This window comes from Mesoplodon densirostris, chromosome 7, assembly GCF_025265405.1.
Source record: "Mesoplodon densirostris isolate mMesDen1 chromosome 7, mMesDen1 primary haplotype, whole genome shotgun sequence".
In the NCBI taxonomy this organism is placed as follows: Eukaryota; Metazoa; Chordata; class Mammalia; order Artiodactyla; family Ziphiidae; genus Mesoplodon; species Mesoplodon densirostris.
In genome coordinates this window covers 107987748-108059836 of record NC_082667.1, presented here as the reverse complement: position 1 = coordinate 108059836, position 72089 = coordinate 107987748, and the positions used below count along the sequence as shown (strand labels likewise).

General features: G+C 39.0%; 2 protein-coding genes and 1 long non-coding RNA gene across 4 annotated transcripts; 2 read left to right on the top strand and 1 right to left on the bottom strand.

Annotated features, from left to right (window-relative positions):
- Positions 1-31789: 31789 nt before the first annotated feature.
- On the bottom strand, positions 31790-65916 carry LOC132493641 (uncharacterized). The gene is made up of 3 exons (XR_009533009.1): positions 65844-65916; positions 61255-61337; positions 31790-32038 (listed from the first exon to the last, which is right to left on the bottom strand). It is a non-coding gene; the product is annotated as an uncharacterized LOC132493641 (long non-coding RNA).
- Positions 54743-67866, top strand: LOC132493639 (NXPE family member 4-like). The gene is made up of 5 exons (XM_060104373.1): positions 54743-54838; positions 60865-61595; positions 62100-62161; positions 64415-64621; positions 67331-67866. The coding sequence occupies exons 1-5, from the start codon at positions 54743-54745 to the stop codon at positions 67864-67866; spliced, it is 1632 nt and encodes a 543-aa protein (XP_059960356.1).
- Positions 63585-63956, top strand: LOC132493640 (large ribosomal subunit protein P1-like). Of its 2 annotated transcripts, XM_060104374.1 has the most exons (2): positions 63612-63682; positions 63758-63956. In XM_060104374.1, exons 1-2 carry the CDS (start codon positions 63612-63614, stop codon positions 63954-63956), a joined length of 270 nt encoding a protein of 89 aa, XP_059960357.1. The 2 variants fall into 2 exon arrangements, with proteins under 2 accessions (XP_059960358.1, XP_059960357.1); XM_060104375.1 differs by having other exon boundaries at positions 63585-63956.
- Positions 67867-72089: the final 4223 nt, after the last annotated feature.

Sequence of the window (72089 nt, the reverse complement as noted above, 5' to 3'; positions counted from 1 at the left end):
TCCCATTCTATGGGATCCCTGCTTTTGGTCCTTCAGCCAGACAAATGGGGCAAGAAGAAGGTTTCTCAGCCTGAGTGGGAAACCTAATGTGTTTCCCTAGAATTCCTGTAGCACCTGAGATCAGGCAGGAACATTTGGACAAGGTCTGATAAAGGCAAGCTGTCCACCACATGAGGTTCTAAACTCTTAATGGAAATATGGTTTGTGTAAGATTCAGTGTGTAATGAGATTTTTAACTTGAGCAGTAGTATAGCAATGAGGGAAAACTTAAACTTTTTATTTTTAGACAATTGTAAATTCACATGCAGTTGTCAGAAATAATAGAGAGACCTCATATACCCTTTACCCAGTTTCCACAATGATAACTCTTGTAAAACTGTAGTAAAATATCACAACCAGCATATTGACACTGAATATAGTCAAGATACGAACATTTCCATCACCACCAGCCTCCTTCATGTAGCACTTTTTAGTCACACTTACTGCCCTTCCAGGCCCACCCCTCCTTAATCCCTTAACCCCTGAAAACCATTTATCTGTTTGCCATTCCTCCATTATTTCAAGAATATTATGCAATGGAATCACACAATATATGAACCATAAATATGAGTGAAGAAAAACAAATAATTTTGTGCCTGACCCTTAAAATGAGTCATATAAAGGGGAAAGTCTCTTTAAAATAGTAGTAGCAAGATTCAATAATAATTCAATAATAGTAGATCAGGATTCAATGCTCAATATCTCTTAGCCCAATTACCTCATTCTTTTAACAACCTGTTTCAAATATATTTTTCTCAAATATAAATATTAGGGGTATATATATTTCAAATATATATTAGAGATAAATATATAATAAATACATATAAATATAAATATATAATTCAAATACGTATATATTTCATATATATAGACACTGATACATACAGTATTTTTCAGAAGACTCTAAGATCTTTTGTTCTCCATGATACATCTGACCAAATATCACTAATTACTACATAATCTTATCCATCATTTTCTAGTCATTGGTACCTTCTACTCATTTCCTGAAAATTTTGAAGAAACTGACTTATAGTCTTCATCATTAAAAATCCTGATATCCTCCAAGTAGACCTCAATGTCCAGGAAGCAACTCCTCCAATACCTAAATTTTTTTGTTCCTTAACCTCAGCTTTAGAAATCTAAAAAAGTAGTCATATGGCAATTCAACTTTCTGTCACCCTGCCCTACTTAATTGTACCATACCATTTTTTTCTGCTTCCAGTTTTCTTCTGTTAACTTCTTTCCATAAGAATTTCAATGCATTCACATATCTCTCATATTAAAAAAAGAACTGCTATACTAACTTTTGCTTATTCCCTATCCCTACCCAGTTAAACTTCTCAAGAGTTCTCATCAATCACTTTCTTTCCTACCACTCACTTCTCAGACCGGTGCTTTTTTTGTTCTTCAGGGCAATAGCACTAGCAACTTTTTTTTCTTTTTAAAAATTTTTATTGGGGTATAGTTGATTTACAATGTTGTGTTAGTTTCAGGTGTACAGCAAAGTGAATCTGTTATACATATACATATATCCACTCTTTCTTAGATGCTTTTCCCATATAGGTTATTGCAGAGTATTGAGTAGAGTTCCCTGTGCTATACAGTAGGTCCTTTTCTTTTCACTCTGTAGCTCACTCAAGGAATTGTCACAGAGGCCAATGAGTTAAGCTGCCATTTATATTCTGATGATTCCTAAATCCATTTTCCTAAACCACGTCTTTCTTAGCTTCAAATTTCTATATTCAAGTCTACTGAAGAAACATTTCCATTTAGATGACATAAAAGCACCTCAAACATAAACTGTTCATATCTAAACTTACCTTTTTTTCCCAAAACTACTTCCCCTACTCTGTTCTATACTTCAGTGAATGGCATCACCAGCCATGTACTTGTACATATCTAGAATAATTCCTGCTTAATTCCACCTCCTCACCCCCTCACCACAGTCAATCTATTTCTGTCAATTCTATCTCAAATTCATTTACTTTTCTCCAACCTCATTGTTAGTACCTTATTTCAGGTCACCATTACCTCTCACCTGGATTACTGAACAGTCCTTATTTTGTAATTTAACAGTTATTTATTAAGCACCTACTATGTGCCAGCCATTGTTCTAGGCACTTGAGATATACCAACAAATAAATATAGATAAAAATCCTTCCCTTATGGAGATCACCTTATAGCAGGTCAAGATAGACAATAATCAATGAACATAATAAATAAGTAAATTATATAGTATTTTAGAAAGTTAAAAGTCAAACAGAGGGCCTCCCTGGTGGCGCAGTGGTTAAGAGTCCGCCTGCCGATGCAGGGGATGCGGGTTCGTGCCCCGGTCTGGGAGGATCCCATATGCCGCGGAGCGGCTGGGCCCGTGAGCCATGGCCGCTGGGCCTGCGCATCTGGAGCCTGTGCTCCGCAACGGGAGAGGCCACAACAGTGAGAGGCCCGCATACCGCAAAAAGAAAAAAAAAAAAAAGTCAAACAGAGTAAGGGAAACACTAAGAGGTAGGGTGGGGGCTGCTTCTAGTGCTAAATAAAGAGGATGACATTTGAGCAAAAACCTGAAGGAAGAGTGTTAGCCATGTGAAAACCTGGAGGAAGAACGGGCAGAGGAAACAGCCAGTGCAAGAATGCCTTGGGCCAGGCTTTCTGTACCCTTGAATAAAAAAACCTGACCGAGACACTGTGCCAGGAAGTCTGGGCCCTGCCATGTTCCCACTGAAGTTGAGAGCATGGAATTTTATTTTAGAAATATAATCTCAGACTCCTGAACATAAAGATGTTGTCCTATATTTCTGTATCCCTAATACCTAGTTCCGCCCTGACACACAATCTATACTCAACAAACGTTTGCTGAATGAATGATTAGAGAAGGCCTAGACTGGGAGCCAGGGAAATTAATTAGAGGACTATTTCCACACCATAGATGAGAAATGACAAAGGACTGGACTAAAGCAAGACTATGGGGATGGAGATAAACGGATAGATTTGAGAGAGATTTAGGAGGTAGAATTTGTGAGATTAATGGCTAATTGCTTGTGGAGAGAGTTTTGGCTTGGTTGACGAATGGGCTGTGGCAACAGAGGAGAGAGAGGAGAAAGAGCAGAGAATTTGTTTCTGTGTGATCCTGTTTTGCCAAGGAGGGTGGTGAAGAGGAGCATAAACTCAGTGTGCTTTTCTTTGTGTTGGTAACACCAGTGGAACTGAGGTGGAGATAACCGATGAATGTATTGAATAGTGGGGCACAGAAGAGATCTCAGCTCTGGAAGTACATAGGCAGCGATTCTCAAACTTCAGTGGACATGTGAATCAGCTGGGGGACTTGTTAAAACTTTATCATTTTATTTTTTTATTGAAGTATAGTTGATTTACAATGTTGTGTTTCTGGTGTACAACAAAGTGATTCAGTTATATATATATATTCTTTTTCAGGTTCTCTTCCATTATAGATTATTACAAGATATTAATATAGTTCCCTGTGCTGTACCGTAGGTCCTGCTGTTTATCTATTTTGTTTTTTGGCTGCGCCACACGGCATGCTGGATCTTTAGTTCCCCGACCAGGGATCAAACCTGTGCCCGCTGCAGTGAAAGTGCAGAGTCTTAACCACTGGACCCTCTATTGTATATATAGTAGTGTGTATTTGTTGATCCCAAACTCCTAATTTATCCCACCCCCAACCCCACTTTCCTCTTTGGTAACCATAAGATTGTTTTCTATGCCTGTGAGCCTATTTATGTTTTGTAAATAACTTCATTTGTATCATTTTTTTAGATTCCACAAATAAATGATATCATATAATATTTGTCTTTCTCTGTCTGACTTGCTGAAGTGAACTTAGTATGATAAACTCTAGGTCCGTCCAGGTTGCTGCAAATGGCATTATTTCATTCTTTTTTATGTCTGAGTAATATTCCATTATATAAATGTACCACATCTTCTTTATCCATTCATCTGTGGATGGACACTTAGGTTGCTTCCCTGTCTTGGCTATTGTAAATAGTGTTGCTATGAACATCGGGGTGCATGTATCTTTTCTGATTAGAGTTTTCAAAACTTCATTATTTTAGTCTCATGTCCAAAGATTTCTTTTTAGTAGCTCTGGAGCAGGGCTCAGGAATCTGCATTTTACACACACATGCACAAACACAGGTGTTCCAGTGCAGAGAGTGTCCAGACCTCACTTTAAGAAACACTAATATTGGTGGTGGGTGGGACCTGAGCCTATGAATTAAAGGGTACAAGCATGAATGAGAAGAGGATTGATGGAAGAAATCTAGAAAACACATATTTACAGAGAGGACTCACAGAGAGAAAGCTTCTGAGCTGTGGTTTGAGAGCTCTACTACTTATCAGTTCACATCGTTGTCTGAACATCCTAGATTTATGGTCCTTCTTGTTTGGAGCTGAGGGTTTGTATTAGACAAAGGTGAAATAGATACTTTGAAAAGAAGTTGGGTTCAAATTTAGAGGAAGGCTGAGTGGATAACTAAGGAGTTGATCTCCTCAGCTGCTACCATCTGTGAAAGCCATTGGTGAAAGTTTTTGATCAGGTCAAGAAGATGATGAAAGCAGAATTTTCGAAAGATCGGATTTGTACTAAATGGTTGAGAAGAGGAGAAAGTAAAGCAAAATCAGTTTTTAAAAAAGACTGCAGAAAGGGAAAATCAAAAAATGTGAACTGAACTATGTAAAGAAGTTTTGAAAACCCTGTGAAAAAAGCAGGGCCTGACACAGAGATTTAATTGGATTGGAGGCTCAGAGGCCAAGGTCGGAGAGAATGTTTAGAAGGGATGGTTAGCAGGGCCGGACACTACAGAGAGAGCAGTAAATCCACCTGCCACTAAAAACAAATAATAATAATAGAATACATGGTGTCAAAGGAATAACTGCTGAACAAAGGGCCCTCTCATCCACATCTGTTGCTAAGATAGCATGCTTTTAACTTTTAATTCTTGCATTGATCACACTGAGCATTCAAAGTCACCCTTTCTAAAATTCTGAAAAAGGAAACAATTCCTACCTTTTCAAGGTCTTTGGAAGAGAAGTAAATGACCCAGAAAACTAAGATAAACATCAACATCAGCAGTAATTATGAGCTATGGCATTTGGAAACAAAGCAAGAATCCTGTAAGAGAGGACAGGAGAAATAATCACACGTTAAATCAAATAAATATAACATTGCTGTGTATACCTAGGTTCCTCCTCAGTACTTTTCCAGAATAGGGTTATGTTCCGTACAACTGCTTTCTTCTGGGTTTCCAGGAAATTCCATCATATGTTCTATTAGAAATCAGAAACAATTGTCCTCTCCAAAGCAGAGAGCTGAACTGGGTGAGGCAGGAAAGAACTCCTGGTTCCTGATTCTCAGATGAACTCTTTCGTTTGGAGTCATATCAGGGCTCTGAGCCTTTTCTGTCATGGAGGGCTCAGCAGGTGTAGTAAGGTTTTAGTGACTGTTTACCCTAAGAAACACTTTTTTTCTGGTGCCCTCTGATGAATTCTGGTCTCTAAATCTCTCTCAGATACACACACACAGGCACACACACATGCACGCATGTATGCACATATGCATTATCTGGTATCCACTCTCCCTGGTCTTACATGCTTCTGGGGCTTCCTTCTGAATCTCCCCTTTGTTTTCTTAGGCAGCGTGTTTCCACCTCAGGTTTTTAATCACCTCATTCTAAAGTAGTTGAGAAACATTGCCATGAAGGGCAAAAGTGTATTCTTTAGAGAAGGTCATTGTTGAGTGGCCGGAATTTTAGTTTTTGTTTTGCAAACCCAGAATAACAAAAGTATGTGCCAAAGAGTTAAATTACAGCAGTGTTTCCCAAACTTCTTTTGCCTGGGACCCACAGTAAGAACATCATATCAAAGCTCATTTCAGGGCACACACACACACACACACACACCAAAGTTTCATTAAACAATCCTTATCCTTACTGCATGCAATGTACTGTGATATTTTCTAGTTATTCTATTTTACTCTATACTACTCTATTCCATTTTTAAAGTATTTTTCATGCCCAAATAAGATAATTTTACTATCCCCTAAAGGGATGCAATGCACCATTTGAAAAGCACTGGCTGGTCTATGGTTCTCCCTCCTGTCTCTGTCAGTACAGGACCTATGGATGAATATCTCCTCCATCATATTCTCATATTTTCTCACAGGAATTACAGCCGTCCGGAGTTTCTTTGGATAAAGCAGTCTTTGCATTTACTTCTGGACTGGAGTCTCCCTATAAGCTTCACTGATCAAAAGCTGAAATGCCATTTGTGGCCCGAGTGTGCCAGGTAGAATCACAGCCCTCCCCAGCGATGAACTGCCCCTGCTCACTCCACAGAGCCAGAGAAAGAAGCCAGGAGGGAGTTTGTTTTAGAGAACGGACATATCTAATCCCAGCACAGGGTCACCTTTGGTTGAGGTCTTACATAGTTATTTATTTACTTATTTATGTAGTGGATTTCCTTTGCTTATGCCCTCGTTTCGCTGTCATGTGGAATTAGTCACTTCCACAGTAGCAGAAACATCGGAAAAACTGGAAAGAAGGAAAACAGAGGCCCTCGTCCACGGTTCTTGAATGACTGAGATTTGATTTGGCTGGTTCTTCTCAACATTTGGAGTGTGTTCTTTTTTTTTGTTGTTGTTGTTGTTGTTGTTGTTTTGCGGTACGCGGGCCTCTCACTGTTGTGGCCTCTCCCGTTGTGGAGCACAGGCTCCGGACGCGCAGGCTCAGCGGCCATGGCTCACGGGCCCAGCCGCTCCGCAGCATGTGGGATCTTCCCGGACCGGGGCACGAACCCACGTCCCCTGCATCGGCGGGCGGACTCTCAACCACTGCACCACCAGGGAAGCTCTGGAGTGTGTTCTTTGTAAACACTTTCCCTTGGTCTAAACAACTGCATCCATTAAGCCTTCCAACAATGATGATTTAAATTAAATCTCAGGGGACTTCCCTGACAGTCCAGTGGTTATGACTATTTTGCGCTTCCACTGCAGGGGGCGCGTGTTTGATCCCTGGTCAGGAGACTAAGATCCCTCATACGGCGGGGCGGAGTGCAGCCGTGGCATGAATGAATGAATGAATGAATGAATAAAATCAATCTCAGGCCATAAGAGGAGGAGCCATAGGTCTAAATCTCACTGCACCCTGCATCTGTAACAGGATAGGAGAGAATCCAAAAGAGCAAATTCTATGGACGTGGGGAATCATTGTCACTAACAGTGGTAAAGTAGTCACAATGCAGCCACCTACCAGGTGGCCTGTTACCACCATATTATACCAGCCATGCTCAATTTGCATTGCTCTGCATGGAGATAGCTATAGAGACAGAGATACCTAGGTAGAGATATGTATATAGATATACATATGTATATTTTACATATATGATATATGTATATACATATAACATTTGTTTGTTTGCATCTGTACCAATCTGTCCTGGCACGTATCCATATAACTGTATGGCTATCAGGGCTGTGATCACAGCATGCAGAAGATTGGCACAGAGATACAGTAGATAATTTCTAAAGGAATGTATTGAAAGAAAAGAGATATAGATCCCGGCAGTCCTTCCCCACACCTTATAAGGCATGTTTCTCTCTACTGCCTTGTACTACTGTATTGTGACAATGGTAACAGTGGGTCCAGTATCCTTAAACTAAACCCTAAAAGCCTTCTGTCTTGTGTAGAACTAAGTGAAAACACTTGGCTCCCTAAATCTTTGATGATAAATGTATGCTCTGAGCCACAGCATAACTACCACAGCCCCATAGATAATGGCATAGTAAACAGACACATGCTTTGTACCCCTAAAATATATAATTAACTCATTGTGTTTTCATAAGACTTGCTGAGCTAGTCAGGACAAATACTACCACCCCAGTGTAACAAAGAGCCTGGGACACGGAGAAGGGCTACAGAAGTGGCCTGAGGTCACCGTGTCAGCAATTGAGCTGAGGTTAGAGCTTCCTTGACTTGTGCGGGCATGCAGCCCACAGGAGTGGGCATGGTGGTTTTCGGGGTATGTCTCCACATCCTGGAGACTCATTTGAGAAGAAATAAATGTAGTGAAGGAAAGCTGGGTTTTGGTTGATATAACAGTCTTGGCTTTTACTTCTCAAATTAAAAATTATTGCCCAAAGGCGTGGGTAGTATGAGGCCACATTTGCAGGAAAGAGGGTACTTAGGTACTCCAAGAGTACGTTTTCCCATAGTGTTAATTTTACTCAATGATTTGGTGTGTGGCGGGGGGGTGATTAAAGCCATTTAATTGGTAAATGACTTAGACAACTTTGTCAACTTAAACTGCAGCATACCCCTTGGGAAATGCAACATTGGCATAAAGTATTTTTAAGACAAAAGAAAAGATGGCCAAGGAATCTTAATCCCTTAGCAGGGTCTTTTTTTATCCACATGCATAGGCCCTGGGAGGTTAAAATCTATTCCAGTCCACTTTTGGAATACATTCACAGAGAAGTTTGAGCTAAACTCAGAGAACTTCCCCTGGCACACACGCAGGAAACTGTGAGAAAGTGTGAGTGTGCTGCCAACACCCTTGTGGGAGAGGTTGCCTTGACCTCATGAACATAAACCTCCAGTCTGGGAACAGTGGGGGAAGGCAACAAACATTTGCTACAGGCAGAGCATTAAGAACCCACTCCTGATATTTCCATCCATTTGGACGGACCTTAATGATTTTTTATAAGAAGGTAGCCAGTCTCCTCTTCCTGTTCGAGAAAGCCTGACTTGGTCTAGTGCCGCCTGGACGGTGTAGGTAAGCTTCTCTGATTCTGGGGTTCAGTATTAGAAAGGCCGCTTGCCTACAGATATAAGACACCGTCTCCAATTACAGCTTTCTTATAAGTAACAGTGAATTTTAGAGTGAGGCATTGTTCTCCATTTGCTTTTTTCGAATTCCTCAACTCATTCAGAACTCAGCCTACAGAAAAGATTTTATCAGTACCCCTTTTAAAAAACATGGATTTCCTGAGTACTGCGTGCTATTGATGCTGGTGGTACATTGTCTCATTTAATTCTCATAAACTTGGAGAGTTAGAAAGCATCATCCCCAATACACAGATGGAGAAAGGGAGACTCAGAAAAGTAAAATAATTTGCTTATTCTTTTTTTTTTTTTTTTTTTTGCTTATTCTTGTGTAAGCCCATGTCTAGGCCTGAGTCTAAGCTCAGAGGAGAGGAATATAAACCATGGCCATGGACCAAATCTGATCTGTGGCCTGTTTTTGTAAATACAGTGTTTCTTGGAAGACAGCCATTCCCATTTGCTTACATATTGCCTAGGGCTGCTTTTTCCCTGAAACAACAGATTTGAGTAATTGTGACAGAGATCATATGACCCAAAAGGCTGAAATTTTACTATCTGACCCTTGACAGAAAAATTTGCCTATGACCCCCAGTCTAAGCAATCTAATAACTTATTAGATTAGTAAAAGTGAAAAAGTGCAGAGGCTACAGGAAGAAAAGGAGGATATACCCACTAACGGGAGTAGTGAAGTGGCAGAGAAATTATGGCTAATGACGAGCTGTTATTACAGTGGTGTGAAGAGGAAGATCACTGGATTGAAAAGACAAGGAACTATGAGGATTTAGAGGTCAGAGGTGTCATCCATGTGACTATTAAAAACACACAGAATGAGAGCAGAATTTGGGGTGGGAAAGAGGGTCATGAACTCAATACTAAAATCTTTTACAATGTAAGGGAAAGATTGATAGATGGCAAATAAAAAAGAGTGGTGGGCTTCCCTGGTGGCACAGTGGTTGAGAGTCTGCCTGCCGATGCAGGGGACATGGGTTCATGCCCCGGTCCGGGAAGATCCCACATGCCGCGGAGCGGCTGGGCCCGTGAGCCATGGCTGCTGAGCCTGAGCGTCCGGAGCCTGTGCTCCGCAACGGGAGAGGCCACAACAGTGAGAGGCCCATGTACCACAAAGAAAAAAAAAAAAGAATGAAATAATGCCATTTGCAGCAATATGGATGGACTTAGAGATTATCATACTAAGTGAAGTAAGTCAGAGAGAGAAAGATAAATATCATATGATATTACTCATATGTGGAATATAATTTTTAAAATGAAACAAATGAACTTATTTACAAAACAGAAACAGACTTACAGATATCAAAAACAAACTTCTGGTTACCAAAGGGGAAACGTGGTGGGGAGGGATAAATCAGGAGCAAGGGATGAACATGCACACACTGCTGTGTACAAGATAGATAACTAACAAGGACATACTGTAGAGCACAGGGAACCCTACTCAATATTCTGTGATAAGCTATAAGAGAAAAGAATCTTAAAAGATGAATAAATGTATATTTATAACTGGATCACTTTATTGTACGCCTGAAACTAACACAACATTGTAAATCAGTTATACTCTCATAAAATTAAAATTTTAACAATAACAACAAAAAGGCATTTACCAAGCATCACAGCATCTGCTGCTCCACCTGCACAAACTTTAATGAGAATCTGCAAGCAAATAAAAAGGCATGTGTCTAACCAAAAAAAAAAAATTGTTGTTAAAGGGAATGTATAGGAAGGAGACCTTTGAGATGACATTTGAGAATCTCCCATTTCCAAATGCTACTGTCGCATACAGCTTTCCACATAAAATATTCACATAACACTAGCAGAAAATAACAAAGTAGTGCCAAAATGTGGATTCTGCGCCCTTGGCTCCTACCATCAGCATTTATGTGAACCCCTTCTCTGCACCAGCCTCATGGTGGGCTGGCTTAAACTCTAACTTTAGAAAGACTACAAGTAATTGTATTTAATGGATTTTGGGGTTGTTCAGGTATAAACAAAACCAAGAATGGTTTTCATTCCATGTTTCGTGTTTAGTACCCTTCAACCCCAAACAGAGTGAACTGATTTTCCCTCAATATGTTTCTAGTATGTGATGCATTCCAGTATTTGAACATATATCCCACATAACTGTATTTATTTTTGTTTTAACAGCTTTATTAAGCTATAATATCCATACCATAAAACCCATTCACTGACTTTTAATAAATTTACCTAATTATGAAACCATTACCTAAAATCAATTTTAGAGCATTTTTATCATCCCCAAAAGATCCCTTGTCTCCATATTCAGGCCCTTCTTATTCCCACCTCCAGCTTCAGGTGACCATTAATCTGCTTTCAGTCACTTGGTCTTTTCTGGACATTTCATATAAATGTAATCATTCAATATATGGTCTTTTATGTCTGGCTTTTTTTTTTTTTTTTTTTTTTGCTTAGCATAAGGTTTTGGAGGTTTATTCTATGTAGTAGCATGAATCAGTACTTCATTCATTTTTATTTCTGGACAATATACCACTGTCTGGATAGACCACATTTTATTTATCCATTCATCAGTTTATGGACATTCAAGTTGCTTCCCCTTTGGGGCTCTTATGAATAATGCTGCTGTAAACATTTATGTACAAGTTTTTGTGTGGACATATGTTTCCATTTTTCTTGGTATATACCAGGAGTTGAATTTCTGGGTATATGATAACTCTGTGTTTAACATTTGGAGGAACTGTCAGGAAGTGCACCACTTTATAGTCCCACTAGCAATGGATGAGGATCCCAATTTCCCCACATCTTCACGAACCCTTGGTATTATCTATCTTTTTCATTATAGTCATTCTAGTGTATCTGAAGTGGTATCTCACTGTCATTTTGATTTGCATTTCCCTCATGACTAATGCTGTTGAGCATCTTTTCATGTGTTGATTGGTTTTTTATGCATCTTCTTTGGAGAAATGTTTATTCATATCTATTGTCTATTTTTTAATTAGGTTACTTGTCTTTTTATTATTGAATTTTAAAGGTTCTTTATCTATTCTATGCACAAGCCCCTGATTGGCTATATGATTTGCAAATGTTTTCTCCCATTCTGTAGATCGTCTTTTCATTTTTTAAATCGTGTCCTTTGAAACACAAGACATTTTAATTTCAATGAATTTGAATGTATCTTTTTTTTTTTCTTTTGTTACTTGTACTTTTGGTCAAATCTAAGAAGGCTTTGTCTAACCTAAGGTCACAAAAATTTAATCATATATTTTCATTTTTATTATTGAACAATAGTTGATTTACAATATAGTGTTTGTTTTCAGGTGTACAGAAAAATGATTCATATATATGTATTTCTTTTCAGATTCTTTTCAATTATATATTTTCTTTTTAAGAGTTTTGTAGATTTGTTGTAACATGTAGGTCTATAATCCATTTTGAGTTAATCTTTGTATATGGTGTGAGGAAGTGTTCCAACTTCATTGTTTTGCAAGTGGATATCCAGTTGTCCCAGCATCATTTGTCAAATAGACTATTCAAACTATTCTTTCCCCACTGAATTGTCTCAGCACTCTTGCCAAAAAGCAATAGATTATATTTGTAAGGGTTTATTTCTGAACTTTGAATTCATTCCATTGATCTATGAGTTTACTCTTATACCAGTACCACACAGGCTTGATTACTGTTACTTTGCAGAAGGACTCAAACTGGGAAGTATGGATTATCTGAAGTTATTCTTTTTCAAGATTGTTTTGGCTATTCTGGGTCCCTTGCATTTTCATATGAATTTTAGGATCAGCTTGTTAATTTCTGCAAAAAAGCTATCTGATAGCAATTGTGTTGAATCTGCAGATCAGTTTGGAAAGAACTGTCATCCTAACAATATTAAGTCCTCAGATCCATGAACATGGGATGTCTTTCCATTTTTTTTAGGAGTTATATAATTACTTGCAACAATGTTTTGTAGTTTTCAGAATATAAGAATTTCACTTATTTTATTAAATTGATTCCTAAGTATTCTTTTTGATGCTACTGTAAATAGAATTGTTTTGTTCATTTCATTTTCAATTTTTTCATTGATAATTTATAGAAATACTACTGGTTTGGGTATATTGATCTTATACTCTGCAACTTTGCTGAACTCATTTATTTTTTCTAATAGTTTTTAGTGAATTGCTTAGGATTTTCTATACGGAGTGTCATATTACCTGCAAATAGAGATAGTTTTACTTCTTCCTTTCCAATCTGAATGTCTCTTATTTTTTCTTACCTAATTGCCCTGCCTAGAACCTCCAGTACAATGCTGAATAACAATGTTGAAAGCATGCATCTTTCCCTTTTTCTTTATCTTAGGGGAAGCTTTCAATCTTAAACCACTAAGTACAGTCGACCCTCAGTATCAGTATTGGTTTCAGCACCCCCTCATCCCCCACTTCCCGTGAACACCAAAATCCACAGATGCTCAAGTCTTGTACAGTCAGCCCTCCATATCTACGAATGTAAACCCATGGCCACCTGTATGATGTTAGATAGATGATAGATAGATAGATAAATATGCTTGTTTTATGGCATAGTACATGTTCTTTCCTGAAAAATATTACCCATGCACTTGATAAGTATGTGTAATCTGCTTTTGTTGGATGAAACATTCTATAGATATCTGTGAGGTCTAGTTGGTTTATAACATTGAAGTCATATTTCCTTGTCAGTCTTCTGCCTAGTTGTTCTAACCATTGTTAAAGTGGGATATTGAAGTCTCCATTATTGTTGAATTGTCTATTTCTCCCTTTAATTCTGTCAGTTATTGCTCCATGTATTTTGGAGCTCTATTATTAGATGCATATATTTTTCTCATTGCTATATATGCATGATGGATTGACCCTTTTATCATTAGAAAATGTTCCTATTTATCTCCATTAACATTATTTGTTTTAAAGTCTATTTTGTCTGGTATTGATATAGCAACTCTAGCTTTCTTATGACTACTATATTAATGATATGTCTTTTGCCATCATTTTACTTTCATTCTGTTTGAATCATTAAATGTAATGTAGCTACTTTGTCAGCACATATTTGGATATTGTCTTATTAACCAATCTGGCAGTCTCTGTCTTTTGATTGGACTGATTAATCCACTCACATTTAATGTTATCATTGAGATAGTTGCTTTTTAGTTTTGTTTTGTTTTCGTTGTGTCCCATGTCTTTTTGTTCCTCTGTTCCTTCTTTACTGCTTCATTTGTATTAAATGAATATTTTCTAGTGTAACTCTTAATTCTCTTAATGGTATCTTGACTATTTAAAAAAAATTAATTGTTGTTCTAGCAATTACCATATACAGTAGATTCTCAATATTCATGGTAGTTAAGTTCTATAGTCACCTTTTACCTGTGTGTGTCAATTCAAATTATTCTCTGGGTCACCTACTTTTAGCCTGAAGAATTCCCCTTACTATTTCTTGTAATGCAGGTCTACTAGCAATGAATTCTCTCCATTTTTGTTCATCTGAGAATGTCTTTTTTTCTCAACCTTGATTTGTGAAAAATAGTTTTGCTGGATAAAAGTTTTGGTTGATGAGTTTTGGGGGTTTTTTTTCTTCTCTTCCTCTTAGCACTTTAAATATTTATCCTACTGTCTTCTGGATCCATTGTTTCTAATGAGAAGTTGACTGTTAATCTTACTGGGGTTTCCTTGCACGTGACTAGTCATTTTTCTTTTTCTTTTTTTCCTTCCAGTTTTATTGATATAATTGACGTACAGCATTGTTTAAGTTTCAGGTGAACAGCATAATGATTTGACTTACATACATCATGAAATGATTACCACAAAAAGTTTAGTGAACATACATCATCTCATATAGATACAAAATTAAAGAAATGTAAAAAATAAAATATTTTTCCTTGTGATGAGAACTCTTAGGATTTACTCTCTTACTTTCATATATAATGAACAGCAGTGTTAATTATATATATAATGTTGTACATTACATCCCTAACACTAATCTATTTTTTGACTGGGAGTTTGTACCTTTTGACTGCCTTCATCCAATTCACTCTCCACCCCCCCACCGCCAATTCTGATAAGCACAAATCTGATCTCTTCTGCTATGACTTTGTTTGTTTTTGAAGTGTAATTGACCTAAAACAATATGTTAGTTACTGTTGCACAACACAATGATTCAATATTTCTATGCATATCAAAATGATCACCATGATAGGTCTAGTTACAAATTGTCACCATAAAAATATATTACATAGATATTGACTATATTCCCCACACTGTACATTTCATACCCATGACTCATTTATTTTGCAACTGGAAGTTTGTACCTCTTACTCTCCTTCACCTATTTCTTTTTTTTTTAACATCTTTATTGAAGTATAACTGCTTTACAATGGTGTGTCAGCCTCTGCTTTATAACAAAGTGAATCAGTCACACATATACATATGTCCCCATATCTCTTCCCTCCTGCATCTCTTTCCCTCTCACCCTCCCTATCCCACCCCTCTAGGCGGTCACAAAGCACTGAGCTGATCTCCCTGTGCTATGTGGCTGACTCCCACTAGCTATCTATTTTACGTTTGGTAGTGTATATATGTCCATGCCACTCTCTCACTTTGTCCCAGCTTACCCTTCCACCTCCCCGTATCCTCAAGTCCATTCTCTGGTAGGTCTGCATCTTTATTCCCATCTTGCCCAAGGTTCTTCAGACCATTTTTTTTCTTTTTTCTTCTTTTTTTTTTTTAGATTCCATATATATGTGTTAGCATACGGTGTTTGTTTTTCTCTTTCTTACTTACTTCATTCTGTATGACAGTATCTAGGTCCATCCACCTCACTACAGATAACTCAACTTCGTTTCTTTTTATGGCTGAGTAATATTCCATTGTATATATGTGCCACATCTTCTTTATCCATTCATCTGTTGATGCACACTTAGGTTGCTTCCATGTCCTGGCTATTGTGAATAGAGCTGCGATGAACATTTTGGTACATGACTCTTTTTGAATTATGGTTTTCTCAGGGTATATGCCCAGTAGTGGGATTGCTGGGTCATATGGTAGTTCTATTTTTAGTCTTTTAAGGAACCTCCATACTATTCTCCATAGTGGCTGTATCAATTTACATTCCCACCAACAGTGCAAGAGGGCTCCCTTTTCTCCACACCCTACCCAGCATTTATTGTTTGTAGACTTTTTGATGATGGCCATTCTAACCGGTGTGAGATAATATCTTATTGTAGTTTTGATTTGCATTTCTCTAATGATTAATGATGTTGAGTATTCTTTCATGTGTTTGTTGGCAATCTGTATATCTTCTTTGGAGAAATGTCTACTTAGGTCTTCTGCCTACTTTTGGATTGGGTTGTTTGTTTTTTTGATATTGAGCTGCATGAGCTGCTTGTATATTTTGGAGATTAATCCTTTGTCAGTTGCTTCATTTGCAAATATTTCCTCCCAGTCTGAGGGTTGTCTTTTCATCTTGTTTATGGTTTCCTTTGTGTGGAAAAGCTTTTAAGTTTCATTAGGTCCCATTTGTTTATTTTTGTTTTTATTTCCATTTCTCTAGGAGGTGGGTCAAAAAGGATCTTGCTGTGATTTATGTCATAGAGTGTTCTGCCTATGTTTTCCTCTAAGAGTTTGACGGTGACTGGCCTTACATTTAGGTCTTTAATCCATTTTGAGTTTATTTTTGTGTATGGTGTTAGGGAGTGTTCTAATTTCATTCTTTAAATGATATGTTAAACAAGATGGACTTAATTGGTATTTATAGGACATTCCATCCAAAAACAACAGAATACACATTCTTCTCAAGTGCTCATGGAACATTCTCCAGGATAGATCATATCTTGGGTCACAAATCAAGCCTTGGTAAATTTAAGAAAATTGAAATCATATCAAGTATCTTTTCCAACCACAATGCTATGAGACTAGATATTAATTACAGGAAAAAATCTGTAAGAAATACAAACACATGGAGTCTAAACAGCACACTACTTAATAACTAAGAGATCACTGAAGAAATCAAAGAGGAAATCAAAAAATACCTAGAAACAAATGACAATGAAAACACAATGACCCAAAACCTAAAGGATGCAGCAAAAGCAGTTCTAAGAGGAAAGTTTATAGCAATACAATCCTACCTTAAGAAACAAGAAACATCTCAAATAAACAACCTAACCTTACTCCTAAAGCAATTAGAGAAAGAAGAACAAAAAACCCCCAAGGTTAGCAGAAGGAAAAAACTCATAAAGATCAGATCAGAAATAAATGAAAAAGAAATGAAGGGAATGATAGCAAAGGCAATAAAACTAAAAGCTGGTTCTTTGAGAAGATAAACAAATTTGATAAACCATTAACCAGACTTATCAAGAAAAAAAGAGAGAAGACTCAATCAATAGAATTAGAAATGAAAAAGGAGAAGTAACAACTGACACTGCAGAAATACAAAGGATCATGAGACATTACTGAAAGCAACTATATGCCAATAAAATGGACAACCTGGAAGAAATGGACAAATTCTTAGAAATGCACAACCAGCTGAGACTGAACCAGGAAGAAACAGAAAATATGAGCAGACCAATCACAAGCACTGAAATTGAAACTGTGATTAAAAATCTTTCACCTTGGGGCTTCCCTGGTGGTGCAGTGGTTGAGAGTCTGCCTGCCAATGCAGGGGACACGGGTTTGTGCCCCGGTCCAGGAAGATCCCATGTGCTGTGGAGTGGTTGGGCCCGTGAGCCATGGCCACTGAGCCTGTGCATCCGGAGCCTGTGCTCCGCAACAGGAGAGGCCACAGCAGTAAGAGGCCCGCGTACTGAAAAAAAAAAAAAAAAAAAAAAAAAAAATCTTTCACCTTTTTCTTTTCATTTTTATCTGTCTGATTTACGGATTTTCACTTTGTTTTTCAACACTTTCACTGATGTGTCTGGATGTGGATCTCTATACTATCCTAGTTGGAGTTGGTTGAGCTTCTTGGATGTGTAGATTAGTGTTTTTCATTAAATTTGAGAAATTTTCAATGATTATTTCTTCAAATACTTTTTAACTCTTTTCTCTCTCTCCCCTCTCCTGTTGCTCTCCCAGGATGTCTATGTCAGTGTGCTTAAATTGTGCCACATGTCTATGAGGTCTATCTATTTTTCTCATGATATTTCTCCCTATTCCTCTATAATCTCTATCAATTTATCTTCAAATATAGTAATTTGTCAATTCAACTATACTATTGAGCTTTTCTTTTCAAGTCTACTATTGTATTTTTCAACTCTAAAATTTCTATTTTGCTCTTTGTTTATTTTTTTTAATAATTTCTCTTTATTGATGATCTCTTTGATGAGATATTGTCATAATACCTTTCTTTAACATCTTTAAGCAGAATTTCCTTCAGTTCTTTGAATATACATGCATACCCCATTTATTACACTTCACTTTTTGCATTTTATAGATATTGTGCTTTTTACAAATTGAAGGTTTGTGGCAACTCTGCATCAAGCAAGTTTATCAGCACCATTTTTCCAATAACATTTGCTCACTTCATGTCTCTGTGTCACATTTTGGTAATTCCTGCAATATTTCAAACTTTTTCAATATTGTTATATTTGTTATGGTGATTTGTGATCAGTGATCTTTGATGTTACTATTTTAATTATTTTGGGTCACCAAGAACCATACTCATTTAACACAGTGAACTCCATTGATAAATGTGTGTGTTTTGACTGCTCCACCATACTGCTCTCTCTCTTTTTCTCCTCAAGCCTCCCTATTCCCTGAGACACAATTATATTGAAATTAGGCTAGTCAATAACCTACAATGGCTTCTAAGTGAAAGGAAAATTTGCATGTCTCTCACTTTAAATCAAAAGCTGGAAATGATTAAGCTTAGTGAGGAAGGCATGCCAAAAGCTGAGACAGGCAGAAAGCTAGGCCTCTTGCACCAAAGAGTTATCCAAGCTGTGAATACAAAGGAAAAGTTCTTGAAGGAAATCAAAAGTACCCCTCCAGTGAACACACAGATAATAAGAAAACGAAACAGCCTTATTGCTGATATGGCATAAGTTTTAGTAGTCTGGATAGAAGATCAAACCAGCCACAACATTCCCTTAAGCCAAAGCCTAATCCAGAGAAAGGCCCTAACTCTCTTCAATTCTATGAAGGCTAAGAGAGGTGAGACAGCTACAGAAAAAAAAGTTTGAAGCTAGCAGAGGTTGGTTCATGAGGTTTAAAGAAAGAAGCCATCTCCATAACATAAAAGTGCAACATGAAGCAGTAAGTGCTGATGTAGAAGCTGCAGCAAGTTATCCAGAAGATCTAGCTTAGTTAATCAATGAAGTTTGCTATACTAAACAAAAGATTTTCAGTGTAGACATAACAGCCTTATAATGGAAGAAAATGCCATCTAGGATTTCTGTAGCTGGAGAGGAGAAGTCAATGTCTAGCTTCAAAGAACAGGCTGACTCTCTTGTTAGCAGCTAATGCAGCTGGTGGCATTAAGTTGAAGCCAATGCTCATTTACCATTCCCAAAATCCTAAGGCCCTTATGAATTATGTTAAGTCTACTCTGCCTGTGCTTTATAAATGGAACAACAAAGCCTGGATGATAGCTCATCTATTTACAACATGGTTTACTAAATATTTTAAGCACACTGTTGAGAACTACTGTCCAGGAAAAAAAAGGTTCCTTTCAAAACATTACTGCTCACTGACAATGCACCTGGTCACCAAAGGACTCTAATGCAGCTGAACAAAATTATTAATGTTTTCATGCCTGCTAACACAGCATCAATTCTGTAGCCCATGGATCAAGGAGTAATTTTGACCTTCAGGTCTCATTATTTAAGAAATACATTTTGTAGGGCAGTAGCTGCCATAGATAATGATTCCTCTGACAGATCTGGGCAAAGTAAATTAAAAATCTCTGGAAAGGTTCACCATTCTAGATGCCATTAAGAACATTGGTGATTCATGGGAAAAGGTCAAAATATCAACATTAACAGGAGTTTGGAAGAAGTTGATTCCAATCCAAATGAATGACTTTGAGGGGTTCAAGACTTCAGTGGAGGAAGCAACAGCAGATGTGGTGGAAATAGCAAGAGAGCTAGATTTAGAAGTGGAGCCTGAAGATGTGACTGAATTGCTATAATCTCATGATAATACTTCTACAGATGAAGAATTGCTTCCTATGGGTCAGCAAAGAAAGTGGTTACTTGAGATGGAATCCACTTCTGGTGAAGATGCTTGAAGATTGTTGAAATAACAGCAAAAGGTTTAGAATATTACATAAACTTAGTTGATAAAGCAGCAGCAAAGTTTGAGAGGACTGATTCCAATTTTGAAAGAAGTTCCACTGTTGGTAAAATTCTACCAAACAGCATTGCATGGTACAGAGAAATCGTACATGAAAGGAAGAGTCAATTAATGTGACAAACTTTATTGTTGTCTTATTTTAAGTTGCAACAGCCATTTCAAGCCTCAGCAACCCTGCTCGGTCAATATCTATCAAGACAAGACCCCTCACCAGCAGAAAGATTATGACTCACTGAAAACTTAGACGATGGTTAGCATTTTTTAGCAATAAAGTATTTTTAAACTAAGGTATGTACATTTTTTAGACATAATGCTATTGCACCCCTAATAGATTTTGGTATGGTGTAAACATAATCTTTATATGCCCTGGGAAACCAAAAAAAAAAATTTGACTCACTTTATTGTGGTATGCACTTTATTGCAGTGGTCTGGAACTAAACCCACAATATCCCCAAGGTATGCCTGTATTTATAATTGTTGTTTTGAAGTTTTTGCCTGCTAGATCTGACACCTTGGTCCTCTCTAGGGCAATTTCTGTTGTTTGCTTTTATTATATTTTTCCCTGTTTTGGGGTCATAATTTCCTGTTTCTTTGCATGTCTCTTTTTGTTGATGTTGTTGAAAACTGAAAAATTCAGATAGTATATTGCAGTAACTGTATACACTGATCTCCCCGCCTGGAGCTGGATGTTGTTGTTGTTTGCTTGTTTGTTTAGTGTTTTGCTTGACTATTTTAGTAAAGTCTATTTCTCCTGGAGTATGCAGCCTTTAGTGTTACTCCTCAGAAGGTGTAACCCTGGGCGTGCACACAATCACCCTGAGTTGACAGTGGTTTTATCAAGGCTCTCTTTGACCATCTTTTATCCTGATCTCTCTGTTAAGCTGTCTGCATCTATTGGTATGACATCCAGCTGTTAGGTTCCAGTAATTGCTGACTGATTGTTCCATTATTTTTGACTAATGCAATTAAATGTGGGTCACTTTGCATGGGCAATCTTTGAGATGAGTCGTTGAGGTTTGTTCCAACTCCAGAGCACTCTTAGCTTCCTCTTTCTGTGGGTTCTCTCTGGCAAACTAGTCAGTCTGTGGTTTAGCTTGCTGCTCTCAAGTAACTACCAGCCTCCTCTTAATTGCCTACCTCCAATATCTCCACTGGTTTTTGAGAGTGGCCTTAGGCTTGAACTTCCCAAATAAAGTCAGTTCTCTCAGGGAGAACTTTGAAGCATTCTGTTCTATGTCCTGCCTTTCCAAAACCTCTGCAATTGCTCCAGAACTGAGGCAGGGACACTGACCCACTTTTCTCAGAGTGACATGCTAGCTCTGCACACAGATCCTCTCAGCTTGTCTCTCCCAGCAAGTAAGCTGGATGGGGGTGATCTGGGCCCAGGATTATTACTCTACCACACCTGGAATAGAATTTGTGCCCTACAAGTAGAGGCTAGGAGGAGGAAGAGAGTCCTCAATTTCTCAGTCATTCTTGCCTGGAATAGAACTTCTACAACATGGAGCTGGAGGGGGTGAGAAATGCTGGTGGCTTGACCCTTCTGGGGAATATACCCTCTACTGTAAGCTGGGGAAAGGGGAAGCCCTGTGTTCTTGGTTGCACCCACAAGAATGAAATTTCTGTCATCTTGAACTGGGTGGGGGTGGGGGGAGAAATGGGTGGAGGAAGGGAGCATTTCATTTCTCAAATGCCATAAACTGTTGCTGTTCTAAACAAGATTTAGTAGATTTTCTTTTTAAGTTGTTTATTCATTTGCTGTATTCCCTTAGGATAACTTTCAGAGACTTTAAATCTTTGTTTTATAATTTTCACCATTTATGGTTGTTTCACTGGGAAGAGGGTCCATGTTGTTCCTCAAATGACTATTTCAGAAGTTGTCTCTGGATTGTTACTGTTTCCAAAATCATCCCTGAGGGTAGGGTTTTTCTGTGGATTTCTAAATCAGCTCAGCCCCCTCCAGCTGCCATTCCTCATGGCTACTGCTCCATGGATCTGGAAGTAAATTGAGAGCATCCCTAAGTTAAAATGTCAGAGATTCCACTCTTCTTATCAAGATTCAGTAGTCTTTTTCTTAAATAAATGCTTCTTTATTTGTTGTATGCATTTGGTTAACTTCTGAGTTCTGAAATAGTTGTTTTTGATAATTTTGTCCAGTAGGTTTTGCGGGGGAGGATTTTCCAAGGTTCTAATTCTACTAATCCAAAAGTCATGTCCTACTAGTCTGGTTTTATATTTATAGTGTCCATTAAAAGATTAACAAACATTGATATTTTGTGAAGAAACATATAAGGACAAGTCACAGTCCCTATCCACTCCCATTATCTTCCTATCCTGTTCCTTTCCTCACTTGCCCTACATGTCTGACCAGGTTCTAAATTACCTTGTGCTCATTCTTGCCTTCATGGCTTTGTTCTTTCTTTTCCTTCTGTCTGGGGTACCCTTCACTCTCTTTCACCTGGTTAATCCCTACCTGTATCAGTCGGGGCCCATTCAAGAAAACAGAAACCATACACTAGATATTTCAACAGAGAGAAGTTATTAGAGAATAAGTTAAACAGATATTGATGGATTCAAAAAGCCAGAGGGGAGGAACAGTGAGATACATGAGACAGTAACTGCAGGAAACAGCCACCACTCCAGGGCTGGGGGAACATAGGAAAGAGGTGGGGTTATCAAAACCCATAAGCTACAAAGAGGGTCCAAGTCAAGTAGGGCTCAAGAAACTATTACAGATGTTGAAAGTCAGAGGAGAGAGCAATAAGAGTAGTTCCTGAAGAGCCCAAAGAAACCAGATGCCACTGCCAGGATGAAAGGCTATTTATTGGTCTTCACTGGCAGGAACAGAGAGCAGACAGGAAGGAACAGTCCCTTGTTCTTCAAAGTCTTGAAGCCTTTCTCTAGTGCCCCTTAATGGCAAACCCTAGTAGGAACCCAGTTGAGGTTTGCAAAATCCCAGCCCCAGCATCACAAGGCAGAATATAGAAAGGTGGTTTTAAGCTGAGGAGCAATATTTTAATAATAGGCACACTATCCATCTGCCTAAATTTAGCTCAAATGTCATTTCTAAGAACACTTCCTCGACATCCTTCTCCCTAGTCAGGGCTGGCGCCTGTTCTTTTTGTACCCATAGAACACCAACCTCACTTTTATCATAGCGCTTATCACAATGTTTGTGTTTGCCTCTTTTTGTGTATGACCTAAAGTCAAGAACTGTGTCTTTCATTCCCATGTCCTCTGTACATTAGTTATCCACTGCTGTGTAACTTAGTGGCTTCAGAGGATAAACATGTATTACCTCGGTTTGTGTGGTCAAGATTTCAGGAGTGACTTAGTGGAGGGGTTCTAGCTTGGGGTCTCTCATGAGATTGCTGTCAAGATGGCAGCTGGAGATGCAATCATCGTCTGAAGGCTTTGGGGGGCAGAAGATCTACTTCTCAGATGACTTACTCACATGGTTGCTATCAGGAGGCCTCGGTTCCTCACTGTCTGTTAGCAAGAGGGCTCGGTTCCTCACCATGTGAATGTCTCCAGAGACTGGGTGAGTGTCCTCATGACATGGCAGCTGGCTCCCCACAAAGCAAGAAAGCAAGGCAGAAATCACAATGCCTTTTAGGATCTAATCACACTATCACTTCCATCAAATTATATTTGTTACAAAGCAAGTCAAGTCCATCCCCATTCAAGAGGTGCAGAATAAGGAAGTCTCCCCCTTATTTTTTTAATTTTTTTTTATTGGAGTATAGTTGCTTTACACTGCTGTGTCAGTTTCTGCTGTGGCGTGGCCAAAAAAAAAAAGAGAGAGAGAGAGAGAGAAACTTGTCTAGTTGTTAATTATAATTAGGTTAATAAAGAAACACTTTCTCTTTTTACCTTCACTCTGCAACTCTGTTTCTCAGTCTCCTGACTTTTATAAAGTGAAAAGAATGAATTAGAAAAATCCAGAAAGATTCCTTCTAATTCTAGAAGAGCAAAACCAACTCCATTACTCTCTGTCAATCAGAATCTGGATCTTCATGAAAATACCTGTGAATACTTAGATAACTCACTGGCCCATATGGCTCTCATTACACAAGTAGAACAGCAGCCAGCATATAGTAGATGCTCAATAAAATCTTGTTGAATGAATGAAAGAATGAATAGTGTTATGGGCTGAATGTGTGTGTCCCCTCCCCCAAATTCACACGTTGAAATTCTAACCCCCAATGTGAAGGTATTAGGAGATGGGGCCTTTGAGAGGTGATTGGGTCATGAAAGTGGAATCCTCATGATGGGATGAGTGCCCTCATGAAAGGGACCCCAGAGAACTCCCTTGCCTTCATTCTGTCACATGAGGACTTAGCAAGAAGCCAGCAGTCTGCAGCCCAGCAGACAGCTCTCACCAGAACCCAACCAAGCTGGCACTCTGATAGCGGACTTCCAGCCTCCAGAACTGCAAAAATAAATTTATGTTGTTTAAAAGCTGCCCAATCTATGGTAATTTCTTATAGCAGCTCAAAAGAACTAAGGAAATAGGTACATAATTTAGAGGTGGGGAGCTTAGGTGTTCTTTAATGTTTGTCAATTGAAAAAAATGCACAACATTCTTTAATGTTTGTCAATTGAAAAAGGATGCACAACATGAGAGCTGTGAGTTAAATTTTATTTGGGGCAAAATGAGGACTATAACCTGGGAGACAGAGTCTCAGATAGCTCTGAGGAACTGCTCCAAAGACGTGCTGGAGGAAGTGTCAGTATATATATGATCTTGGTGAAGGGTTACGTGCGGTCAAGAACACACCTCGGTAGAATGTTGCTTCTAGTCACGAGAAGCAGATGTCTCCATTAATGACTCTAGTGCTCTTCTAGTTATGAGAAGATGCAAAAAATTCATAAATTCTTCTCCTGAAAAATATCTACCTGAAAGCCTGTTCTGCCAGTTTTTCCCAGAGCACAGAGTGCCTCATTCTTGATCTCTGCCCTGAACTCCTTTTAGGGTGTGTTAAAGGTCAGCAACTGCAGTGGCTAGTGACTTAATCCTTGTAGACACAGATGGTGAGTGACAATTTTTAGTTGCCATGTTCAATGCTGTGTTTTTGTGTCAGAGGCACATACATATGGGTGTGTTCTGTGCCCACCTCAGCCCATCAATTACCAGTGTTGTAGACCAGCCCTGTGGTTCTTATTGTGAATGCAAGACACCCTTCAGCAATAACCATCAGGAAATTTTGAAAAAATAAAGGTTTATTACTTACAGGACCTGGAAATTACATAGCACACCTGAGCCACAGGGTCATAGACAGAGGGAGTGGTGCTGGGTTTCTGTTTTTACTGAGGTCAAGGGTGAGGGCCTAGTGTTTTACAGGCTCACCCTCTGTTGGTAAATTTCAAACTTAAAAGCAGGAAGTTAAAGCACGGGAAGACAAAAAAGCACAAATGGCCCAAACAGTCAGTTATCAGACTCAACCAAAGATCTCTAAAACAAAGGTGCCTCAGTTGGGGGAAATGGCCTGGTTCTTTATCTAGCCTTGTGCTGGCAATGTGTTTATTCAAGATGCCGTTTTGGAAGAGGATACTTCGGCAATCAAAACTAAAGTCAGACACTTACATTACCAGAAAAAAAAAAAAACCTGTCAGGGTGTGTGTGATATGTGTGTGGATGCGTGTAGGCACGTGTTTTATGTGCGTTTTATATAGAGGTGTGTATATTATAAAAGAGGGCTGGGGTTTGTTTTTCCTTTGGTCATTTTGTCCATCATGACTGAACAAGAAATCAGTTCAAACAAAGGCTGTAAATACAAAGAAAACACCAATACATTAAGAGAGCATTCCAAGATGAGCTGGCATTCTAGCTAGTAAAAGTTTGAGAGCATTCCAAGATGAACTGGCATTCTAGCTAGTAAAAGTTTATCACATGCATATTTGCACAATCTAGAGTGAGACTTGGGTCTTTAAGACCTATTTAGAAACTATTTGGCAAAACTGTGCGTGATTTTTCAGATGAAGAAGCCAAAGTTCAAAGCAATTATCTGATTTACTGAAAGCCATATAGCTGTTTCAACAATGGACTTCCTAGAGAACCGGTCGTTTAATTACCAGTCCGTTGGATTTCAGTTATACTTTTACCATGTCTGAAAAAAAAAAACCACACCTATCTTTTGTTTGAGAGTCCATAGAAAACATTTTAAAACAAATCAGAACTGATCTGGGGATACACCTTTTAAACCTTGATAATAATAGTCTAATTGAGTTATTTTTAGGGGAAATTTTTCCTCATCCCCTGATTAAGGATAATTATGGTGCTATGGGGCTTTCACTGTAAAGAAGACCCTGACATTGGCTCCAGGCCAGCAAGAAATGTTATAAAACTGAAAATGGTGGTGCGTATCAGAAAGATGATCTTGTAAAAAGGAATGAACCTGCTACAGGAGAGAAAATGTGTGTACCTTAGAAAAAAGCAAAGAGTAGGAACCTGTCAGGCAGGACCTTGGTGTGGGGAGGTGGGGGGGTGCTGCTGGTCCTCTCTGATGTCTAGGACATGCCACAAATCATAAAGAAAGGAGATAGGGTCAGTGGAAAGAGTGGTATAATTGTTCAAAGATGTGGAAAGAGTCTTCAGAAATCTGGAAAATGTACAGTAGGGCCAAAAAGACTGAATGCTGGGCAGTTCATCCTAAGATTCAGGATAGTGTGGAACAGAGTAGGGACACTGGAATCAGAAAGGTGTAAGTTCAATTCCTGACTTTGCCACTAGCTCAGTCTCTTTTCCTATAAAATGAGAAGAATAATAACTGCACACAGGTTTATCATGAAGATCAATGTTTCAGTGCAAGTAAAGGTCCTAGTGCATTGTCCACGTGCAAACATGGTAGCTTTAGTTAGAGTGAGGCGGTGTAGGAGGGGATAGTTCCAAGGAGGAGCTTCTAACTTTGATGGTCAGCCCTCCTCTGAATCCCTAGATCCTGACCTTAACTTTGCCACCTACACACTCAGCCTTTCTGACTCCAAATTATAAATTCTTTCTAACATGCCAAACAATTTCCCACCTACACTGACTCATAGCAATGGGTTCTGGCTGTCCATGTCCTGTCCTACTAATTCTCAGTGTTAACTATGTGGGCTTCAGAGAAGTTGTTGAAATATTTTAAAAGGTACATGTCTCTTTGCATACTTTGAGATCTTCAGACTTTACAACCCTTTTCTTTTTAGAATTGATATATTAAGTACTAATATAACTCCCCATAAAGTACGACTACCAAAGGGACCAAAATCATATACTATGCTCATAAAATTTTTAAACTTTGAACAAGTTCAGGTCATACATTTTTTGTTAACAGATCCTCAAGATGTGATGAGCTTACAACATTCTAATTGGAGAGATTGTTGGAGGAAAAAAAATCAGCACTTCAAATTAGTTATCATATAACGGATGAGAAAACATTTTTGAACTAATCTTAAACAGATATTCTATGTTTTACCAAGATAATAGCATTATCATAAAGAAAGTGGGAATGGTATGGCAAAGCTATGTTATATATCGATAATGAAACTATGTTTTCATTGGAAAATGAAATATAATAAATAAGATAAAAAGATAATATATGACGTCATGTATTTAAGTGTGTACAAAATCACATGCATGTCCCTTTAAGGACTCTGTACCCTCAAGGAGCCCCTTTCTTCATCGTGTGCAGAACAGTCTGACAGGAGCAAATGTGGAAAATGACACTGTGTCCGGATTTTTTAAATTCAATTTATTGAGTACAATTCATATACAATAAAATGCACTGTATTTAGTATGGAGTTTGGTGAGTTTTGACAGTAATATGACCATTACCACAATCAAAATACGGAACAATTCCATCACCCAGAACACCATCTCATGTCCCTTTGTGGCCAATTCTTGTCCCAACCCCCAACTCCAGCAACTCTTAATCTGTTTTCTGTTCCTAAGGTTTTGCCTTTTCCAGAATGTCCTATAAGCCTTTTTAGTCTAGGCTCTTTTTCTTAGCATAATATCGGGTGGGCCAAAAAGTGCCTTTGGTTTTTTTAAGTAGAAATAAAAGACACGTTTTTCATTTTCACCAAGAACTTTATTGAACAACGTATTCACCCTTTTGTTCCACTACCTTCTGCCATTTTTAGGCAACTTCAAAATTCCATCTTCCCAAAACTTTTTATCTTTTTGAGCAAAGAACTGTTCCAGGTGGTGCCTTTTACAGTCTTCTGGGGAACTGAAATTTTTTCCATTAAGAGAATTTTGTAGAGATTGAAATAAATGGAAATCTGAAGGTGCTGCAATGTCTGGTGAATACAGCAGATGAATCAAAGCTTCTCAGCCAAGCTGTAACAGTTTTTGCCTGGTCATCAAGGAAACATGTAGTCTTTGCGTTATCCTGATGGAAGATTATGCGTTTTCTGTTGACTAATTCTGGATGCTTTTCGGCGAGTGCTGCTTTCAGTTGGTCTAATTGGGAGTAGTACTTGTTGGAATTAATCATTTGGTTTTCTGGAAGGAGCTCATAATAGAGGACTCCCTTCCAATCCCACCATATATACAACATCACCTTCTCTGGATGAAGACCAGCCTTTGGTGTGGTTGGTGGTGGTTCATTTCACTTGCCCCATGATCTCTTCCATTCCACACTGTTGTACAGTATACACTTTTCATCGCCCATCACAATTTGTTTTAAAAATGGAACCCTTTCATTACGTTTCAGTAGAGAATCACATGCAGAAGTATGGTCAGGAAGGGTTTTTTTGCTTAACTTACATGGAATCCAAACATCCGAGTGATGAATACAACCAAGCTGGTGCAAATGATTTTCAACACTTGATCTGGATATTTTGAGTACGTCAGCTATCTCCCACGTGGTATAACGTTGATTGTTCTCAATTATTGTTTCAATTTGATCACTATCAACTTCACTGGCATACCCAACCATGGAGCATCATCCAGCAAGAAATCTCCAGTAGGAAACTTCGCAAACCACTTTTGGCATGTTCGGTCAGTCACAGCACCTTCTCCACACACTGCACAAATCTTTCTTTTGCATTTTGGTTGCATTTTTACCTTTCTTGAAATAATAAAGCATAATATGCTGCAAATGTTGCTTTTTTTCTTCCATCTTCAATATTAAAATGGCTACCCCAAAATTCACCAATTTTGATAAGTCTTTTTTTAAATACATGCTGATATAACAGTTGTCACATACAATCTAACATAATTGTTTTGAATGAAGTTAAAGACAACTAAGTGCTACTAGAGCCATCTTACAGAAAAAACAGAATGAACATTTTGGCCCACCCAATACATTTTAGATTCATACACTGTGTATCACTCAGAAGTTTTTTCCTTTCTACTGCTGAGTAGTATTCCATTATATGGATGTATCCCAGCTTGTTTACACAATTGAAGGACATTTGAGTTATTTCCAGTTTTTTGGCAGTTGTGAATAAACCTTCTATATACATTCACATACAGGTTTTTGTGTGAATGTCAGTTTTCATTTCTCTTGGGTGGTGATCATGCTGGGTAATATGATAAATCTATTTTAACATTATAAAAAATTTCCAAACTGTTTTTCACAGTGTCGTCACCATTTTTGCATACTCCATCAGCAATGTATGAAAGTTTCAGTTGCTCCACATTCTTGTTAGTACTTGGTACTGTCAGGGTTTTCTTTTTTTTTAGGCATTCTAATAGATGTATAGTATTATCTCATTATAATTTTAACTTTCATTTCCTAATGTCTGAAGATGTTGAGCATCTTTTTATATGTTCATTTGTCATCTGTATATCTTCTTTGGTGAAATGTTTAACATTTGCCCATTTTTAGTTGGGTTGTTTATTATCTTATTATTGAGTTTTGGGAGACATATATATGTAAGTCCTGGTCCAAGTCCAAAGGCCAGGGAACCAGAAGCACTGATATTTAAGGGTAGGAAAATATAGGTGTCCTGGCTTAAGCAGAGACCAAATTCACCCTCCCTCCATTTTCTTGTTCTCTTCCAATTGTCAGTGGATTAGATGATGCCCACTCACATTGGTTAGGGGTGGGGGCAACCTTCTCCACTCCATCTACCTTGAGTCAGTATTCTCTTCTGGAAAGACCCTCACAGATACACCCAGAAATAATGTTCTACCAGCTATCTGGGCATCCTTTAGCCCAGTTAAATTAACACATAAAATTAACCATTATAGCCATCAAAGACATACTTCATCTCTGTAACTTTCCCTGTCTGAATTCCAGTATCTGGGTTATACTATTGTATATCAGTCTGATACTATTGATTGCTTTGCTCTTTACCATGGATTATTTTTTCTCGCTCTTCCTGTGTTCATCTCATATTTTATTCATTGTCATAAACAAAGTTTAGAAGAGTATAGACTGAAACAAACAGTATTTGTACATAGAAATGATACACCTCTTCTAGGCCATCAGACTGTGTTGGAGGCCAGGGTTGGAGATGGGGGTGGTTCACTCAATCTAGTCAGTAGTTGAGCTGGGTTTGGGCTTTTTGTTGCTATGTTGACCTTGGGTTCAACATCAGCTTCAAATTTCTCTGGAGTTATTTTGTGTTTAGGGTGGGCATTGTTTAGACAGAGGGTTTTTCTCAGTGTTCCTATTTCACCCTTAGCTTCACCCTTCCCTGTCTATGTCTCCAAGTCTCTCTCCACACCTTGTTCCTTCTCCTGTGGTCGACTGCAGTTGTCTCTCACTTGGCACTGCCCAGTCTGGTGGGGAGAAGAAATGGCACTCTCTGTTGCTCTGGCTCAGCCTCCATCTTAGGCAAGCCCTATGCCCCTGGATTGGGCAGGAGTTGGGGGGTGTCTTTCTCAGTGGTCCTGTTCCCCTCCCCACAGCATTAGGAAATCTCTAATGGCCTGAGTCCAGGAGCTTCCCCCCACCTCCCACAGGAGTCTACAGTTTTCTTTCTTCTCCACTTCCCCAGCCAGAGTCAGTCTTCACGTGTGCTCTGGGAAGTGTTCACTGTCCCTCCCGCAGTGGCACAAGCTTTTGTTCTTAGGGAAGAAGGATGCAGGGGAGACTTGGTGCCTTTCTCATCAAGGAGTTGCCTTCTCTTCCAGGCCTGTGCCACTGAGGGAGACTTCATCCAGCCTCCTGCCCTGACCCAAGTCTTCCTCGTGAGTGCTTGGTGGAGGCCCAAGGAGACGAGGTGGAAGGTAGGTGCAAAGTCTCTTCATGTCTTCACTCCTAGAAGCTCTCTATGCTTACACTAGCCCATACTCCGCTTTTAGCAAATTATTATTTTTTTTAATTAACTAAATTCTTCTTACCCATCTCCCCCTGCAAAAGTGAGTCAGTGTTTGTGTCCCTTCTCTTCTTGGAAGTACTTTGCTTTTGTCAGATTTTTAAGTTAGATGGTTGGCCTGTGACCCCAGTTTCTGGTAGTTAAACAAAAGTTATCTTTCTGTAGATTATCTGGATTTTTCCTGTGACTGTGGGAATGATGATATTCCTGACAGCCAACTCCATCCTAGGCTGAAGTTGGAAGTCCTCCAGCATTTATTTCAAAGGGAAAAAAAAAAAAAAAAAAAAAAAAAACAGTTCAGGGAGACAAAGATCCTCGGACCAAAGAAGAAAACTTTTTTTTTTAATTTTTATTTATTTCTAGTTGTGTTGGGTCTTCGTTGCTGTGTGCGGGCTTTCTCTAGTTGCACCGAGCGGGAGCTACTCTTTGTTGCGGTGCTCGGGCTTCTCATTGTGGTAGCTTCTCTAGTTGTGGAGCATGGGCTCTAGGGCACACAGGCTTCAGTAGTTGTGGCGCACAAGCTTAGTTGCTCTGCAGCACGTGGTATCTTGCCGGACAAGGGCTCGAACCAGTGTCCCCTGCATTGGCAGGCGGATTCTTAACCACTGCACCACCAGGGAAGTCCTGAAGAGAAAAACCTTAATTTAAAGAAAGCACATGTTCAATGAGCTGATTGGACATTGTCTACAACTAAAAGTAAATAATTGTCTATTATATTCCCTTTTGATTGAGGAAGATTATGGCATTAAATGAGACGAAGAAGTTTTGCTTAGAATGCAAATTTGCGACTGTAGGCTAATTTTTAACTGAAAATAGCATATTTATCTAAATTAGTGGAAAATACACTAGAGTAAGTATAAGGACAGGGGTTCTTAATTTTTTTTTTTTTGGTGCCATAGAACCCTTTCACAATCTATGAAACTTTTCTCAAAACAATATTAAGTGCATGAATTAAAATGTAGGATTTAAAAGGAAAATAATTATACTGAATTATAGTTTTCAAAGTATTTTAAAATATGCTAAATATATGCCCTTCCAATTTACCACATTAAATAACAACAGTTTACAACAATTTCAAAGTAGTGGTGAGAGTAAATGCTATTTTGCGAAATCTGCAACAACTGTGACATGATATGAAATATTTGTGATTTTAATGGATTAAATATTAGATATTACTAATACTATTGAACTTTATTATCAACATACAAAAATTTTAAAATGTGGACTCTCAGTGAGATGTTAGTGAAAATAAAGATGCAACCTTTTTCCCATCTAAATTCACAGACTCCTCTGATTTCCATCTACGGATCTCCCAAGGGGAACATTGGATTAAGAAACCTCTGTGCTAGAAACAGAGAGCTCTCAAAAGCAATCAGAGGTAGAGAGAGGAAAGTCAGAGAAGGCTTTAGGAAAACTCCAGGTGGAGATCACAGCATCTGCAAAAATATGCAGATGATGATGAGTGTAGTACATTCAGAGAACTGAAAGTAATTCAGCGTTTTAGGACACAACCCTATCACTACTACTAGTTACCATTTTCTGAGGACTTTTTAGACACCAAGTGCTCTATTAAGTATGTTATAAATACTTTTCATGTAATTAAGTCCTCACAATATCTCTTTGAGGTAAACATATTTAATTCCCCTTTTAGAGATGAGGAAATTGGGATCCAGAGATTTTAAACAACTTTCCTAAGATCAAGCAGCTTGTATGTTGCAAAGCATTTATATAAACCTAGGTCTATTTCATTCAAAGCTCATGAGGGGCTTTGGGTGTGTCTTCATCTGTGTAGGAGGGAAGAATTTCAGTCTGGAAATTCTCAGGGATGAAGAGTCTTGAATGCCATACTAAGGAGAGTGATTGTACCCTGAAAGCCAGTGTGGGGTGGGGGGTGATCCCTTCTTTCCAGCTTCATCTCCTGTCTCTTCACATACACCTCAGCCACCTTGTACCACCACTATTCCCAAACATAACTTGATTTTCCCATTTTATCCTTTGCCCTTGATTTCCCCTCTACCTGGTATGCCCTCCTTCCCGGTATGCCTTTGTCTCCTGGCTAACTAGAACTCACCTTTCAAGACTTCATGGGGAGTTCCTCTCTAGTTCACAAATGTAGATACCATCCTTGTTTAGGAAAGCAGAATCCTAAGCTTTCTAGAGGCAGTGGAAAGGAAACCAGGATAAGGGCCATTCTAGCAGGAAAAGAGAATGCAATATGGAATAAGAGCAGCAAAGGGTAAAATAGGTTTAAAGCTTCTTTCTTGGTGAGGAAAAAAAATGTGACAGCAAAAGAGGAATCAAAAGGAAAATTAGATGGTTTATTGTCCATATAATAAGATTGCTGGGCTTACAGAGAAAATAAAAGTAGCATATGCTGACCGAAAAGGCTATCCTTTCCTTGAACAACCCTGGATTCAGCCCTACATAGTAAGTTTATAATGTTTGCTTAAGATTCCTTTTGCATCTCTAATCTCCAACTGTTAAATCTTGAACAACAATGTTATGTTTTAGCATCCCTCTCTCTCAACCCTTTTATAAATTCAAAACTTATAAAACCAGCAAGTATCGGTATATGTGCTTTCTAGAACATCCTTTTATCAAAAATCCATTCATTAAACCAGTATTTAATGAGAACCTAAAAATATGCAAGGCACTCATGGGACATGTAATGATGAGTTCTGCAGCGCAGGAACCTCTAAGATCCTACACAGAGGTTGAAAATTTGCACCTTACAGTCATGGTTTACTTGCTCCAGATTTTTAAGAATATAAAAATTCAGGAGCTTTCACATAATCATCTGGATTTCTGGCTTTGATTGAAAGATTGATGAACTGGCACCACTGGGCTTGCAATCCTAAATAAAACAGGCTGGAGCTGAATGAGCCATCTTTTACAGACCAGGTACATGCTTTGCAGTGTACGACCAGCACCACCATACTGCCAACCTTGGGAGTCTCAAGATGGAGAGACAGTCTTGACCCTGCCCTCTCTCATCCTTCATATTCAATCAGGCAACAAGTCAGTTCAGTGTCTACAATATCCTTTGCTTCCACCCCCTCCTTTTCACTCTAACTTCCAGTACTTTATTACCCCCTGATGAGAATTACAATAATCATAGCTAACATACACTGAGCAGCACTCATTGTGTTAAGCATTTTTTATGGGCCATCTCATTTAATCCTCACATCAGCCCTCTAAGATAAATTCCATCACAATCCTGATTTTATAGTAGAGAAAAGTGAGACACTAAAAGCTTAATGTCCCTGCCCAAGTTTCCACAGCCTGTAAGGGGTGGAGTCTGACTCTCAAGACTATACTTTTAACCCTACAAATACTATAAATCATGAAGATAGCTTCAAGCTTGTGTACAAGTAGCCCTGGTACCTTGAAGCCTTTCCAAGGTGTAGAAACGGAATGCTTTAAGGGGATCATTTCCGACTCCAGATCTTCAACTGCTATAACTATTCTTTCATAAAATGGGTCTGCCTGCTAACTCAAGTGAGGTCTCAAAGTCCCCTTTCACCATGACCTTTCTCTCACTGACTATCCCACACCCATCTTCAATCTTACCAGGGTGCATTGCCCCAGAGTCTGAACCACTCTAGGAAGTAAACAAAAGGACAATTTGAAATATTGGTGTAGGTGTTGGGGAGAGTCAATAGCTTTTACAGTGGTATAACAAACCTTTTGAGGTCCAACCCAGTTCCAGTTCCATTCCAACCTACAGAAAGATGGAGGTTGCTGCTATCCTAACAACACCCTAATAACTTTTCCTTATTATTGTTGTAATTAACCTTCAGTGCACCACAGGCTTCAAATTCTTGGTTGCCCTGTGCTTACGCTGGGGGTTGAGATGCAGGAGGGTCTTTCCTCAGTGTTCCTGCTTCCCCCTCCACTCTCAGCCAGCTCTGAGGCCAATGTCACGGTGCTCTCCCTCCACAGATTGCAGACTGCTGCTGTGCCGTTGTTCCTGGGGACTAGGCCTGGGGTGGGGGCAGGAGAGAGTGTTTTCCTGGTCCAGCCTGTCTTAGGCAGGTCCTCTGTGCCTGGATCTTTGAGAAAGCTTTCTTCAGAGTTCCCACTCCTCCTTCCCATAGCAACCACAGTCTGCCTTGTATCCAAGATTGGTCTCGGTGGGAGTTTCCTGCCCTGTTCATGGTGGTAGCAGACCTCTACCTACTGTCAGTATAAATCCTGGGTCCATGATGGCTTCCTGTCCCTTTCCTAGAAGTAGGGGTCTTATTCTCCTACCTCCTGTCTTTGCAGGATTGGATCTTTGCTTGTGTCCTAGGAATGAGAAAGTTACATGTCCTACTTTCAAGGCAGGACATGTTGAATTTCTAATCTTCCTTCCTTAGCAATGGAGTTTTGCCTGGGCCCTGAGACTGGTTTGCAGCTTTTCCTCAGGTGATTGAAGGCTTTTGCTGAAGAGCCTTGGAAAGTCTGCAGGGCTTTATGCCTATCCCTTAGCAGCTGCCAATCCCTTCCTTCATACCTGCACCAAGGAGGGGTGCTCTCTCAGTCTCCTGCCCTGCCCCCAGTCTTCCTCCTGAGCACCAGTGAAGAGCCATGAGGAAGAGCTTACGGGTGACTGTTCCTATTCTTTTCTGGAACGCCCCACCAGCACATAAACCCACACTTGGCCTTTAACAATTCATTTACATTTTTGCTGGTTTCTTCTTTTCTTTTTCTGTTGCTCTCTTTTTCCCACACTCTGCCAAAGATGAAAGGGTTTGTACAACTCATCTCTTCTTGAAGTAGATTGTCCCTCCTTGGAATTTGGGTCATGTGGTTTCTTGCTACTTGAGTTCTCTGAGGTACTCAAGAAACTTACACTTTTGTAGAGTATCTGGCTTTTTCCCATTGTGAGGGTAAGAGTGTATTTTTTGCAGCTTATTACATTTTCTGTAGTCACAGAAGTCTTAGTTGACTTTTATAAATATTACCTTATTGAGGCATAACAATATTACATATCATATAATTCACTCATTTCAAGTGTACAGTTGAACCTTCTTTCGAAATGCACACACACACCCACCACCCTGCCTCAACTGCTGTAACGGAGGGGAGTGTCATAACCTTCAGGAGTTAGTAAACATTAGCCCAGAGGCAAAAGAATATTCCAGGTGTTTGGTGCACCTGGATTTGTCCCTCCCTTGGGATCCTATAATTGTTTCTTCCTAGCTGCTTCCCTGCCTCTGGACCTCCTCCATTTCATCATATTTTGTGTTTCATGACTGTGTGCAACCATCACCATAAGTCAGTTCTGGAACATGTTCATCACCCCAAGATGATCCTTCATGCTGATTTACTCTTAATCCCAATTCTTGTCTCATCTTCATTGCAACCCCAAGCAACCACAGATCTAGTTTCTGTCTCTATAACCTTGCCTTTTCTGGACATTTCAAATTTCGTATTGCAAATGGAATCATGAAATCTGTGGTTTCTTGTATCTGAGTATTTCATTGAGCATAATAGTTTTGAGGTTTATCCAAATCCTGGCATGTATTAACAGTTCATTCCTTTTTATTGCTGAATTCTATTTCAGTGTATACCTATACCTAATTTTGTCTGTACCATATTCACCAGTTAAAAGACATGTAGGTTGTCTCCAATTTGGAAGCCATTATGAATAATGCTGCTATGAATATTTATGTGCAAATCTCTGTGTAGTTCATTGAATTTTTAGCTATACCTCCTTGTTTTATCATCAGTGGTGCTCAACTCTAGCAAGCTATGGTCTATAGTCCCAAAATGGTCTACAGCTTGTTTTTCTAAATAAAATTTTATTGGAACACAGCCCTTCATAGGCTTACATAAGGTCTGTGGTCGTTTTCACATTGCACTACAACAGCAGAGTTGAGTACTTGTGACAGAGACGCTCTGGCCTATGAAGCCTTAAATATTTACCACCTGGTCCTCTGTAGAAAAAACTCACTCCCCCTGCTCTAGAGTTTATAATGTGCATCTTTAACTTATGATAGTCGATTTTCAAGTAATATACTATTCTGCAATTAATGTAGGAACCATACAACAGTATAATTCTACTTACTTCCTGCTACCCTTTGTACACTTGTTATCATATAGTTTTATTTCTATTTCTGCTACAAACTCAGCAGTGTATAATAGATATACGTCCTATAGGTTATGTTTCTCTGGAAAATCCTAATACATCTTGTATGTCATGTGTCTTTTTTCTTGGGCTCCTTATAAGATTTCTCATCTTTGTTTCTCAACAGTTTGACTAAGATATGTGTAGCTGAGGAAGTCTGTTGCTCTAGGGGTCCATTGAGCTTCTTATATCTGATATCTTTCCTCAGTTTGGGAAAATGCTAAGTCGTTATCTCTTCAGATATATCTACTGCTCCATTATCTCTCCCTTCTCCTTTTAGGTCTCTAATTACTTATATTTTGGGCCAGATGATATTGCCCCACATATCGTAGATATTCTGTTATTGGGGTTTTGCCTTTTTTCTTTTGGTTCTTCATTTTGTATAATTGCTATTGGCCTGTCTCCAAGTTTATTGTTGCTTTCTTCTTCTGAGTCCAGCATGTCATAATTCAAATGAATTTTTCAGTTCTGCATTATTTTATTTTTCATTTTTAACATTTTCATCTATAAGTTCCATCAAAATAACTGTTTGGGTCTTTTTTATAATTTTGACCTCTCTGCTGAAATTCCCCCATCTATTTACATTGTCCAATGTTTCCACTAGAGCCTTTAATATGTTTGCCACAGTTATATTAAAGTCTCTGTCTAATAATTCCAACAACAGGACTATCTTTGAGTCTTCCTTATGTGACTTGTAATTTTTTGACTCTGTGTCAAGACATTCTGTATAATCAAATAGTAGATATTGAAGGAAATAATACCCGCCCCCCAAAAGGCATGCTCCTTTCAAGGTACTGGAATGCAGGATTGAGTCAATTTAATCTCTCATTGAGCTGTGTCTAGGCTTTGTTACAGTTTTAGCTTGATTCAGTTCATCACTGGCTTTAAAAGTTTTGAAGGCAGATTTGCAGCAACATGGATGGACCTGGAGATTATCATACTAAGTGAAGTAAGTCAGACAGAGAAAGACAAATATCATATGATATCGCTTATATGTGGACTCTAAAAAAATAATACAAATGAACTTATTTACAAAACAGAAACAGACTCACAGATTTAGAGAACGAACTTATGGTTACCGGGAGGAAGGGTGGGAGGAAGGGATAGATTGGGAGTTTGGGATTGACATGTACACACAGCTATATTTAAAATAGATAACCAACAAGGACCTACTGTATAGCACAGGGAATGCTACTGATATTCTGTAATAACCTAAATGGGAAAAGAATTTGAAAAAGAATAGATACATGTATCAATATATGTATAATTGAATCACTTTGCTTACACCTGAAACAACACAACATTTTTAATCAACTATGCTCCAATATAAAATAAAAACTTAAAAAATATTTTGAAGGCAGAATCAGTACAGCTTGAGTCTGATCATACACAAGGCTCCACAGATCCTTTTAGGCTTAAGAGGCTAACCATCAGCTTTCCAATTCATAATGGTAGCTTCTTTGGGTCTCTGGGGATTCTTATTTGTTCTCCAGTCTCACTTCTAAATTATTGCACCTCAGTAGATTCCTTTACGTCCAGCTTCCTTGTCTCTAACCTTTGGAGAATGCTGCAGTACACTAGCTAAATGCAGCCCAAAGTGCTTTGGAGAGCTTTCTCTTAGTTCTCCCCTGTTTTCTTGCCTTTAGCAGGCCACTGCAATAAGCTTGGTGAAAGCTTGGATTGCATCAGAGTCATGGGACAGCTCTCCTACCCTGTCCCCAGCTTCAGCAGGCCACTGCCTTTCACTTGTGAAAGAACTGTTTGTTTCAAGAGGATTCTCTTAGCCTTGCTCTCAAACCTCAACTGTAATGTAAGTAAGTGTGGTAAGAGCAGATATCCTTGACCTGCTCCTGATCTTAGAGAGAATGCATTCTGTCTTGCTCCATTAAGTATGATGTTAATATTGCTTAGTGTAGATGACAACAAACTTACTACATGTCCAAATTTGTAACATACATCTAAACAGAATTGAGGAGGAAATTTATTTAGAATACATTTAATAAAACAAGAAAGTTTTTCTTTTTTTTAAACATGTTTATTGGAGTATAATTGCTTTACAATGGTGTGTTTGTTAGTTTCTGCTTTATAACAAAGTGAATCAGTTATACATATACATATGTTCCCATATCTCTTCCCTCTTGCATCTCTCTCCCTCCCACCCTCCCTATCCCACCCCTCTAGGTGGTCACAAACCACCTAGCTGATCTCCCTGTGCTATGCGGCTACTTCCCACTTGCTATCTATTTTATGTTTGGTAGTGTATATATGTCCATGCCACTCTCTCACTTTGTCACAGCTTACCCTTCCCCCTCACCATATCCTCAAGTCTATGTTCTAGTAGGTCTGTGTCTTTATTCCCGTCTTACCCCTAGGTTCTTCATGACCTTTTTTTTATTTTTATTTTTTTTTAGATTCCATATATATGTGTTAGCATACGGTATTTGTTTTTCTCTTTCTGACTTACTTCACTCTGTAGGACAAACTCTAGGTCCATCCAGCTCACTACAGATAACTCAACTTCGTTTCTTTTTATGGCTGAGTAATACTCCTTGTATATATGTGCCACATCTTCTTTATCCATTCATCTGTTGATGGACACTTAGATTGCTTCCATGTCCTGGCTATTGTAAATAGAGCTGCAATGAACATTTTGGTACATGACTCTTTTTGAATTAAGGTTTTCTCAGCATATATGCCCAGTAGTGGGATTGCTAGGTCATATGGTAGTTCTATTTTTAGTTTTTTAAGGAACCTCCATACTGTTCTCCATAGTGGCTGTATCAAGTTACATTCCCACCAACAGTGCAAGAGGGTTCCCTTTTCTCCACACCCTCTCCAGAATTTATTGTTTCTAGATTTTTTGATGATGGCCATTCTGACTGGTGTGAGATGATATCTCATTGTAGTTTTGACTTGCATTTCTCTAATGATTAATGATGTTGAGCATTCTTTCATGTGTTTGTTGGCAATCTGTATATCTTCTTTGGAGAAATGTCTATTTAGGTCTTCTGCCCATTTTTGGATTGGGTTGTTTGTTTTTTTGATATTGAGCTGCATGAACTGCTTGTAATTTTGGAGATTAATCCTTTGTCAGTTGTTTCATTTGCAAATATTTTCTCCCATTCTCAGGGTTTTCTTTTCGTCTTGTTTATGGTTTCCTTTGCTGTGGCAAAACTTTTAAGTTTCATTAGGTCCCATTTGTTTATTTTTGTTTTTATTTCCATTCCTCTAGGAGGAGGTGGGTCAAAAAGGATCTTGCTGTGATTTATGTCATAGAGTGTTCTGCCTATGTTTTCCTCTAAGAGTTTTATAGTTTCTGGCCTTACAGTTAGGTATTTATTCCATTTTGAGTCTTCCAATCCAAGAACATGGTATATCTCTCCATCTGTTTGTGTCATGTTTTATTTCTCTCATCAGTGTTTTATAGTTTTCTGAGTACAAGTCTTTTGTCTCCTTAGGTAGGTTTATTCCTAGGTATTTTACCCCTTTTGTTGTGATGGTAAATGGGAATATTTCCTTAATTTCTCTTTCTGATTTTTCATTGTTAGTGTATAGGAATGTCAGAGATTTCTGTGCATTACTTTTGTATTCTGCAACTTTTTACCAAATTCACTGCTTAGTTCTAGTAGTTGTTTATTGGCACCTTTAGGATTTTCTATGGATAGTATTATGTCATCTGCAAATAGTGACAGTTTTACTCCTTCTTTTCCAATTTGTACTCGTTTTATTTCTTTTTCTTCTCTGATTGCAGTGGCTAGGACTTCCAAAACTATGTTGAATAAGAGTGGTGAGAGTGGACATCCTTGTCTTGTTCCTGATCTTAGTGGAAATGCTTTCAGTTTTTCCCCATTGAGTATGATGCTTGTTGTGGGTTTGTCATATATGGCCTTTATTATGTTGAGGTAGGTTCCCTCTATGCCCATATTCTGGAGAGTTTTTATCATAAATGGGTGTTGAATTTTGTCAAAATCTTTTTCTGCATCTATTAAATGATCATATGGTTTTTACTCCTTAATTTGCCAACATGGTGTATTACATTGATTGAACTGCGTATATTGAAGAATCCTTGCATTCCCGGGATAAATCCCACTTGATCATGGTGTATGATCCTTTTAATGTGTTGTTGGATTATGTTTGCTAGTATTGTATTCAGGGTCTTTGCATCTATGTTCATCAGTGATATTGGTCTGTAATTTTCTTTTTTGTGTGATATCTTTGTCTGGTTTTGGCGTCAGGGTGATGGTGGCTTCATAGAACAAATTTGGGAGTGTTCCTCCCTCTGCAATTTTTTGGAAGAGTTTGAGAAGGATGGGTGTTAGCTCTTCTCTAAATGTTTGATAGAATTCACCTGTGAAGCCATCTGGTCCTGGACTTTTGTTTGTTGGAAGATTTTTAATTACTGTTGCAAATTCATTACTTGTGATAGGTATGTTTATATTTTCTAATTCTTCCTGGTTCAGTCTTGGAAAATTGTACCTTTCCAAGAATTTGTCCATTTCTTCATGGTTTTCCATTTTATTGACATATAGTTGTTTGTAGTAGTCTCTCATAATCCTTTGTATTTCTGCAGTGTGAGCTGTGATTTCTCCTTTTTCATTTCTAATTTTATTGATTTGCATCCTCTCCCTTTTTTTCTTGATTAGTCTGGCTAAAGGTTTATCAATTTTGTTTATCTTCTCAAAGAACCAACTTTTAGTTTTATTGATCTTTGCTATTGTTTTCTTTTTTCTATTTCATTTATTTCTGCTGTGATCTTTATGATTTCTTTCCTCCTACTGACTTTGGCTTTTCTTTGTTCTTCTTTCTGCAGTTGTTTTAGGTATAAGATTAGATTGTTTATTTGAGATTTTTCTTGTGTCTTGAGGTGAGATTGAATTGCTGTAAACTTCCCTCTTAGCACTGCTTTTGTCGAATCGCATAGGTTTTGGGTCATTGTGTTTTCATTTTCATTTGTTTCTATGTATTTTTTAATTTATTCTTTGATTTCTTCAGTGATCTCTTGGTTATTTAGTAGCACACTGTTTAGTCTCCATGTATTTGTGTTTTATACAGTTTTTTTCCTGTAATTGATTTCCAATCTCATAGTGTTGTGGTCAGAAAAGATGCTTGATACAATTTCAATTTTCTTAAATTTTCTGAGGCTTGATTTTTGACCCAAGATGTGATCTATCCTGGAGAATGTTCCATGTGCACTTGAGAAGAAAGTGTAATCTGCTGTTTTTGGATGGACTGTCCTATAAATATCAATTAAATCTATCTGGTCTATTGTGTCATCTAAAGCTTGTGTTTCCTTATTAATTTTCTGTCTGAATGATCTGTCCATTGGTGTAAATGAGGTGTTAAAGTCCCTCACTAATATTGTGTTACACTCAGTTTCCTCTTTTATAGCTGTTAGCATTTGCCTTATGTATTGAGGTACTACAATGTTGAGTGGATATATATTTATAATTGTTATATCTTCTTCTTGGATTGATCCCTTGATCATTATGTAGTGTCCTTCCTTGTCTTTTGTACATTCTTTATTTTAAAGTCTATTTTATCTGATATGAGTATTGCTACTCCAGCTTTCTTTTGATTTCCATTTGCATGGAATATCTTTTTCTATCCCCTCACTTTCAGTCTGTATGTGTCCCTAGGTCTGAAGTGGGTCTCTTGTAGACTTCATATATATGGGTCTTGTTTTTGTATCCATTCAGCTAGCCTGTATCTTTTGTTTGGAGCATTTAATCCATTTACATTGAAGGTAATTATCGATATGTATGTTCCTATTACCATTTTCTTAATTGCTTTGGGTTTGTTATTGTAGATCTTTTCCTTCTCTTGTGTTTCCTGCCTAGAGAAGTTCCTTTAGCATATGTTGTAAAGCTGGTTTGGTGGTGCTGAATTCTCTTAGCTTTTGCTTGTCTGTAAAGGTTTTAATTTCTCTCCATCAAATCTGAAGAGATCCTTGCTGGGTAGAGTAATCTTGGTTGTAGTTTTTTCTCTTTCATCACTTTAAGTATATCCTGCCACTCCTTTCTGGCTTGCAGAGTTTCTGCTGAAAAATGAGCTGATAACCTTATGGAGATTCCTTTGTATGTTATTTTTTGCTTTTCCCTTGCTGCTTTTAATATTTTTCCTTTGAATTTAATTTTTGTTAGTTTGATTAATATGTGTCTTGGTGTGTTTCTCCTAGGGTTTATCTGCTATGGGATTCTGTGAGCTTCCTGGACTTGGCTGACTATTTCCTTTCCCATGTTAAGGAAGTTTTCCACTATAATCTCTTCAAATATTTTCTCAGACCCTTTCTTTTTCTCTTCTTCTGGACCCCTATAATTCAAATGTTGGTGCATTTAGTGTTGTCCCAGAAGTCTCTGAGATTGTCTTCAATTCTTTTCATTCTTTTTTCTTTATTCTGCTCCTCAGCAGTTATTTCCACCATGCTATCTTCAAGCTCACTTATTCATTCTTCTGCCTCAGTTATTCTGTTCTTGATTCCTTCTAGTGTATTTTTCATTTCAGTTATTGTGTTGTTCATATCTGTTTGTTTGTTCTTAAATTCTTCTAGATCTTTGTTAAACATTTCTTGTATTTTCTCAATCCATGCCTCCATTCTATTTCCAATATTCTGAATCACCTTTACTATCATTACTCTGAATTCTTTTTCAGGTAGGTTGCCTATTTCCTCTTCATTTATTTGGCTTTGTAGGTTTTTACCTTGCTCCTTCATCTGTGACATATTTTTTGTCATCTCATTTTTTTTTGATGGGTGGGATTGTGTTCTTGTCTTACTGGTTGTTTGGCCTGAGGCCTCCAACACTGGAGTTTGTAGGTTATTGGGTAGAGCTGGGTCTTGGTGCCAAGATGAGGATCTCTGGGAGACCTCACTCCATGGAATATTCTCTGGGGTCTGAGGTTCTCTGTTAGTCCAGTGGTTTGGACTCTTAGCTCCCACTGCATGAGCTCTGGCCTGATCCTCGGCTCATGAACCAAGATCCCACAAGCCTCACAGTGCAGCAAAAAAAAAAAAAGAAAGAAAGAAAAGGAAAGGAGCAGAACAATGACAAAGAGTAAAAAATAAAATAAAGTTAGAAAACTAACAGATATGTTAGAAAGAATTAAAAAGTTAAAATATAGATGAAACAACAACCGGAAGGTAAAACAGAACCACAATAGGAAAAAAGAGAAAAAAAAAAAAAAAAGCCAGACAAGGCCTTGGCTGTGGGGGGTGTGGCTTAGGCAGGGGCGGGGTTTAAGGGGTTGGTGGGGCCTATGCTTAGGACCCACTGGGCAGAAGAGGCCCTGGGGGAGGGTGGGTGCTTAAACTTAATGCAGCAGGAGGGGCCCAGGAGTGCCTCTGGACTTAAGAGGTCAGAGGACCAGGTCCAGGACCCCAGCAGGCTCACTGGGCCTGAGTGGGTGGGGGAAATGCTAGGTGCGTTCCCCCGTGTTGCTCCAGCCCTGGAGGGCCCCTCCCCATTGGCCTCTCTTCTTCTTCCCCTTCCCTCCCTCCTATACCTCTAGGAGCCATGTGGCCAGAGGTGGCCCCAGAAGGCAGGGGACCAGACCCAGAAGCCCAACAGGCTTCCTTGGGAGGAGTGGGTGGGGGAAACACCCTCTGCATCTCCCCTGATCTTCCAATCCTGGAGGGCCCCTCCCTGTGTGCCTCTACTCCTCTTCCCCCCCCTCCCTCCTATGCCCCTAGGACCCCCAGAGCTGGAGGGGCCTCAGAGAACAGAGAACCAGGCTCAGGAGCCCAGCAGGCTTCCCAGGGCCCGAGTGGGTGGGGGAAACACCCACTGCACCTTCCCTGATCTTCTGGCCCTGAAGGGTCACCCCCCACCATCTGCCTCTCTTCCTCTTCCCCCCACCTCCCTTCCTCCCATGCCCCTAGGACCCACGAGGCCGGAGGGGGCTCCAGAAAATGAAGGACCAGGCGAGGACCCAGCAGGTCCCCAGGCCGAGTGGGCAGGGGGAACACCTGCCACACCTCCCCTGATCCTCTGATCCTGGAGGGGCCCTCCTGGTCCACCTCTTCTCTCCTCCCCCCACCTCCCTCCTACACCCCTAGAACCAACATGGCCCAGAGGGGGCCATGGAGGGCAGGGGATCTGGCCCAGGAGCCCAACAGGTTTCCCGGGACCGAGTGAGTGGGAGAAACACCTGCCTTGCCTGCCCTGATCCTCTGAGCCCCTAAGGGTCCCTCCAGGCGTGGGAATGACTCCCCCCTCCCAGCCACCTCTCAGGGGCACCAGTCCTGTCCAGCCTCCACTTCTCCTCCTCCCTCACTCACCCCCCGCTTCCTACCCAGTTGCTCAGGGGTTCCTCCCATCTCCTTGGGCATCAAGGTCCCCTACTAATGTCCAGCAGGCACCCTAGTTGTAGGGAGAGTTAAACTTCATGTCTTCCCACACTGCCATCTTGACTCCACCCAGACTATCTTAATTGCAATTGCTTTTTAATAAATTGTTATCTGGTAGGATAGGCCCTTTATTTTAAGCTTCTTCTACAGGTTTGGTTTCCTACTTTTGGCTTGTTGCTCTTCCATATAATAATTAGTCATCGTATAGAGGTCTGATAGAATTTTGGGGAGAATTGCAGTCCACATGATTTTAAACTTTCTTATTCATAAACATGACATACCATTTCATTTATTCAGGTCTTCTTTTATGTCCTTCAGTGTTTTACAATGTTGCCCATAAAAATGTTTTATATCCTGTTTTAATTTTAGATGTTACTGCAAATAGAATTTTTTACTATTATATTTTTAATTGGTCATTATTACTGCTTAGAATACAATTGATTTTATATGTTGATTAGTTTCCTAGGGCTGCCATAACAAAGTACGATAAACTGTGTGGCTGAAACCACATAAATTTATTCTCTCACAGTTTGGGAGGCTAGAATCTGAAATCAAGGTGTCAGTAAGATGACACTCCCTCTGAAGGCTCTAGGGAAGAATCCTTGCTCACCTGCCTCAGCTTCTAGTGGCCCCAGGCATTTCTTGGCTTCTGGCAACAGACTAATCTCTGCCTCCATCTCCACATGGCCTCTTTTGCTCTGTGTCCTCTTTTCTTTTTACAAGGACACCAGTCATTGAACTTCAGGCCTAACCTAAATTGAGAATGATTCCATCTTGAGTTCCTTAACTAATTACATCTGGAAAGACCCTATTTCTAAATAAGGTCATAATCTGAGATTCCAGGTGGACATGAATTTTGGGTGGACACTATTCAACTCACTTACAATCTTATATCAAACAACTTGACCAAATTTTCTTATTATTTCTAATAGTTTGTGGATTATCATATCTTTTATGTCATCTTCAAACAGACAATTTTTTCATTTGCTGTCTCTTCTGTCATTCCTTTTTTGTTCCCCCTTATGTCTTCTTACTTTTGCTACAACTCCATGAAAATATTGAACAAAAGTTGTAATGACAAGCAACTTTAATTTGTTCCTAACTTGAGTATGAATTCTTCTAAAATTTCACAGGTAAGTGTAATATAATATTTGATGTAGGGCTTTAATAAACATCCTGTATCATACTAATCAAGTTTCCTTCAATTCCTAATTTGCTAAGAGGTTGTTTTTACATTGCTGTGTTTTCAAATTATGAATGAGTGTTGCATTTTATTGTTTTTTTTTCAGCATCAATTGAAATGATCACATTTCTTTTATCTAACTGCTAATGTAGTCAGGGAGGAAAAATTGTTCCTCTATCCTCCTACGTTCAGCAGCTGGAGTCCTATATATTCTGTCTTTTTCTCTTGATCAGATTTACTAGAAAGTTGCTCATTTTTAGTTTTGTTTTAAGAATTGGCTTTTTATTCTGTTGATCATTTCTATTGTTCCTTTGTTTTATCTCTTATTAGTATCTGCTCCTACATTTGTGATTTCCTTACTTCTATTTTCTTCGGGTTTACTATGCTGTTCTTTTTCTATTCTTGACTTGGACATCTAGCTCATTTAGTGTTAATTCTTATTGCTATTTAATAGCTGCATTTACAGTTATATATTTCTCCCTCAGTACGACTTGGTGGATTTCCACAACATTTGACATAAAGTACTTTCATTGCTATTCACTGTCAAATATTTTATGATTTCATTGTGCTTTACATATAAATGATGAATTTAAAAGTTGTTGAGAGTTCCCTTGTGACTCAGTATTTTTGATTTTCACACGTACTTGAAAATAATGTAATGTCTCTCTTTGTTTCCTTGGTTTTTACCCTACCTTTCTGGGATTCTTATTAAATATGGATATTGACATTTTTATTTCTTCGCTCCATACCTTTTAACTTGTCTTTCACATTCTTTCAACTCCTTCTTGATAATTTCTGGAGAGTTCTTCAACCTGATATTCCAGGTTACTAATTTTATTTTTGTATACATTTTACTCTTGCACTCTACTATTATTTATTTTGGTTATTATATATTGTAGACCGAGACTCTTCCACTAGTTCTTCTTTATGACTGCTCATTTGTGCTTTACAGTCAAGCAATTGGTATCTCTTCTCTCTCTCAAATGATATTTATTATGCTTAATTCTAATTCTTGGTCTATGTGCCCCATTACTTTTCTCCTTTTTTATATAGTGATTGTGCTCTTCAAATGTCTCATTATTTTTTCCTGTGAGGTCACATTTCCCTGGAATTATTGGCTATCAATGGTAATGTCTTCCTAGGAGAACAGGCCAAATTCCAAGCCTTAGCTTGTGCCATTGGCAGTGAATTTGCAGGGGTTCTTAAAAGGATTCTTTAGTACTAAGAGCCTGTTTTGATCTGTCCTCAACAGTTTTCCATTCTGTTACTCACACACCCAACCCTAAGTGACTTTTCTGTACCTCCACCCAAGTACAGTTTTCCCAAGAGCTGTCATCCTCTTATGATCTAGTCATCTAAACCAGAGGTTCTCAACCAAAGGAGGTATTTGGAAATGTGTGGGGGAAATTTGGAGGTTGCTCTATTGACACTGGGTTACTACAGGCATTTAGGGCAAGGGGCTGGGGTACTAAGCATGCATTTTTATAACACATAGAAAAATCCCACACAATGAAGTACTATCCCAAACAGAATGACAGTAGTGCCCCCAGTAGCGATGGGGCAGAAGTTAAAGTTTAGGACTAGCTCATTCATTTGCACAAGTAGGTTTCTCCTCTGTACTCTCAGGGTCCCCTAGTGGTCCCTGATGCTACTACACTGCCTCCAATCAGGTGCTCAGAGAGATGCTATTTCTCTGCCCTACAGTAGCAAGGTGGCAATCATTGTTCTAACCAGGGTATTATAAGGAGATTAAAAGGACTCAGAATGCTCGCCTCAATCTTTATCCTGCCCATGGCTTCCAGCTGTTTCCTGCCCTGGGTTCGCTTCCTCTCACCAAACCCTCACCTCCATCAGGCACAACAGAACCCAGTTATCTTGGACTTCCTAGGGATATCTCACAGTTTTTATTAATGTCTCAAATACATCACCTCCTCTCACTTCTGTGGCATCTCCAGGGCTGGATCATGTGAGGGAATCAGCACCCTCTATTAGTATCCCATCCTGCTACCTCACAGGAACACTGATTATTAACAATATATGAAAAAAAAGTACATGGAAAACTAATTTTGAAAAATGAGAACAACAAAAGGAGATTCACCCCCAGCAGATAATAAGATATTGTATCTTTATATTTGTATAAAGCCATGTTTTTAAAAAAAAGCAAAACCCAAAAGAATAACATTTACAGAAAAATAGACCAAACAGGATTATAAAGCCCAGAAATATAGCAGGTATTGATGGCAATATGAAATGATAGAAGTGGTAGCGCCAATCTGTGTGAACATGATAGACTATTTGGTAAGTTATTTAGTAGATGATTTGGGGGGAAATGAACCACTTAATGGAGAAATATATTATTTTCTCCACTTGAGAAAGCTTTTAAACTCTTTCTCTTGAAATAATTTTATAATTACAGAAAAGTTTCAAAAATAGTACAGAGAGCTCTCATATACCCTTCAGCCAGCTTCTCTCAATGATAACATCTTGTGTAACCATTGTGCAATGTTCAAAATCAAGAAATTAACATTGGTAGATTAGTAGCTTAACTACAGACTTTGTATGAATTTCACCAGTGTTTCCTTTCTCTGTTCCAGAACCCAATCTAAGGAAGCCACATTGCATTCAGTCATCGTGTCTCCTTTGTGTCTTCCTATCTCTGAAAGCTGCTTAATTTGGCATTGTTTTTCATGATCACTACACTTTTGAATGGTATTGTCAGTTTGTCAAATGTCCCTCAATTTTGTCCTATCTAATATTTTCTCATAATTAGATTGGGGTCATGCATTTTTCTCAAGAATACTACAGAAGTGGTGTGCCCTTCTTGGTACAACATCATGAAAGGAGATACATCTTATTACTGCTGATATTAACCTCGACCACTTGTGTAAGCCAGTGTCCACTGATTTTCTCCCTAAAGTTACTATTTTTCACTTTGAAATTAATCAATGTATTGGTGGAAAGATATTCTTGTTTCTCAAACTTTCACCCTGTGGTTTTAGGATTCATCAGCAGATCTTGACTATTCCAACTATTCCTGCAGTGTTCTAATGCAGAGAAATGGTGTACCTTGACAATGGATCTGTTTATATTAGGAAATGGAATACTTTTCATTCTGAAATGTCTGTATTTAAGTTGCTCCACTTCATTCATGTTTTTCATAATAAAAAAGGGGCATACACTTGCTTTACAATCATATAGCTAAAAGCGTCTTGAGTAGTATAAGCTTTCCAGTCAACCCTGAAGGCCAAGACTTCTTGCAGAATTTTAAAATAAGTTCCTCTTCATTCTACCTTGGAGGTAAAATCCCAGCCGGGCAAACCTGTTACTCAATGTTTGGTCAAAAACTGACTGGGTGACCAGATGTCCGTATTCTCTTGTTCAAGCTGTGCAAATCCATCCAAGTTGTTCAGGAAACCAGACACATCACTGTCTGAACAAGCACATTCATTTACTTATCCACAAAAATCCCTGGACATGTGCTGCTAGGATGACTAAAATATCAAAGTCAAGGGCATTTGAAAAAGATGCTCACAGTTTTCTTGTGTCTCACTTTTTCAACTTCCTGGAAAATATGTTGTTTCCTGCTGCCAGTGAATAAAAATCTAATAACTTGTTTTTGCAATATGTGTACTAGCTGGTTTCATGTAATTTGGCCAGTGTCTCACATTTTAGAATTGAATCCTGTCTGAGAATTTGGAGGGTGAGATAAAAGTCTTCCTCCCAGCCCCCCAACATGCTCCAGTGCCTCACAGAGAAGGAAAGCACTGCTGAGGACCTAACTGAAAGAGCCTTTAGGACATGATGCAGCCCTGGTAGTGAGCAGGAAACAACCCCAGCAGCTGGCACAGGTTTTCGTTGTGCTCCACCAGGTAGTGGCTTCCTGCCTCTGCTTCTCCTACTTCTGCTGTGAACATCTAACTAATTTCTACTCTCTGTCTTCTCTGCTTTGTGGATCCTGCTGCCTTGTGTCTTCTGCTATCTCATGCCTACTGGCAGTACCTTGGAGTGGATAAAAATGCAGCTCTGGAGATCTGGCTTCATGGCCTGCCTCTTCCAGGTGCTGATTCTGTGAACTTAGTTAATGTTTAAACATCCTGTGCCTCACTGTCCTCATCTGAAAATGATGATGACCTCATAGTGTAGTTCTGAGGGTTAAGTGGGTTAGTGCATGAAAAGCACTAGAACAGTGTGCCTGGTAAGTCCTCGAATAAATGTTAGCTGTTGTTATTTGATCCGTGAGTCTCTTCCACCTACACCCACCAACCTCTTCCTTCTCCACATGTTTGTGTCTCTTTCAAACTCCAGCAAATTGGAGATCTGAATGTAGGCAGTCACCATTGAAAGGGCGCATCCATATTTGGTAGGCATCTCATGCCAAGTTTGAAGCAGGTGCTCATCTCTGTTATAGGTGACCAGGTAACAGTGACTTAGGCATAATGAAGCAGATTTAAACCACTGTTTCACCACCTTTTTCAAAGAGAGCTCTGGGCATGGCAGTCCCTCTGAACTTCATACACTTTTGCACAATACCTGAAAATGGCACAGAGGCCATGGTGATCTGTTACTAGTAAATCTGGGGCCATGGTGAGTTATCTACTCACGTGTCTGCCTCAGCATTAACCTTTCCCCCCACCATCAACATGGCTGAGCTGCACAGCCTGTGCCCTTCTTCATTACATTAGTGACATAGAGTTCTATGCCAAGTTCTCACTGCTGGAACCTTGAGACTTCTTACTATTGAATCTTCTTTCATCCTTCCCCTCCTTGTACTCAGATCCCATGGACACAAGACTTCCCACCATTCAGTGCAGCCTCCTTGGCAATGGGGTGCATCTTGTTTGATTCCTGAGGCCACGGCAGTCACTTCCCTAACTTGTGGCTGAGTCCCCACTGCATGTTTCCTGGACATCTACTCTTCACTTTGCCCATTTTCTTGGGCTCCTTTAGACCCCTGCCAAGGTAAGACTACTCTTACCCTATTCACACCCCCAAAGAATTGATGCTCTCATGGGTTATATTTTATTGTGTGAACTCATGGCTCTATGTTCCTACTTCTGACTGAGCTCTCATGTTCAGACTACTCACTTAGACCCATAAATGTAAGGGAAAGGAAACTGTTCAAAGATGATGAGGAAACCACATACTAACTGCAAAGAGCACATATATCGTGCTCCCACCAGGCTTTTGAGCAAACTGAAAGAAAACGTGGTTAAAAAAAAAAAGAGCCTTTTCTTTTAAGTATATTGAACAATAAATATATGAACCACAGGATCTACCTGAACTTGGTTCCTTGGATCTACCTGAACTTGGTTCCTTGGACTCCAATATGTATTGGAGTCACGCTGAGTAGTGAAAAGTGCTCTGAATCAGAGGTCAAAGTGGCAGGAATCCTGGTCTCAGCTCTGTTTCAAAGCTCACTGGACGACCTGGACAAATCATTTAAACTCTCCTCTGTGCTCCCAGTTCCTCAAGTCAAGCATTTCTATTAAACCAACCTCAGGTTAACATTAAATATCAAGATTGATATGACTAAAGCAAAATTAAAATCCATAAATCCATGTGTCTCAGAGTAGGCTGTGAACTTGGGTGGTTGTTGGCACCAGTCTCCTACAGAGCAGCCAAACCAGACCTACTGCAAATATTTATCTCTTATTAGAGTCTCCCTAGGGAAGAAGTGAGCAACTTCAACCAGTCATATAAGGTTAAACAGCTTTTCCAACAGTCATTATGTAAAGACATAAGAAAGTATTGTTAAGGCCGGTTCCACAGAGCATGATGAAGGATATTGGGAGCATTATCAAAATCCTAAAGATCCTTGTGAAATAGGTCTTGATTTCTTGCTTATACCTATGACTGAAAGGATTGGTGTAGATGTTTAAAGATGTTTAACTTCCTGTGTGGGACAGCACTAATGAAACTGTGGAAGGATCCACAGTGTAATCAGCTACTGCTTCCTATGAGCGCTGGTGCTTTTGTCCTGGGCACATGCTTTTTCTGGCACCATTTCTATCGGTTCAAGAATACAAATCCCAGATGGATTCAAACCCGTGACTGTAAGCGGTCACTCTCTTGGTCTCAGAGTGAATCAATATCATTGTCTTGCCTACATTGTATTTGAGGTTCTTTCTTAATTCAGCAAATTTTACTGAGTACCTGCTCTGTACTAGATAATACTCACTTGAACCTGGCAACTGGGTCTTGATAACGAGGCTCAGATGGAGATTAAGTGGTTCAGCTTCCCACAGATGACAATTCATTCAAACTTCCAGATTCATTCACACTTTTTCTTGTCAGGTATTTATTGTACACTTACTAAAATTAACCAATAAAGTCTAAGAACATTAAAATTATATAATTTAACCATACTGAGAATTTCATTTCTCCTCCCCACCTGTGCATGAACTGAGAACTGCAGCTGTGATCCAGGTACCTCCTTAAGGTGGAGCTGGCAGGCCTGATACTCACCTTATCTGAAACAAGCAGAAGGTTCTGGATCTAAGCTCAAAGCATGCAGACTGCAATTTACACCTGTGATATATCTTGGCACAGAGGAGAGGTACTCCTGTAATACACCGGTGGCTTCAGAACAAAGCCTTACCACCCAGCTCACCAGAGTTCCTGTGTATGGAATTAGGCAAAGTCTTTAAACTAAAGGTATGAAAATATTTGCAAAATTGGGGAGGTCAGGGAAAGGAGTAACATTTATTCTTGGGTGCAGAAACTTCTAATGTTTATGTATAAACTGGGGATCTAGGGTAGGAGATGCTTCTAGGGGAGAGAAAATTTTGAGATGAGAAAATTTTAGAAGGGCAGTGTTTAAGCCATCTGATTTTAAAAGACAACTTGAAATTCCAGGGCAAAGACAGAAATGAAGATGTAACCATAGAAAACATTGATAAAGCCTAAAACATTTTTTATTTTTTGTTTTTGTTTTTTTTTTTTTCTTTTTGCGGTATGTGGGCCTCTCACTGTTGTGGCCTCTCCCGTTGCGGAGCACAGGCTCCGGATGCGCAGGCCCAGCGGCCATGGCTCACGGGCCCAGCCGCTCCGCGGCATATGGGATCCTCCCAGACCGGGGCACGAACCCGTATCCCCTGCATCGGCAGGCGGACTCTTAACCACTTGCGCCACCAGGGAGGCCCCTAAAACATTTTTTAAAGAAAGAGAGAAATCTGAATTTTAAAACAAATCTTTTCAAGCTTGAGGGGTGCTAGAATGGCTGGTAAGAAAGGGAAACCTATTAACAGATTAGTAAAAATGAAGCTGGAAAAATCAAGCTACATTAAAAGGGCCCCAGAAGAATGTGATTATCAGAGTCAGTATTTATTGGGATGTTTTGTGTCTGCTCTTTGTGTTTAAGGGAAGAGAATAGGAAACGTGTTAGATGACACACAGCCTGGAAACGTCCCCTAAGCATGAGCAACCCTGCATCCATCAGACCCTTAGTTGCTCAATTTCTTACAGTCTATGGTGGGCTCCATTCTCAGGATAGCACTCTCTGGAAGGTACAAGCTAATAAAGGCAGCTGGGAGACAGTAAGAGCAGCAGGAGGACCAAGTTTCAATTCTGGGAGTAACTCATATGAGGACAGAAAGAATCAGGAGGCGTAAACTTTTCAAGTATTTCTGCATTTTTTTTCTGGTTTTGTGTGTTTGTGCCTGTTTTTGTATTGTCTCTTTTAGGATCCCAATCATGACAATGAGAATAACAAATCATAAGTCACTGTTGGTATTGTTGTTTATATTAGCCTCCTGGATCACTTTTACAGTTTTCCCAAACTCCACAAAGGTAGGAACTGCTTTCTTTATGTGTTTTACAAAAGTACATTTTTACTTGACACTTCATCTGTTCTAGGGAAGTCCAAACAAACAGACCTATAGATTGTAGTAGGGGAGTTTCAACAGCTTACACACCTTTAAGAGCCAAGGTACTTGATAATAATCATGCAGTATGGGAGAGGATAATATTGTGTGTGTGTGTGTGTATGTGTACACACATTCTTCTTTTGTCACTTATATCTGCATTGCAACAGTCTTCTCCCAATGCCTAGCTTGGCCTTACACCTTCTCCAAGGAACCTCTGAACAACAGAATATTTTCATGTTTATGTAGTAAAATTTATGTTAATACTGTTACTGTTAATACTTTTTACTGTTAATACTTTTTACTGTTAATACTTCTTGAGTACTAATAAACCCTTCCCTATGCCAACATCAAATTATTTATCTAAATATTCTACTTAAAGTTTTAAAGGTTGCTTTAGACATTTAGCCCTGTAATGTACTTGGATTTTTTTTGTTGCTGATTTTTCTTTTATTTCTATATGGATAACCACTTTTTCAGCTCTTTTTATTCCATAATCCTTCCTTTCCAAGCTGATTTATCATGTCATTTTTGTTATATATCAAAATCTCTAATAAATGCAGGTCCCTCTGTGGGCTCTTCGTTCTATTCCATTGAACAGTTTGTCTTCCCTGTATCAATACCACATGGCTATAATTAACAGAGCTTCATAATTAGTTTTGAAAACTTTTTTAGTTTTCAGCCAGTCTTGGCTCTTCACTCTCTCTTATATATTTTAGAATCAGGCTGTCAAATTTAGAGAAAAATTCTACTTAAATTATAAGTGCATGACATTAGCCATATAGATCAAATTGAGAAAACTGATATGTTTATAATGTTATTTTGCTGTTTATCAACATGTAATCTCTCTCCATCTATACAGTTCTTCTTCAAGATATTTCACTAAATTTTATAAGTTTTGCATTCAGGTCTTATACATCTTTTGTTAGAGTGATACCATGGTACTTCATAATTTTTTTGTTGCTATTGTGAATAGTGTCCTTTTAAATACATTTTCTAATTGCTCACTGCTGGTGTAAAGGAATCCAACTGACTTTTGCATAAGGAACAGTAGGATTTTACTTTCCAAGACCTTGAAAGACTCATTATTTCACAGATCCAATATTGTCTAGATCTCTCTGAGGACAGAAAGTATACTTGTTCTAAAATTTTGTTTTGATTTTTCTATTAATTCTGTTCCCTTGGGTGTCTCCTCTTTGTTGAACCTGATACCTCTCTCTCATGAGTTACTTTTTTTTGGCCACGCCACGTGGCTTGCAGGATCTTAGTTCCCCAACCAGGGATCCAACCCATGTCCCCTGCAATGGAAGCATGGAGTATTAACCACTGGACCACCAGGGAAGTCCCTCTCGTGAGTTACCTTTCATGAAAATTTTTTGCTAATTCTTGGTTATGTACTTTCTTACACCTGAGATTCTGTGGTGGCCAGTCTGGAGTGCTGTTACCTGTTTGCTCCAGCGTGTTTGTGGCAGAGATGCAAAAAGTGCTGCAGGGCAATAAATGCTCCCCATTTTTCTAAAGTGTTGCCAGGCACACTGGGTCCTACACACCTGTCCAGCTTGAATATCTGTAGTTTTTACTCTCACCAGAGTACAGAAGTCCCTGTTTCTAGCTATCTGGCCCAGGCACAGGTGGGGAAATAAGGATGTGTCAACCTGCTTGGTTTGTCGTCCTGTGAGCCTCCCCTTCTACTCCAGTTATCACCCTCCTCCATGTTGGTAATGTCCCTGCAGTGACTTCCTTCTTTTGCCAAAGCCTCATCTACATGCATTGGAGCCATGGTTTCCTTCTTTGATCTAATCTCATCTGCATTTCATTCTTCAGGAGACTGCTTATAAGTTTTTGTTCATATAAGGTATCTCTTCCTATTTCCCAGAATAATTAGAAAATTTTAAGTTCTTTTCTGCCGTTTATACAATTTTATGGTGGGAAATCGAGGCTATAATATGTGCTTACTCCTCCACCTTGAATCAGAATTTTCCTGTTATTTTTCTACTAAAAAAAAAGTTGTGCAGGGCTTCCCTGGTGGTGCAGTGGTTGAGAGTCCGCCTGCCGATGCAGGGGACACGGGTTCGTGCCCCGGTCCGGGAAGATCCCACATGCCGCGGAGCGGCTGGGCCCGTGAGCCATGGCCGCTGAGCCTGCGCGTCCGGAGCCTGTGCTCCACAGCAGGAGAGGCCACAACAGTGAGAGGCCCGCGTACCGAAAAAAAAAAAATTGTGCAGAGAATATTATTCTACCATACTGAAAATCACTTATAATTTTCATGTGAAGTTGTATCAGTTTAAAAACATCTAATAATGTACTGTATGGTTAAAAGATGTTACTATGATAATGTTCACATCCTCTAGGTACTTACTCTTTTTTTTTAACATCTTTATTGGAGTATAATTGCTTTACAATGGTGTGTTAGTTTCTGCTGTATAACAAAGTAAATCATCTGTATGTATACATATATCCCCATATCTCCTCCACCTTGTGTCTACCTCCCACCCTCCTTATCTCACTCACCCTGCTGATCTCCGCGTGCTATGCAGCTGCTTCCCACTAGCTATTTTACATTGGTGCTTACTCATCTTGTTCCTGTAGCAACTACTAAGAGATTTTTAAATTTCTGATCCTGATTGTGGATTTTTCTATTTCTCCCTTTAGTTCTGTCCATTTTTGTTTCACATATAAATACATGGATATGTAGGCACGTACACATTTAAGGTTGCTATGTTTTCAGACCAATTGACCCTGTTATCACTAAGAAATGTCCATCTTTATGTCTGGTGATACTCTTTGTCTTGAAATCTACTTTAGCATTAATGTTAGCTATTTTATGCTTACATGGTATATTGTTTTCCATCCATTCACTTTCAACCTATAGGTATCTTTATACTTAAACTACATTCCTTGTAGATAGCAAATAGTTGGGCTTGCTGTTTTATCTCTGCCTTTTAAAAAAAATTTAACACTTCATTTATTAGATATCATTCTAGTAAAACTTTCTTTCTAGAATGTATTACTAATCACATAGGTGAAAATATAACAGCTTCACCTTTTTATAAATGAATTATCTCAAATATTGAAACAGTGATCACAAATTCATTTAATAAAAATTCTTCCAAAATTTGATAAAACCATAAATTTTAATGCCAAACTATAACTTTTAATATCAAAATATTTTAAATATTTCAAAATATTAAAATATACATAAATGAGTGCATTGACTACAGAACATTATTTTATTTATACATACTGTCTTTTAAAAATCTTCACACTCTAACTATTCCAAAACAGTATTTTTTTTCTTTTGAGTTTGATTACACTACTTTAATCCCAGGAAGAGTATTACGTTTAGTCTACTTACTTTTAATGGAATTATTAATATGGGTGGATTTAGGTCCACCATTTTGCTATTTGTTTTCTGCTCAGCCATTCTGGTTTTTATTCCTCTGTTCCCCATTTCCTGCCTTATTTTGGGTTGATTTTTTTTTTTTTTTAGTATTTCCTTTCAGTTTCTCTATTATTTTTATAGCTCTAAGTTGTCTTTCTAAAATGGTTTCTCTAGAGATTACAATACCCATTCTTAACTTTTAGAGTTAATATTGTGCTACTTCATGTAATCTGTAATAACCTTTCAACCATTTATTTCCATTTATTCCCCCCATTCTTTATGCTGTAGTTGTCATATTATTACAAAATTGTAGTTCTTAAATAATTATATGCACTTTAAAGAAACTAGGAGATAAACACACAATATTTTATATTAATACATATATTTATCATTTCTGGCACTTTTCATTCCTTCCTGAAGATCTATGTGTCTTTTTGGTGTAATTTCACTTCAGCTTGAAGAACTTTAGTTAGCAGTTGTTTTTTTTCTTTTCTTTTTGATCCTGCCGCTGGCATGTGGGATCTTAGTTCTCCTACCAGGGATCGAACCTGTGCCCCCTGCAGTGGAAGTGTGGAGTCTTAACCACTAGACCGCTGGGGAAGTCCCAGCACTTTTTAAAATGCAAGTCCAGTGTTGTCCCTTCTTCCAAGTTTCAACTCTCCTCCAGTGTCTGTCTGCTTGTGGTCACTCTCTGGTGCTTTTAAAAGAGAAGATTTGGGGGTAGGGGTGTAGAGCTTATCACTGTTCTCTACAGGAGAATTAGTCCAATACAAGCTACTCTGCCTTTATTGGAAATTTGGAGATATTACTATGATTCACTGAGTTCTCAGAAATAGAGTTATTGATAAATGCAATGAACATTGTTAAAGGTCTTAGTACATGCTATAGAACTGTTTACCAGAAATGTGGTGCCATTCACACCTAAACCAACAGTGAAAGAGAATTTTAGTCTTACTGCATGTTTGCAACACTGGGTAGTTCATTTTTAGAGACACTTGCCTGGGATTAAAACCTGACTCTGTTGCTGACTAGCTATACAAGCTTGGCTAAGTCCCTTAACTTCACTGTGAACCAGTTTCATCATCTGAAAATTGGGTCATAAAAACAAATACCCCATATATTATTGTGAGGATTAATGGGGTAACATATGAAAAACATTTAACATTGTACCTGGCACATACTAAATGTTTGCTATTACTGTCTATTATTTGATAAATTAAAATGTTTTTATTTTTTAAAATCTACACGTCAAATAATAAAACAGTAACAATGTTAATCATAGTAACTTAGTCCAGTACAAGCTATTCTGCCTTTATTGGAAATCTGGAGATATTACTATGAAATATTTATACCAAAAAATGTTCTTTACAGAATCATAAGTAATAGAGAAAAGCTGAATGCAATAAATATCTAAAAAGACAGGACTAGGTGAAATATTCCATAGGCTGGAATATTATGTGGGCCTTTGACATAAGGTGGAAAGTTGTTTTTTGTTTTTTGGGGGTTTTTTTGGTGGTATGCGGGCCTCTCACTGTTGTAGCCTCTCCCGCTGCGGAGCACAGGCTCCGGACACGCAGGCTTAGCAGCCATGGCTCACAGGCCCAGCCGCTCCACGGCATGTGGGATCTTCCCGGACCGGGGCACGAACCCATGTCACCTGCGTCGGCAGGCAGACTCTCAACCGCTGCGCCACCAGGGAAGCCCGAAAGTTTTTTTGTAAAATCAAAATTTATTGGTAAATATTCAGTTTGTTCACAATCATGTGAAATTGTTATATAGAGGATGAGATAAAATCACCCAAATCGTAAGAGTAGTTATCAATGGTTGGTGTGATTGTGACTGACTTTTATTTCCTATAGAGTTGTGGCATTCTCTCATTTTTCATAATAAATCAGTGTTATTTTATGATTAGAAAATAAATATTTTATAAGCCTATGCTTCTTATGTGCTGTTAGCTAAAGCAATCTGAAAATTACTAATAAATATCACAAGTTATTTAATGAAAGTGTAAAAAGTGAAATAAAAAAAAATAGATAATTGTATATTACATAAAATTTCCATGCTTCTTAAACATTTTCTTAAGGATTTATTTAAATGACTGAATTCTAGTTTTAAGATAAAAAATAATAGAACAATAAACATTTGTTCTCTGCTGTGCAGTTAAAAAGCATTTTCTCATCTGGTCTCCACAACTGCCCAGTGAAAGTATATTTTATGATCACCACTTTAAGGAAGAAAATCCCAGGGCTCTTTAGGGTGGAGTGGCTCATTCAAAATAGATTAGCCAGTGATGGCAATTCCCTGGAAATCCAGTGCTTAGGACTCTGCACTTTCACTCCCAAGGACCCTGGAGTACAGTCTCTGGTCAGGGAACTAAAATCCTGCAAGCCATGTGGTGCAGCCAAAAAAAAAAAAAAAAAAAAAAAAAACAGAGACAGTGAAATCTCAATATATTTTTAATTTTTGTACCTCCCATCCTTTTATAAAAGAGAAGTTGGCTAACCTACCAAAATTATTACATTAAATAGGCACATTTTCTTTGTTCTTTATTGTATTCCTTGTCATTTCAGTTATGGACTGTACCCAAGTTGCCCATCTCCCTCCCTCACTGGAATTTCATCATGAAATCATGTCCTGCAGCACCACTGGATCCAGCAGTTTCACCAACAGAGACTGAGCGGAGAATAAAGGGGATCATGGAGAAACTAGACCAGCTGATCCCACCCAGACCCTTCACCCACGTGAGCTCCACCACCAGCGCCACACACAGCAAAGCCACCCTCCTCAGCCCTCAAGACACATACTGCAGGGGGGATCAGCTAGACATCCTGCTGGAGGTGAGGGACCACTTGGGACGCAGGAAGGAATATGGCGGGGATTTCCTGAGGGCCAGGATGTCCTCCCCAGCCCTGAAGGCAGGTGCTTCGGGAAAGGTGACAGACTTCAACAATGGCACCTACCTTGTCAGCTTCACCCTGTTCTGGGAGGGCCGGGTGTCTCTGTCTCTCCTGCTCATCCTCCCCAGTGAAGGGGTGTCGGCTCTCTGGAGGGCAAGGAACCAAGGCTATGACAGGGTGACCTTCACAGGCCAGTTTGCCAATGGCACCTCCCATGTCAATACTGATTGCGCCCTCGTTTTAAATTCAAGTGCTGAACTGTGTGAGTACCTGGATAGTCGAGACCAAGAAGGCTTCTACTGTGTGAAGCCTCCACATATACCCTGTGCTGCACTCACCCACATGCATTCCAAAAACAAGGATGTGTCTTATCTTAGCAAACAAGAAAGAAGCCTCTTTGAAAGGTAAATAATTATTTCTGGAGACTACTTGGGCAAATATAGTAATGATTTGGCCTATCTGTTGATCTAAAGGAAACTGCTGTGAGTATATCAACTTCGGGACTCTGTGAAGAGCCATTTTAGAAAAGGTCTGTGAATTCATTTGGGGACCGTGCCCACTCTCCAGTAGTCCCTAAAGGTTTTGGATATTTAACCCTTATCATTGAAACAAAAAATATAAATAAAATAAAAATTAAAAGAGGAGGAGAAATATATATGTGTGAATATGCATGGGGTCTAATATATTCTTTCTGTTCTCAAAAAATTACCTTGTACACTTTCTGGGGATCTGTACTCCCTGGACTAATAGGCCAAGAAATGTAAATTTAATAAATGGTTTGGAACTGTGGGCAAATAGTCAATTATTATCACAAGAAATAACTGAAGTAATGGGTAATGTGGCTTCTTGTGTTTCCTGATCTTGGGGCCACCTGCAGATTAATTAATTTCTATATTTTTCTCGTTAAGGTCAAATGTGGGTATAGAGATGATGGAAAAGTTTGACGCCATTACTGTCTCCAAATGCAACAGTAAGTTCTCCCTGTGTTTGACGGGTGGTACTTAGTACTAGTCCCATTTAAAGCATTTCTTCTTTTTGCAGACTTATTCACTATTACCTGTCCTATTGTTACTCTGCTCATCAGGCTGGTCTATGGTAGGCCAAGATGCCAGTTACTTAAGTGAATAAATGACTGGAATCATAAACCTGTTTTATAACTCTCATCATGAGGGTTTCCCTGGTGGTGCAGTGGTTAAGAATCCGCCTGCCAATGCAGGGGACATGGGTTTGAGCCCTGGTCCAGGAAGATCCCACATGCCACGGAGCAACTAAGCCCATGAGCCACAACTACTGAGCCTGCGCTCTAGAGCCCATGAGACACAACTACTGAGCCCGCATGCCACAACTACTGAAGCCTGTGTGCCTAGAGCCCGTGCTCCACAGCAAGAGAAGCCACCGTAGTGAGAAGCCCGTGCACCACAAGGAAGAGTAGCCCCCGTTCGCCACAACTAGAGAAAGCCCGTGTGCAGTAACGAAGACCTAACACAGCCAAAAATAATAAAAATAAATAAATAAATATAACTCTCATCATCAATCTTATCATTATCTATCAGGCAACAGATTACCTGCCCATCAGACACAACAACCTTCAAATGTCAAAACTCTCTCCCAATTTGCACCTAGGTCTTATTCCCAAACCACCACCATCAGCACTTCCCACATTGCTACAAGCACAAGAATCACCATCTAGAGGTTTCTAACCTGCCCTCTATAAGTCAATTCATTACAATTTCCCCCTCTTTGTCTTTGCTGCCTTTCAAACATTTTAACATGTAAAATAGGACTTCCACACTTATATCTATTAATTGTTCTTCAATTTTTTTGGCTCAAAACATCCTAGGAAATCATTATCTAAAATGATTTAAGGCAAGAACTTTTGTGTCCCTTTAAGTTTGACATTAACAGCTTGCTAATTGCTACTGAACTCATTTACACTGAAGTGTATATACGTACCTACAGGTAGAAATGGCATTTTTCACCCAGGATACACAAGGATACTCATACCAGTTATTAAAATATTAAACCACTTCCTTTGGTTGGTGAATAATCACTGCCCCAAGACCACCAAGGCTAGATACGTCAGTCCATCAGATTCCCAGACTCTTCACAAACCAGTGAGTAACGGGTTAATACCTGGCTTGTTCTGGACCTCCAGGACTCTGCTCTAGCCTACAGCCATATCCATGTGGACTGTCCAGGTCCCAAACCAAATTAGTTGTTAATTTTTTTTATATTTCCATGCACTTAACTCAAAGGATTTACAGTTTGATGGTGGCATTTAAGACACTATGACAGTCCTCAGCTGCCGCTAAGGTGCTCAATCCTTCCGAGGAAGCTAAGGCCACGTTGGGGAGAGGCCCTCACTTCATCTGGAGACTAGCACCGAACCCGGCAGCCCCCATTTAGCACTCGCCCGCACCATGGCCTCTGTCTTGGAGCTCACCTGCATCTACTTGGACCTCATCCTGCATGACGCTGAGGTGACGGTCACGGAGGATAAGATCAATGCCCTCATTAAAGCAGCTGGTGTAAATGTTGAACCTTTCTGGCCAGGCTTGTTTGCAAAGGCTTTGGCGAATGTCAACATCGGGAGCCTCATCTGCAACGTGGGGACCGGTGGACCTGCCCCAGCAGCTGGTGCTGCCCGAGCAGAAGGTCCCGCCTGCCCCACCACTGCTGCCCCAGCTGAAGAGAAGAAAGTGGAAGCAAAGAAAGAAGAACCTGAAGAGTCTGATGATGACGTGGGCTTTGGTCTTTTTGACTAAACCTCTTTAGTAACATGTTCAATAAAAAGCTGAGCTCTTTAAAAAAACAAAAACAAAACAAAACAAAACAAAAAAAACTAGGACAGTGTGTGATAAACTTGGGGGTAAAGTGGAATAAAATGACAAGATAATTGAGTTTTCATTACTAAGCAAGAATTGATGTCTTTCCTTTCATAAGAAGGCAAACAAATACTTAAATTTTACCTAGAAGGCCTTTTTCCTGGGAGAAAACATGTTCTCTATAATGAACATTAATGGGTATCATTTAGAAAATTCTTATCAGAGAAAATTTTTTCTGAAAAATAAGTATCCCATTAAGATAATGATGCTTCAATAAGGCTTTTTCTCCATCCTCACACCCTATTAAAAGGATACTTAGAAAAGACAGTTGGTTCTTAATAAATACTGATGGGTAAAGTGATATTTTAGAAGATCCTATCTTGTTGATTCTTTAGCAGAAAAGACAGCTCCAATGAAAAAGAAATGCAAGTTTGGAATGGCATCCACAATCCCCAGTGGACATGTCTGGAAAGACACATGGAATCCTGTCTCCTGTAGTTTGGCTCCAATCGAAATGAAAGAATGCCTGAGAGGAAAATTCATACATCTAATGGGAGATTCCACGATCCGCCAGTGGATGGAATACTTCAAAAGCAGTATCAACAGTATGCCTGTCTAAGCTATTACTCATATCCCTTTCAGAAACATCTTTTTCATTTCAAGGGGAGAAATGAACATGGGAAATGCCTCTTCTTTTTCATATTTGTTAATCATAACACACCAACACTTTTCACATCATTGTCTTTCTTTAAAAGAATACATTTATTGGGCCTCCCTGGTGGCGCAAGTGGTTGAGAGTCCGCCTGCCGATGCAGGGGATACGGGTTCGTGCCCCGGTCTGGGAGGATCCCATATGCCGCGGAGCGGCTGGGCCCGTGAGCCATGGCCGCTGAGCCTGCACGTCCGGAGCCTGCGCGTCCGGAGCCTGTGCTCCGCAACGGGGGAGGCCACAACAGTGAGAGGCCCGCATACAGAAAAAAAAAAAAAAAAAAAAAAAAAGAATACATTTATTGACTAGAAGGGAGCCAGTTTAGAAAAAGGTTTACTTCATGCCTATCCCTGCAAAATTCACACTTCAATATTTACCCAGCATGCTCAGAAAATCATGGACAGAGCAGACAATAATAAGATATTATATTGTCCACCTTCTACAGATGGCATGATGATGATTAAGGGTGTGGATTCTAAATCCAGATGTCTTGGGATCAAAATATGGCCTCTACATGTCCTAGCTGGATGGGCTTGGGCAAGTTACATAACTACATAGTGATTTTGTCCTTAGTTTCCTCATCTGTAAAATGGAGATGAAAATAGTACCCACCTGGTAAAATGAGGTAATATACACAATGCATTTAGAATACTGTTTGCTACATACTAAGTTCTCTTTGGTGTAAGCTGTCATCACTATCATTATTTCATGGAAGGACAGATGCTAGAAGTAAGGTAATGGCTTCACATCAGGTAGGCACAGTGGTTAAAAGTAGGGGCTTTGGAGCCTAACAGACCTAGATTGTGCCACTTAGAAGCCATGACCTTGGGCATAGTACTTATTTTCCTCATCAATGAACTAAAAATAACAACAGCATCTGGTGGTGGTTATAAAGAGTAAATGAGATAATGGTTATAAAATATTTAACACATTGCAAGACACATGAGCACTCAGAAAGTGCCCAGTAAACAGTAGCTATTGCAATGATTATCATTAGTTCATATCAGAGTTGGGGCTAGAATCCATTTGCTAGAATCCTAGTCCAGTTGCTCCTTTTACTAAACCAAGAACGCATCAATACTAATTCAGAATCCACTAGTAGATCTTAGCACTCTTACCTGGAAAACTGTCACTGCCTGTCCTGGACCCTGGCTTTTACCACTGGGGACAGTGCAGCTGGTGTGGCTCCCTGCTGGCCTTCCTGCAAGGACGCCACTCTTGTGATCTCCGACTTAGTGTGTAAGCTGATTCTCCCAGTAAAAAGGGAAAATCAATAGGGCCTTGGATCCTCTCCAACAGAAGGGGAGAGTTTTAAATTGTGACCTCTGGTAAATGACTAAACTCTGCCAGACCTCAGTTTCCTCATCTATAAAATTAAGGGTGTGGTGATAACCTCTAGCATCACATCCTATAACTGTGGGTCTCTTAGTTTATAGAAAGTACTAAATTATTGAGTCACCTACCCTCTTGGCTGACCTTTCAAGTTGTGGTAGCAAAACATCTGTTGCACATATTGTTAAAAGTTAAATTGTATGGCTATAGTGTGCTTTGGAAAAGGAAATTGAAATATGTTAGAAACGGAATGAAGAAAAAATTCTGCCCTTTTCCTCCACCCAACCCTCCAGCATCACTATTTTCAAACCATACTCGTTAAGATTTTTAAGTGCAGCCCTTTACTTCTAAGATGATACATGTTACAAAGCATTAATAATCCTTTACTACACATTTTCCTCAGAAGTTCTAGCTACAAAGCAGCTGGCCTTGATAGTTTGACAAGGGTCTAATTAATATGATGAGAAATGAAGGGACTTCATTTTCTTCTATCCATATTATACTTTTCAAAAGTTTTAAGATTGGGTAGACTACTTTCACAAGAATTGGGAGAAACTTCAAGTTTAGGTACAGATTCTGTCACTTACTAGTTGTGTAATCTTGAACAGGTCATTTCATCTCTGGGTTTTCTTTTCTACAATATGGCAATTAAATATATATATGCATATATATTGAGCTTTGAAGTAAATGAATATATCAGTCCTAATAAATGCTTTGTAAACTGTAAAGTCCTTCACAAGTGAATAGTAATATTATTATTATAGATGATGTATTCAGTGCCATTTCATGCATATGTAAAAGAAACACAGAAGTATAAAATATAATTCCAGTCTTAAGGGAACTTACAGAGGACTTGGGGAAATAGGGTTACTTGTTTTTTGAAATATAAAGACATCAATTGGTATCTTTCTCTATCTTCAAATGAACTTAGTCTATAGTTAGCAAAATGTACAAAACTAATACCCACAAAAGTGACTCCATCATCCTCCAGTGAAGTGATCTCAGTGCTCACCATCACCAGTCGATGTGGTTCTACATGGTTCTACAGAGGGGCAAATATAATTTCTCATTTGTATAACACTTTTGGTTGCTCAATAATTTTCAAACTATTGTCTCATTTAAACCTATAATAAATTAGTCAGGATTAACTTGTTTAATCATAAACATCAAATCTTTTCTTCTATTTTTGTAACTATTTTGTAGTTTTGTTTTTGTACTATTTTCTTTGTAACTTTTTTTTCCTTTCATTTTGGGATTGCCTACCTGTCATCAGCCCTGAAGTCAGTGGATCTGCACGAATTTGGAAAATTTCAAAACCAATTTGCTGTGGACTTGGACAAGAATATCAACATCCAGTGGCAAAAGCATGGTTACCCCTTGATTGGATCACTAACCTATTCAGTCAAAGAGATTGAGTACATCGCTCGGGTTATTGACAGAACTGGAGGAGAAAAAAATACTATCATTGTTATTTCTGTGGGCCAGCACTTCAGACCCTTTCCCATTGATGTTTTTATCCGAAGGGCCCTCAGTATCCATGACGCAGTTCAGCGCCTTCTTCTGAGAAGCCCAGACACTGTGGTCATCATCAAGGCAGAAAACATCAGGGAGATGCACAGTGATGTGGAGAGATTTAGTGATTTTCACGGTTACATCCAATATCTTGCCATAAAGGACATTTTTCAGGATCTCAATGTGGGCATTATTGATGCCTGGGATATAACAATTGCATATGGCACAAATAATGTCCACCCGCCCCAATCTGTAGTCAGAAATCAGATTAATATATTGTTAAACTTTATTTGCTAGATAAAACATATCGCTTTAATTTATTCACTAAATTAAAGACATCTATTAAGTGTTTGCTATCATGCCAGATGCTGTTGGCTCTGAACTCTCAATTAACAAGAGAAAATCTGCACTATGGCTGATTTATTAACCAGCAACTCAACCAAATCAGTTATTTCTAATTTGGGCTTCCACTTACAAATAAACACAAAAATACTTATGAAAAGGAGCTACCCTTCTTGATCAGAGTCATGCCACTTTTCACAAGCAGGAAGTCAAGACACCTAATTGTTAAAAGTTCTCTGTGATGCATGGAAATTCAGAGCAATAAAGTCATTATAAAATAAATATTTGGAGAAAGTAGTCCCATTTCCTTATTTATGAGACAAGTTCAAGGTGATTTCCAAGTGGGAAGAGAAGTCTTTTGAGGCAATGCTCCATGTACACAGTCCTGAAGGAGCAGCAGAATTTGAAGCAAGACACTCTGGATCCTGAAAGCCTCTGACATTTCTCTCCCGAGAGGGACTCCCACTGCTAGGAGTTAATCTGTTCTATAGAATTTATCCCTCAGGAATACCAGATAAATACCAGTTGAAAGCACAGTGCTCTAGGATTCAGAGAGCTGGGCTTCAGTCCTTTTGTTGACAGTAATTACATAACTTTGGATAAGTCACTTCAGCTCTCTGGGCCTCAGTTTCTGAAATGAAGGAGTTAGTGTGAGATTTATGGTTTTCAAACCTTGCTCTGTGCAGCTCTGAGTGGTGCTGCAGGTACTGCCTGGAGGGACAGGAGTTAGGAGAAGTACTCGGTGCGCAGGGTACCAGTTCTTCCACACCACTTCAGCCAGAATATCAGCCATTTTTACCCATGTTTATTGGGTTTCTGGGTAGGCTTCTGATTTGAAAAAAAGGTTCTACTGCTTAAAATGTTTGAAAAGCACAATGTAGATAATCAACAACATTGGTTTCTATAATCTACACATATGGGTTACTATTTTAATCACGCTCACTTGCATTGTAATAGGCCTTCCCAAAATTTGACCGTAAAAGAATGATATGAGAATTTCAGTTGAATAGGGTGATATAATTATTATAAAGTATTTTGGTATAATATTCTTCCTTAATTTTTCCCTCTAAACCATGCCCCAGATATCACTGGGCCCCTGACCTACTCTTGCTCCATCTAGGAAAAGACAATTATAATAGGAATATCTTAAATCCATTTATCCAGTTTCCTCCAGGAAAGGGATAATAATTTTTCTACTTATTTGCCCATGAACCACAATTCACAGTTCAGTGCCCAGTAAACAGATGGTCAAAAATATTAAGTCCCTTATCATGTGTCAGGAACTATTCGAGACTTTAGGGATACAGTGGTCCAAAAGGCAAATGAATTCTTTGCCATCAAAGAACTTATATTCTAATAAAGGAAAAAGATAAAAAAGATATAAAATAATCCCACACTACCAAAGTAGTATGAACAAATTATATAATAGGGTAATGTGATGCAGTGACAGCATGGTGGTGATGGAGGTGACTAGTTAGAGCAGTTCAAAAAGGCATCTCAGAGGAGAAGGCATTAAAAGGGAGATCAAAATAATGGAAAGGAGGCATCCATGAGACAAAGTGAAGACAGCGATCCTTAAGAAAGAATGGCAAGTGCCAAACCCCTGAGACATGATGGAGCTTGGCTTTTTTAAAGAACAGGAGACTATTATGACTAGAGTATTGTCAGTGCGAGAAATATGGAGGGAGAAGAAGTTAGAGAGGAAGATAGGGGCCAGATCACATGTGGCCTTTGTAGTCTATGGCAAGGAGTTTGAATTCTATCCTAATTATAATGGGAAGGCAACTGAGGGAGGGAGAAAAGGAAGGAAAATAAGAGAGAGGGTAGGAAAGAGAGAAGGAGAGAAGGAAGAAAAGGAGAAAAAGAAGGAAGAAAATAAAGAAAGGGAGGGAGGGAGGGAAAGAATAGGGAGGGAGGAAGGGGAGAGGGAGGGAGAGAGAGAAAGAGAAAGGGAGAGCGAGAGAGAAAAGAAGGAAAGAAAGAAGGGAGGGAGGGAGAGAGGGACTGGTAACATAACTCGCATTATCACAGACTGCTGTAGTTGCTAACGTCAGAATGAACAAGAGTTGTGAAACCATGGAACTTTGGAAGAGCATCTGTTTTCTTTTATTAATAAAGTGACTTTCCATTACCACATTCCAATTGGGTAAGGTTGGCAGGGTCACTGAAGTTCTTGCTAAAGGGGCAGATTTTTTTTAAAGAACATAGAAGACTATAATTTTAGAAGAGCAACTAAAATTAGAATGTGACCCAGAGATTTTTTTTGAAAGAAAAGAAAAGAGAAGAAGTATTTGTTTGTAATGTGTGAACCCTAAGAGGAAGTGCAAGTTCAGGGTAAAGCATTCAGAATGATAGACCTCAGAAGTTAGCACTTTCTAGGGGAAATCCAAAATGATTTCAGTTCTTCCCAAAAATGAATCAGTTTTTCTCAACATGAATCATTATAAACACAGAGTAACTGTTGCCATGTCTGCGTGATGTTTGGTGGGACATTTCCTGTCTGAGATGCTTGCGCAGTATGTCTGTAGCAACTGCAAACTGGTCTTCCAATGAGAGAAACAAGTAAAAATGACTGGCACACAGCCTTTTGGATAGAATGGATTCTTAGACAAGATGGATAAATATTTCTAAAGTAAACAAAGAGGTAAATATTTCCAAGGGAAATGATTATTATCAAGAGGTAAGGATGTTAAAGAGTATACTGAGAAGAAACTGAGAAGATTAAAAATTACAGGATGTCTGATATAAAAAATTATTACACTCTGATAAACGAGTGACTGTAAGATAGAAGGAAACTCTATATTGTACCCTTAGGGAAGAGAGAGGGTATCCAAGAAAGGAGCAACTTGGAAGGGGCCCTCTCCAAGGCTAGAATTCAGTCCCTGCTGAGGAAGATGTAGTTCAGCCCACTGGGCAGTGGAGAAGATCACTGGTTTGTCCAGGTCACAGATGGTCTGCAATTGCTGGGCAAGCAGAAAGTGACCCTCTGTAGTGCAGATGGAATACAGGTGATCAGCAAGCAGGGGCGGGGGCATGTAAAGTAGATGGAGGCTGGGACAGCTGACCTGCCCAGGGACCTGCAGAGGGAATCAGGGCCTGTGCAAGCAGGAGGCCTTCACTGGCAGGAAGCCACAGATTGTCATTTTCTGTGTACTAAAGCCAGGGAAAGTTATTGTTGGGAAAGGAGAAGCCTACAAGGTCACTGAGAAATTGCCTGGTTCTAGGAACAAGACAGGAAGAGCTCCACTGGAAGTCTCCATACTCACAATGCCCACCACTGTTGTAGGCAGTGACAGAGGATAGCACCTTCCTCCTGTACTGTCTCTCCAATGCCCTCTAATGACAAAGCTCAACAACATGCTCACCTTAAGGAGAGGTAATTAAAATAATTCTGTCTGTCACTGCAGAGAATATATTGATGGGTGAATTTGAAGCTGAGAGGCAATGCATTGATAACTGTCACAGTCATCAACCCACTCCTTTTTACTGGGCCACTTCCTTAGGAAACAACAAGACCATGCTCTAATAATAGTTATGATAGTTTGCATCTTTAAAAAAAAGTAAACAGAAGCTAAACAATATGTTACTAAATAACCAATGGAACACTGAAAAAATCAGAGAGGAAATCAAAAATACCTAGAGACAAAGACAACAAAAACATGATGATCCAAAACCTATGGGATGCAGCAAAAGCAGTTCTAAGAGGGAAGTTTATAGTAATACAATCTTACCTCAAGAAACAAGAAAATCTCAAATAAACAACCAAACCTTACAACTAAAGCAACTAGAGAAAGAAGAACAAACAAAACCCAAAGTAGGTAGAAGTAAAGAAATCATAAAGATCAGAGCAGTTATAAATGAAATAGATATGAAGAAAAAAATAGCAAAGATCAATGAAACTAAAAGCTGGATCTTTGAGAACATAAATAAAATTGATAAACATTGAGCCAGATTCATCAAGAAAAATAAGGAGAGGACTCAACTCAATAAAATCAGAAATGAAAAAGGAGAAGTTACAACAGACACCACAGAAATACAAAGGATCATAAGATACTACTAGAAGCAAATATATGCCAATAAAATGGACAACATGGAAGAAATGGACAAATTCTTAGAAAGGTACAACCTTCTAAGACTGAACCAGGGAGAAATAGACAATATGAACAGAACAATCATAA

Coding starts and splice junctions, on each gene's coding strand:
- LOC132493639 (XM_060104373.1), top strand. CDS start 54,743: ATGACAATGAGAATAACAAATCATAAGTCACTGTTGGTATTGTTGTTT. Junction 62,162..64,414: donor TACTGTCTCCAAATGCAACA/GTAAGTTCTCCC, acceptor ATTCTTTAGCAG/AAAAGACAGCTCCAATGAAA. Junction 64,622..67,330: donor CTTCAAAAGCAGTATCAACA/GTATGCCTGTCT, acceptor ACCTGTCATCAG/CCCTGAAGTCAGTGGATCTG.
- LOC132493640 (XM_060104375.1), top strand. CDS start 63,612: ATGGCCTCTGTCTTGGAGCTCACCTGCATCTACTTGGACCTCATCCTG.